We start from the raw sequence: 72,089 nt of genomic DNA on the forward strand, positions 1-72,089 counted from the left end.
AAAACAGCAGCAATATGCCGCAAGGAGAGAAGGGCCCCTCTCTTTGAAAAGCTCATGTTCCAAGTGTCAACACCCAAAAGAGGCCTTGATTTGTAAGCCATTTTCTTCCACTTATTATTCCTTGCATGATCACTGATGTCTTTTGACGATGGAGGTTGCATGAGTGGAGTTGTGCGGTGTAGATTAATTATGAAGTCTGATATTTAGGTAATCCCTTCCTAATATTTACACCATGTCACAGTACCTTGTGTCTGCGTGCTAAAAATGTGAATCTCGTTTTATATTTAATAACGCGCCCGAGCTTTGATATCCCGTCTCCCGTTTCTTTTACGCCTACACACGGCATCCCCGAAATGTCCCACGCGTACCTACTTAGGTAAAGGGACATAACTAAACATTACAGCCTTCTACGCAGGAAACTTCCTCTCCCGCACCCTTCACTTACTTCGTCGGCAGCGCATATGTGGCGGCTCTTACAAACCCAAATTTTCTCGTACTGCACTGACGTTGTGCGCACCCACGCACATCAATTCTCCTCCCCTCATTGCCCCTCATGTGGCGCGCAGGACACTCTCTTCCACTCGCTCTGTGATTGTCCGCGTGACTCCTTTCTCCCTTTTCCCTCCCCTTCTCATTAGGAGCAGGCTCTGGGGAGCTCTGACCTCGCAACGCAAGATGCCGTCACGGACAGAGTCCTGGACGTCGCGGTGCCCTTTGGGCCGCCACGCCCCTACCCTAACCCAGTGTAAAATAAAGAGGCACTACTACTACATGAAGAGTGAAAACTGTATTTCTTCTGGCTGCAGTTTTAATAGTTTGCTTTTACTGGGACGCAACTCCATGTGAGGTAGCCGCTGTCGCATGGTGTGCTCGTTTGCGGGACTTTTGTTACCGCGTGCCATACAGGCGTGTTCATCCACTGCTACGACTAATTTTAAATTCATCATAGCAGCGTGCGGAAGTGAAGGACCTTCGTACTGGTGGCGAAGAAAGAAACGTGCCTTTCTGGTACAATTTTTCTTTAACTTTTCCTTCCTTGTTTGAAGTTCTGTGGGCGCAGGAGTATCGTTCTTTCAAGGCTCAATCGGTAATGCATGACGAGAGTATTTCCTAATAAATGAGACGTCTAAACAGGCCCTCTAAAGAGCACCAGCACACCTTCGCCCTACCTTCCCCCACCCCCCAAACGGGTGCGTGCTGATGTGATTCATTCTGCCTGGATCCACAACTGCTACGTAACATGCGACATCCTAAAATGTTGCATAAAGCACATTTTCAGCAATTGTCGGCATTTCTTAAGTAACCGAAATGACACAGGAATTATCACGGTAAACAACTTAGCAATTTTTGGCCACTCTATCATGTCTTAGCCTGCAACAATGCTTGAGTTTGAACATCACAGTCGCTGTCAAGCAAGGGAATACTTTAACTGTGTCATTACTGTCCGCGTCATGCTGAAGCATGGTAGTCTATGGCCTTTATGTATTCCGGGCCATGCCAATACGCGTGTTTATTTGGTGCATTCCTGGAAAAAAAATGCTGACTGGTTTCGAGCATCGCACGACGCCCTCATGTTGGCTCTGTAAAACTGCCAAATACTCCGTTTTTTGGTAAACCAAGAAGATTCCCAACACAATTTTCATTTCCCGCGTCTCTACCAAAAACTGGAAAAATCCTTTGCGCCCTATACATTCCAGAGCCGCCCATGCTCATGCACTGCAAATACTTTTTTATCGTTTAGCTTTAAAACTGGCAGTGGGTACTGGCTGAAAAAGGGCAACGCACGCGTCAGCTAAAAAAGTATGTCTTTTTATTAAAGTTTGAAACCAAAATGGTAGGGCCTCATTATAACTCCTTCCTCAGATCTCACGAAAAAAATTCAAAACGCTGCATTATTTTGCGCAACTTGCACAGAACATGCCTAACCGCAAGAGTATGTTCAAACATCGCCGTATTTGCGTTATTTTTTTTTCTTGCTAAGTTTAAAGTTCGATACAGCATTGAATGGCGAACTCTGCAGTGACTTGCTCTACCTCATTTGGGAGTGGTAAGTACACCTAAAAGAGGGGACCTCTCCAGAAACGTTTCTTTATAGTACACGCCTCCAGGAAGAATATAGGGCATTTATGGCCGAGGCATTAAAATCTTGACAGAGAATAATTCAACCTTTTGGGAACGCCAAGGGGGAGCTTATTACAGGAGACTCGACATTTGTGCTGTGCCGAAAGGTCGACCAGCTTCACGAAAGCACAAGCTTCTTATGTCCGCCGAGAGTCCTGATAGAAGCTACGAGATGGACTGTGTTGATACCCAAAACAGAAGCGCGAATTTAAGCTGGCATGACTTAACAAATACCGATAAATTAACTATTCCGCTTTGCGTGTGGGCTAATTAGCCATGTTGCGTAAATTTCGCCATTAACAGCGCTGTTCTGGCGATTTATGTATGTGTGTAGGCTTGATATTTGTTGAAATTATTTCCAGTGACATAACGCTTCTTGTATGCATAATTCATAACCTCTCGTTTTCTTTAAGACCTGCGCCTCACATAACGCACTTGCATAGATTCGATGTATACTACACAGAATGAACTTCATTGGCCTTACACTGGCAGCCACTGTACGGACGTGGAATGCTTATAAAGCGTTTTCGTTAACATTTTGGACAAGAACAACTAAATGAAAAATATAATTCTTACGGCCTACATAATTTTTTTGCGGATGTCACACTCATCATACTCCATACGTTGAAATAAAGCAAGTAATCCCGCGAAACTATGGCCGCTAATGCAATGCCTGCACAAGGTTCCCTTGCGTGCAATGTAATTACGTCCGCACCACGGGCACAGATTTCTACCACGCGGTCTGCGGACAAGTTCACCTGGCACAAATACCACCATAATCAACACCAATATCATGAAAGAACCGTAAAGGGTTCATATGAAGACAAAATACAACCTCGGTCAAACTGATAGGACTAGCCTTCGGTAACTCACACAGCTCCATTCTAATCACAGACGTTTTTTACACCCAAGCAATGCAACAAATGTCAAAAATGTTAAAATTTAGCACTGCAGTGACGTAATATCCGGAGGAGTGATATATATACGTCTAAATATATATATATATATATATATATATATTTAGTTGCAGCGATGGCGTAGAGGCAGAACACCCGCCTCGCGTGCAGAAGGACCGTGGCTCGAATCCCGGTGCTGGACAATTCCCACCGGATTTTAAAAAAAAATCCGCATATTGATGGAATTGCACAAAGGGGCTTGGGGTGCGGCCTGACCCCGGCGACCATTGCCGGTAATGCATTCCCTTACCAGAGCAGGATTGGCCACCCTGGTGTAGTAACGGCCACAACCTCCCATGAATACGCCAATTAACCCTCGGTCCTCAGTCCCCAGCGGCTGCGAAGCAACTGACCACGGCGGCGGTCAGACTTGTGACGCAGCAGAGGGTGCTAAGAATCCCTGGATCCGGACAGGCCGCCAATAGAATCTGAAGCTGGCAACGTTTAACGCGCGAACCTTATCTAGCGAGCAAGTCTCGAGGTGTTGTTCGAGGAATTAGAGGGCATTAAATGGGAGGTAATAAGGGTTAGCGAGGTTAGGAGGGCAGGCGAAGCCTTTACGGTGCTGAAAAATGGACACGTCCTATGTTACCGTGGTCTATAGGACAGAAGAGAACTGGGAGTGGGATTTCTAGTCACTGAAAGCATAGCTGGCAACATAGACGAATACTATAGCATTACCGAAAGGGCAGCAGGTCTTATAATTAGGCTCAATAAGAGGTACAAGCTCAAGGTGGTGCAGGGCTACGCGCCCACATCCAGCCACGACGACCAAGTAGTGGAACACTTCTATGAAGATGTGGAATCGGCAATGGCTAAAGTAAAAACACAGTATACCGTAGTTATGGGGGACTTCAATGCTAAAGCAGGCAAGAATCAGGCTGGAGACATGGCAGTTGGGAAGTATGGTCTTGGCTGTAAAAATAGCAGGGGGGACCTACTAGTTGAGTTTGCAGAACGGAATAACCTACGCATAATGAATAACTTCTTCTGTAAACGGGATTGTCGGAAGTGGACCTGGAGGAGCCCGAATGGGGAGCACAAAAATGAAATAGACTTCATAATTTGCGATAACCCTGGCGTCGTGAGGATGTGGAAGTGCTCGGAAGGGTAAGGTGTAGTGACCACCGTATGGTAAGATCTCGAATTAGGCTGGATTTGAGGAGGGACCGCAAAAAGCTAGTACGAAAGAAGCCGATAAATGATCTAACAGTAAGAAGTAAAGTAGAAGAATTCAGGATCGCGCTGCAGAACCGATATTCCGCCCTTAACGAGGAAGCCGAGCTTACGACACAGGAAGCCAGCGACAACCTTATGCTCATTATCACGGAGTGTGTAGCAGAAGTCGGGAGCACTATGGCTAGACAGGATACTGGTAAACTTTCACAGGAGACGAAAGATCTAATCAGGAAAGGGCAAACGATGAGACTCTCTACCGCAGCTGACAGAATAGAACTAGCCGAGCACTCGAAGTTAATCAATAAGCGTAAGACAGCTGACATACGGAAGTATAATATGGAGAGGATCGAATACGCTGTAAAGAACGGAGGTAGCCTGAAAGCAGTGAAGAGACGTCTTGGCGTGGGGAAAAATCAGATGTATGCACCTAAGGATAAGCAACGCAATGTCATCACAAATAGGGATAAAATAGTCACAGTGGCCGATGAGTTCTATAGGGATCTGCACAGTAGCCGGGACATACAGGATAATGCCGAACAAGACAGTAGTTCAGAGGAGATAGACATCCCACCAGTAACGACCAAAGAAGTAAGGAAGGCTTTGAAAGAAATGAAAGGGGGCAAAGCACCTGGTGAGGATCAGATAGCAGCAGACGTCTTGAAGGATGGCGAAGAAAATGTACTTGAAAAACTGGCAGACCTGTATACGTAATGCTTAATGACTGCAATGGTAACAGAATCTTGGAAGAACGCGAACATCATCCCAATCCATAAATAAGGCGACATCAAGGACTTAAAAAATTACAGGCCTATCATCTTACTGTCAGTCGTCTACAAGGTATTTACCAAGGTAATCGCTAACCGAATCTCTGCAACCTTAGATTTCAGTCAATCTAAAGAACAAGCAGGGTTCCGTGAAGTTATTCAACAAAGGACCATATTCACATGATCAATCAGGTGATAGGGAAGTGCGCTGAGTATACTGAACCCCTATATATAGCCTTCACCGATTATGAGAAAGCATTTGACTTGGTTGAAACCCTAGCAGTCATTCAGGCATTACGGAACCAGGGGGCAGATGTGAATTATGTAAGAATACTAGAGGATATCTACAATGGGTCTACAGCTACCATCATCCTCCATAGGGAGAGCAGTAAAATACATAGAAGGAAGGGTGTCAGACAAGGAGACACAATCTCTCCAATGTTATTCACAGCATGCTTACAAGAAGTATTCAGAACGTTGGATTGGGAACAGGTGGGAGTAAGGGTTAATGGAGAATACCTGAGTAACCTCAGATTTGCTGATGACGTTGCCTTGCTAAGTAACTCGGGGGACGAATGGCAAATCATGCTTTCCGCACTGTGCGAACGGAGTAACACCGTGGTCCTGAAAATTAATATGCAGAAAACTAGAGTAATGATCAATAACCTCGGGACAGCACAGCAGTTTGAGATAGGTGTCGAGGCAGTGGAAATGGTAAGCGAATATATCTACTTAGGCCAAGTTGTGACCCCAGATCCCAACCATGAGGCAGGGATAATTAGAAGGATCAGAATGGGGTGGGGTGCATATGGCAGACATTCTCAGATAATGAATAGCAGCCTACCATTGTCGCTGAAGAAGAAAGTATATGACAGCTGCATCTTACCGGCACTCACCAACGGGGCAGAAACTTGGAGGCTCACTAAGAGGGTTCAACTTAAATTGAGAACGACTCAGCGGGCAATGGAGCGGAAAATGATAGGTGTAACATTAAGGGACAAGGAGAAAGTGGAGTGGGTCAGGGAGCAAACTGGTGTTAAAGACATATTAGTAGAAATTAAGAAGAAATGGACGTGCGCTGGGCATGTGATGCGAAGGCAAGATAACCGCTGGTCATTAAGGGTAACAGAGTGGATCCATAGAGAAGGCAAGCGTTGCCGGGAGCGGCAGAAAGTTAGATGGGCAGATGAGATCAAGACATTTGCGGGGATAAATTGGTCACTGTTGGCACAGGACCAAGGTAATTGGAGAAAAATGGGAGACGCCTTTGCCCTGCAGTGGGCCTAGATAGGCTGCTGCTGCTGCTGATGATGATGATTATGATTTATATATATATACATGAATGTATATATATATATGTATATATATACTTATATATGTTTCCCGCCTAGAAATTCCTGGAGACCACTGTACTAGCCAACTCTTCCTCTTCGACGACCAGATTGAAGCTTTTTCGCTAACTGGGCAGGAGAAAATAGATCTCAATATTTTCATAAATTTTTAGGAAAATGATCTTAGTAATAGGCAAGGGGTTAAGTATCAACGTGACCAGCTTTCTTCGCGAATTACAGCTTGCACTGTATAAAATCAGCCTCCCAATAGTCCGGACTATGGAGTATTAGGTCATGCAATGTTGCTCCTTGATACAGAGATTGCTTTAGTAGAACCTAATCCCCAAGCCAATAATCCTATAGAAACAACGAGCTCCCTCACTACCGGCCCCAGCAACGTCATTGACATTTCAAGAACACTAACGGCAGACGAAAAAGGTATCCTAAAACGAGGTCTAACTTTCTGTCCCACAAATAACCGTGTGAATGAATACGAGTTACATAAAGATCTTACTGAATTTTCTCGGAGAATGAGACCATGCGAGGTTTTTTCGGAAAAGCAGGACCAACCTAACATAACGAATGCACCCTCCACCATCCTAGCACTTGGACTCCAGATGTAGATCAATCTCCAGAATTATAACTGTACATAAAAACAGCATCAAGAGATATATTGGCGACAACAAAGCGATCAAACAAGCTCAAGAACCTAACTCCGTCGGAAGAAGTTACCCGTAATAGCCTATCAGCCAGAACCGACATAGTCATAAAGCCAGCCGACAAAGGTGGTAGCGTAGTTGTTTTACCTTAGGGAAAATACAAAGATGAAGCTTATGGGCAACTCAAGAACCCTTGCCACTACAAGCCCTTAGATAACCATCCGAGCCACCAATATAGCCTAAAAATCCTTCAGAGCCTTACAGATCTGCGATCTAGAGAATTAATAACCACCACTGACTTAAATTTGTTGAAACCGAATAATAAGCTTGCAGGCCGTTTTTACCTCCTCCCAAAAAGTCCACAAAGTCCCGTTAGAAATATTGTTCACTGCCGAAATTCCTGGAAGACTCATAGTTTGGAATAACAATACCCCAACAGAAGCATTATGTCTGTTTCTGAATCATTACCTATCTGACATTCCGACTCTTCTTCCTTCATTCGTTCAGCACACCCCCAACTTCCTCCGCATAATAGAAGAGATAAATAAGGGTGGGCGCCTACCCAGTGGAACCCTCCTTGTTACTCTTGATGTTGCCGCGTTGTATACAAACATCGCTTTCGTTGAAGGAATCGAAGCTATTTCATAAGCCCTAAAAGAGAACCCGAACCAACATGAGCGAGAATTGTACATCACTTTGTTAAAACTAGTTTTAACTCTCAATTATTTTGAATTGAACTCTTCTTACTTTTCGAAAGTTTTTAGAACCAGCATGAGTACTTCACTCGCGCCGACCTATGCCAACATTTTCATGGGGCAACTTAAAGCCACTCTATTATCTCTTTTCCGCATAAACCTGAGGTTTACGTCCACTACATAGACAACATCTTCATGATTTGGGAACACAATCGCACGACTCTAGAAACGTTTATATCTCATCTCAATTCTTCGCATCCGACTATTAAATTCTCCTGCCAGTATTCTGAAAAAGAAGCGAACTTCCTTGATACTACCGTCATTTTAGACAACGGTAACCTTAAAAGCACGCTTTTTAGAAAACCAACTGACAGGCAGCAGTACCTAGACTATAAAAGCCATCACACGAGACACTGCAAGCAAGGGAGCTTTATAGGACAAGCCCCCAGGCTTAGAAGAGTATGCAGTGATGAGAGTGACTACGTAGAGCACCTAGATGAACTCAAGTCCACCCTTATTACCAGGAACCACCTCGAAAGCTCGCTCGATCAGGCGTACCAACGTGCATCTAATCTCAAAAGGGATGACGTGCTCGACAAACAGTGACAAAACAAAAGCGCCAGGCCGCCTGCCATAATAACTAAATTTTCAAACGCCCTCCCAAACGTAAACAATATACTGCGCAAGTACTGCCACATTTTAGCCAGTAATGACCGACCTAGAAAGACTTTCCCGGAAGCCCCAAGGGCTACCTACCAGAGAAACAGCAATCTAAAAGATATTTTATGCATGCTAAAACAGGGCCTTCAAAGCAACCAGTCATAGCCAGCTGCTCCCGCCACAGATGCAAGAATTGCAGGCGCCTGCAGACCGACTGCATTATAAAAAGCACAGCCAGTAATTATGTCCACACGTTTAATTCAAGTTTTACGTGCACTTCATCCAACATTGTGTACATGTTGGAATGCTCAATGTGCCACAAACAGTATATACGCGAAACGAGTCAACCTCTGAGCCTACGTCTTAATGGTCACCGGGCAGATACTCTTAGCAAATCCACTATAGCTGTAGCGCAGCATTTCAAACAACTAGGCCGCAGTTTTGATGACCTTAAGTTGTATATACTTTAGTCAAACTTCAGGTCTCCCAGGGACGGGAAATACTGGGAATCTTATTTAATTCACAAATTCAACTCCATGGAACCTACTGGAAATAATGCGTCTAGGGGAAACTTGGAATCCTTGCGATATCCACCGGGAATACAGAAATAGGCACTTTCTTGCGTATACCTTATCTAAAGACTATTACCCCTGCCTCTGGTCTTTACCCGGTCACCTAATTTCTTTTTTTTTCATTCCTTAGCTTCCAGCCTAATACTCGCCCACATCACTCTAACCTTTGCTTTTTGAATTCCATTTTATTTAGTTTATTTCTCTCTTTTTTTTACTCCGCGTGGCCTTGTGCCACGTACGTCACTCTAACTTTATCTTTTCGTTTTGAGTTTCAGGACACGCCTGTTCCAAGAATGTTGCCGTGGGTGACACGTGCCATTTGAGTTGCCGGATCATTGCTTTTTCTTTTGTGTGTGGGCTCGTGTGGATTCCCTCCCTGTTTTTTTTTCTCTTTTTTCTATGACCTAGTTCTTTCCCCCCATCTCTACCTTTTCTTTTCACCTGAGGCTTGCAGATAGTTTCTGATAAGGACCCCACTCTCACCACCTGGTCTGCTTCCCGCGGTTTTGAGAACCTTTCTGTATGCCCCGAGGCAGGTCAACAAACACCCTGTCATCCTTGCTCTCCAAAAGTTCCTAGAATATCAACGCCCAGCTGACTTCCCTCTGACCTACTTCGTACTCAAACTATACAACCTTCTTTGACCCTCAATATCTCCCCCGAAATACTCCTAAACCAACAATCCGCTTGCTCAATTTCACTTCCTTCTTTCCTTCGCCCCTTTCACCTGGGGACCTACCCCTATATAAAGCGTGCCAGCCAGGCTAGATATTGCCCTGACGAAAGCAAGTCTCTTTGCTGAAACGTTGGAAACAATCGTGCTTTTACCTCGTTCAAAGTTTTCTTTAATATATAAATAAATATATATATATATATATATATGGATATATATAGAGGCCAGCACTAAAACGTTGTTATGACTGTGTGAACTCACGTTAGAATTCAAATGATAAGATCAATGGAGGCCCCTCTACAATCGCGCAATCATGTTCCTTGGCGGCGTGATATCATACTGAAATCGCCGCCGAAAGTGGGCGGGGATTCGCCTCTGCTTCAAATGTTTAATTTATTTTATCGATTATTCCTTTGAAGTTTGCGATAAACTGGTATCATTGTTTTCGGGACAAGGCAGTCTTTTCAATGAACCAAACATGTATAAGGGCGCTTGCAAACTACCGCGCTTTTTTGATGCGACGCTCAGAGCACCATCTGTTGCCGGCGGCCCTGTCCTGCGTGCGCCCGTCGTCCGCGTCTGCATAGCTGAGTTTCTCCTCCACTCGCCTTCTCTCCTTTCTCCAATAGCGAACACTCTCTACCAAGATCTGCGGTCGCGCTGCGCGCGGCTCCGCACTGTGCGCATGTGCAGTACTGTCTCTCTCGGCGGTCTCCTCTCCTTGGGGCAGCGCTGCGCATAGAAGTGGAGTGGCGCGCTCCGGCCGGTCTCTCAGTCGACGGTCGCCCGCGCTTCCGCTTGCGCTTGCTCTCTTGCCGTACCTGACGATTGCTTGATGCGAATACAATGGAACCCCCTTCAGCGTCGCATCACACCAGGGATCCCGCCAGGGGAGGTGGGCGTAATTTTTTTTTCTTTCGGGGGGGAGGGGGGGGTGAACAACCTTAGCCCCCCACCCCGAACAAAAGTCCTGGCTACGCGCCTGGATTTGGGAACAAACGAAAAAACGGGGAACAAGGAAATGATTGAATAATAGTTACAGCAAGACAGATATAGACGACTACGTAATTCACACCACGTGATACGCTCAAAGAACAATACCACAAAATAAAAACGCATGGAAGCACGGAAATGATTCAATGGTGGTTCAATAGTGCATGCCTCCATCATCAGTTATGGTAGAGATTCTTGAACACTTTGCATTCTTCGTTTGTTGCCAGAAACTGCCAAAGTAGTTGCAGACCGGATTGGTTGGAAAGTGAGTAATAAATTCTGGTCCAAAGGCTGAAAGAAATTTAATACCTCTTCTTAGCAATAAAAACTAAGAAGCCGCAGGTTGTAGACAAAGCTGGTATTTGGGCATGATATGACTGACAATAAAAACCTGGGCCGTATACATTGTCTCGTGAAAGAATTTGTTGTGTGAAACAACACGAACAGATGTAGTTACAGACAACGCTGGATGCCACTCGCAGGTGAAAAAAGCGTGCTTTTCTTTTTCCCAAACCAGGAGAACTCCTGTGCCAAGTTGACCGTAAACAGTAGCTTGAGCAGACACCTTGTGCAGGCTGTTGCAGTAGCACCTCCCTTGCAAGCCAGTTCTTCAATCTAGGCATGGGTACAGAAAAATCTCTGTTGTTAATACAGCTTTTTATGACTGGTATAAAAAGAATGGTCGCCTAACATTGTCCCTGAAAGACAGTGTATGACAGCTCCATCTTACCGGTACTCAGCTACGGGGAAGAAACTTCGAGGCTCAATAAACGGGTCTAACTTAAATTAAGGACGACTTAGGAGGGCATAGAACGCTAGATGATGGGTGTAACATTAACGGAAAGGAAGTGAGTGGAGTAGATATAATTTAATACGAGCATTGGCACTATTAAGGCAACCTTAAAACTAACTATGACTGCTAATGTAAGGTACCACTATTTATAAGAACTATATTTTGTGAATGGGGACAAGAAGGACACTTTAGTTCCGCTACAGGTCCCATCTGAACTTGCAAAAAAATTTTCTGTGTCTATCCTAACCGCTTGTTAGATTGAAGTGACCATACATATACGGATGAATCCTTGTCAACAAAATGTGGCAAAGGGAAACAGGCACAAACCCGTACAGCGTCACTGCCATGAATGTACATATTCTGCAGCAGAATGGCGAGTTGAGCTAGTTGGTATATATGCAAAACTAAACCTTCAAAGAGCACATCACTGAAAAACTCGTCCTGTTGTCCTGTTCGCTTGTCCTCTTAGGCCTACATTTTTAGTTGAATTATATGTTGTACAGCAGGAACCATCAAAGTTGATGATGATCATGGTTTTGTTTTATTGGCGCAAGGCCGACATGGGCAAAGAGCGCCAAACACAAAGTGATTTGATGAGGAGAGAACATGAAATAAAATCAGTTAGAAACTATGAGCACGGCTGGTGTAAAGGGCCAGGGTTAAGAAAAAGAGTGGTTAAAAGATAGATAAGGTGGCTGGGGTGTAGGACCAGGGGTAAAGCTATGGGTGGTATGAGATGAGTTGTAAAAAGTGAACTTCTGATAGGAACTTAAAGGTAAGCTGAACAGAAAACATGGCATCATCTCCTAAGAAGTATGATGGGTGTGGTGGAATATGTCGTGTGTGTAGTTGAGGGAAGTTTTTGCGTCGTGTAGTTTCGAGTGTCTTACATTGTATGAGGATGTGCATCACGGATAGGGCCTCTCCGCACCTGCTGCACAGAGGTCTTGGAGATCCAGTGAGAAGGTGCGTGTGTGTTGCATGAGTGTGCCCTATCCGTAATCTAGCCAAGGCGACTTCAGTGTATCTATTGCGTGTGTCGGTGGTGTATGGTCCCAAGTGTGGTTTTATTACGTGTAACTTGTTGTCTGTTTGTTCGGTCCAGTGTGTTTGCCAAGTTTTGCGAAGTTGTCTTATGTGTGGTTTCACGTCGATGTAGGGTAATGTGGTTATGTCTACTCTTTTCAAGAGTGTAGCAGCAGCAGCCATTGGATCCGCTGCTTCGTTCCCGGCTATACCACAGTGGCCAGGGACCCAGCAAAGGACTAGTTCAAATTTGTGGACATACAGAAGCATAATACCCTTGACTATTAGATTTACAACGTGATTTTTTGAAGACTTTGTTGACGACAACGCCCGCACGACACTGAGGGAGTCTGTATATATAATGGATTGTGGGATGTGACTTTGAAGGATATGATTAGCAACAAGAAGTACACCATAAGCCTCTGCCGTAAAGTTACTGGTATTACTATTAAGAGTTCTAGTGACATTAAGGCCGGGCCCATGCGCCACTCAGGACACAGAGGTGGCAGTTTTAGAGGCGTCCGTATAAAATTCAGAAAATTGATACTTCTGCTGCAAATACAAGAAGTACTGCAGAATTGCACATGTGGGAGCTCGGTTTTTATCTACATGTGTGAAAGATGTGTCGCATAAGACAGGGCGGAGATGCCATGGTGCTATAAAATCTGTTTGAGAACTTTGTATGGTGTCTAAAAAGGAGACAGAAAGCTCTGACGCTTCCTCTCTAACTCTGTAAGAGAAGGGCGCAGAGAACGATGGTCGGTTTAGGAGTAGTGCAGTCATAGACGTATCATAAAAAGCTGATTTAAAAGGATGGTGTGGCATAAATGAAATTTTAAAAGCAAAAAGGAGATCTGTGTATGCTCGCTGACGTTGTAGGTTCCACTTATTACACTCCACATAGAGGCTTTCGACCGGGCTAGTCCGGAAAGCGCCACATGCCAGCCGGAGCCCCAGATGAAGCACTGGGTCCAGCATTTTGAGGGATGTCTTACTTGCTGACCCATAAACAACACTTCCATAGTCTAATCGTGAACCTATCAGGCTAGTAAAAACAAGTAAAAGAAGTTGTTTGTCAGCACCAATGAAGAGTGGGAGAGAACCTTGAGTATATTCATGGCCTGTAATCATTTATGTTTAAGTTGTTTTGTATGTGGAATGAACGAGAGCTTTTCGTCAAGGACTACACCTAAAAACTTGTGTTCATTTCTGACTGGAATTGAGACACCATTGAGTTTTATGTCTGGATATGGCTGAATGCCACGCCTTTTCAAAAACAAAACACTAGTACACTTCACTGGATTAAATTTAAAACTGTTGCTATCTGCCCAGCCAGCTAGCTGGTTAACACCAAGCTGGACATGGCGCTCGCAGATAGACAGTTTACAAGTTTTAAAGGATAATTGGACGTCGTCTAGATAGATTGAGCAGGAAATGGTTGGTGGCAGAGCCTTCCGAAGAGAGTTCATTTTTACAATATACAAAGGGCAACTCGAAACTCCACCTTGCGGAACACCGTTTTCCTGCACATGAACTCTAGAGAGTGCAGTTCCAACTCGCACGCGAAACGTTCTTTCAGGGAGGTAACTGGCAAGCGTGTTCCACATGTTACCCGACATACCAAAGGACTTCAAATCACTGAGGATGCCGTACCGCCAAGCAGTGTCGTACGCCTTTTCAAGATCAAAGAATACTGTCATACAGTACTGCTTATGGAGGAAAGCATCTTTAGTATATGACTCTAACGCAACGAGTTGATCGTTCGTAGATCGCCCCGCCCTAAAGCCCGCCTTGCAGCTCTCGAGAAGACCGTTGTACTCTAAAAAGAACATGAGTCTCCTGTTTATCATCTTCTCGAAGAGCTTACACAGGCAGCTTGTCAGGGCAATGGGGCGATAACTGGCGGGAGAGGAAGGGTCCTTCCCTTCCTTTAGGAAAGCCACTACTATGGCCTCCCTCCAAGAGCCTGGGAAGTGCCCCGAAAGAAATATTTTATTGTAGAGGTGAAGAAGTGTATCAAGCGTGTCTGCATGTAAGTGTTGTATCATTGTGTATGAAATCCTGTCTGCTCCTGGAGCTGAAGGTTTACAAGTACCGAGTGCGACCTTCAGCTCATGAAGTGAAAAGGGGGTGTTATAGGATGAGTTCGACTTATTAGTGTCTCGCAAGGACTTCTTCTCACATGATGCTCTGTGTTTAATGAAAGTGTTGGTGTAGTGTGTTGAGCTGGACACGTGTTTGAAGTACTGTGAAAGCGTGTTGGCCTGGTCTTCGAGTGTGTGCCCTGTTGTGCTAACCAGGGGCAGGCTGTGTGTCTGTTGTCCTTTTAGCTTCCGTATTCGCGTCCAGACTTTGTGAGTGTCGGTGTATGAGTTGATGGAAGTGAGGAAGGCGCGCCAACTCTCCCTTTTCGACTCACGACGCACACGCTTCGCAAGAGCCTTTGCCCGTTTAAAGGAAATGAGGTTATCTGGCGTGGGGTACCGGCTAAGGACACCCCACACGTTGTTCTGAGCCTCCCGCGCCCGCCTACAGTCCTCGTTCCACCAGGGCCTCCTTGGGGTGCGGGACGCACTGGAGGCCTGGGGCATGGACTTTTTGGCGGTGTCGGGTATGTGTGCCGCGACGAGTTGGGCTGCTTCCTCCACGTGTAGGTGTTTTATGGTTGTGTGGTGTAGTTTAGATGTTTCTGTGAATGTACTCCAGTTTGCTTTTGATTCATGAAACCTGTAATGGGAAGATGGACTGCTCGGGCCTATACCTATATACGTTAATGAAGTGGGGAAATGGTTACTACCATATGAGTCTGTGCCCACACCCCACTCAAGACATGGAAAGAGAACTGCGGAACCAATGGCCAAGTCAAGATGAGAGTATGTATTGTGTCCTAAGTTATGGTAGGTAGGCTGTTTCTTGATGGAAAGGCATGCTCCAGAGGATGTTAAAAACTTCTCTGTCAGGCGACCTCGGGCATCCGTGCGAGAAGAGCACCAGTAAAAATGGCCACCATCAAAGTAGTGCAAGCCATTTTTACTTCACAATCACATTTAAACATATTCTTCCCCTATTTTAAACTCTATGTCAAATTTCCAGAGGCCACTGTATTCGAATTGCCGAAGTTAGAATTTCATTTTAGTCAGTTTTTTAGGCAGGCTTTCATTAAATGAAGTGCATTTGGCTTAGGTTCTTTCAGTGGCCTTTTCGTTTAAACAATGGCCACGTGATGGTGTTGGCTGCGGCATTGCTTAAAAACTGGGTGGGAATGAAACCAAAATATTTAATCCCCCACTCACGTTGGCTATTCCTGCACCTACTATACCCTGATCCCCAGCAAGCTGAATATTTTTGCAATTCAACTTTGCATCAATGCACAGTTAATAAGGCCACATAAGAACATCTACGGCACAATTCCTACAATGCAGTGCAGGGTGGGACATGAGACGGCATTGGCTTGCAGCAGGAGATGCATGGAGAAAACTCGTTAAGAAATCTTTGTGTCAGCAATGAGGCACATGCAAAATATAAGGACTTGGGTGGCATTTAGGCAACAAACATGACTGGCAGACGAAATAATCAGGATGCAAGCAACATGCAGGTCAGGTAAATCATGATACACGAAATCTGCAATTTATGCTGGCTCAATTTTACGGCATACAGCAGGCTTTGTTTTTTGCATATGTGGTATGACTTTACTGTATAGCCAGCTATTCGCGGTATGTGTTCTTCAAGTAAAAGTTGGCAGTCATTCTTGTTACGAGTTTGGTGCTGCATTTGCAGTTCAGCGCGAGACATAAAAGAGATACCAACTTCTATGAAAACAAGGTTGCTATATTCAGCATAACCTTGTGGCAAAAATACAAATGTCACAATTGCATTCTTTTAAGCTGCTTATGGCTAAAATGCTGAAGGACTGAAAGTCAGTCATCAGCATCACCAGCCAATGTACGCCCACTGCAGGGCAAAGTCCTCTCCCATATATCGTAAATTACCCGGTCCTGCGCAAACTGCGAACAATTTACCCCCGCAAATTTCTTGATCTCATCTGCCCATCTAACTTAATTTCTGCAGCCCCCTGCCACGCTTGCCTTTTGTGGGGATCCACTCTGTTACCCTTAATGACCAACGGTTATCTTGGCTTAGCATTACATGCCCGGCCCACGTCCATTTGTCCTTAATTTCTACTAATACATCCTTAACACTCGTTCGTTCCCTGATCCACTCCGCTCTCTTCTTGTCGCTTAATGTTATACCTGTCATCTTCCGTTCCATGGCTCGGTTAGTAGTTGGGTGCTTCCGTTCGATTGCGTGCTGAATAACATCGCACAAATTTTGTAATTCTATAGTTTCTCCGCCAAAATCGAAGAAATATATACACACAGGATGTAAAAAGAGAAATGCCTGCAACTCGTTTTCATTATATCACTCCCGCACATCAGGGTTTTCCCATTCTGGTGAACAATCTGTGGTTCTGTTTTTTGCTGGAGCAGCTGGAGAAAAGCGTTCTCCAGCTGCTCATTGCATCGAATGAATTGGTGGTCGCCACGGCTACATTTTACCTCGTTGTTAAAAAGCCTCGCAAACACTGTTTCGTTTATTAGCACTTTTTGGTGCTCTTCGCCGTCATGACGAGCTGCATCGTCCACAGTTCTTTCTGGTAACGGGAACATCGGCATCGAACAGCAAAAATTTGCAATTCAGGACCGTTTTCGTAGCGTAGTGCTAACTAAGCATTAAAATCGACAATTTACACACTGTCTGTAGCGGACGTCTTTGCCCTGTGTGATCTTGGTAAACATTTCAACATATCCGCATTCCCCCAAACATAAACGTTCCGAGATAAATAGGTTAATATATGGCGCCTATTGGAGGTAAATGCACGGCGAAACACCTTTCGGGCGAACCATTATTTCGAGACTTCCGAGTTGGAGTTTACCAGGGAGAACTGTATTTGTAAAGCAGGGTTAAATACTCGTAAATTGATATTCTTGCCTTGCCTTTTTATACCTGGCTCCTGTAGTTTGCCTTGCTTTCTGTCTTCTTTCTCGACCTCACCTCCCAATGCCATCGTGCATTGAGTTGTCTGTTGGAAAAACTGGCATTGGGAAAGTGGGATTGAGCGGTTTGGAATAGAATGAGTGATATAGGGTGCACAGAAAATAAAACGCTTCGAGTTAATTTTTTCTGCATAAATAATCACTCCGCCAGAAGCGGTGGAGCGCGGTATGCCCTCAGGCGAATTTTTCGACTTCAAAGGCAGGTTGCTCTTTAAGTTTTTAGTTTTTTTTCTCGCCATTTAAGCCCGTAGCACTGTTCAAATACTTGCTCTGTGGTATTATGGTGCTTTTAAACTTTTCCGTGGAGAATTTCTTCCTGCACAAATTTGCTACAAGCACTAGTGCAATCAATGGTGACAAATGCTGAAATCAAGATATTTTTATAGTCCCGCATGGTTAACGCTTTCGTGAACTACCCTGTTACAGGCATCAGCAAAGCGATATTGGTACAATTGATACGACTACTAAACTTTCCCCTCCTATATCTCACAGTATCTTGAAGGTTTGGTGTCTTATGAATCCCTTTGAACTCCGAATCCGCAGGGTTTGATTCTAGATTTTATATGATTCTGGTTGAGTGTATGCTCATGGCTAGCAAGATGATTACCTGACACAATAAGAGGTTGCAAGTAACTGTGTACATTCAGAAGACGAAGCCGTGTCACCTCGTCGTCGCCCTTCTCCTGGTCTACTTTGGGCGCATCTTGTAGCACCTTCAAGGTATTGCGTTACTTACGGTCAAACTGTGTTTACACCGCCAGGCGGGAGTCCCCTAATTTATTTGACCGGCTATTAAGGAAACGAATATGTAAAAGACATTTTCGTATAGCAGTGACAAACCGTTAAATAGGACAATTTTTTCTCCTTGGTTCTCCCTGGTTCATTTACTCAAAAGTCTAAACAGAAAAGCACAAACGTTTTTTTCGCCTTTACGTCAATATTAAGCATTTTTTCCTATGATAGATCATCCTCTGTTAAATTGACAGACAGGAGGTAGCTACGTAACCTTTGGAAACGCTGCGTGGTCTGCTTGAGCGAGAGAGCACACACGACGAGAGCGTTACTCGGTACAGCGATGGCGAGGGAAGCACCTATTGAAATGAGTTGAGAATTTGTAAGTTTGACCCCCTTCCCTAAACAACAAATTCCGAATTTCTCAAACTTTGTAGCTCTCTCGGGGTCTCCCAAGTAGCGAAGTTATTTTCCATGGTTAGGCTGTCTACCCGTCGTGTGGACTACTGATACCCTAATTGTAGGAGTGTTACTTTATCTTGGCCTGCACTTCGATGAATATTTCTAAACGAAAAACACAACCCGCCACTCCCGAAGAAGTTAAGAGGTTCATAAATATGGGTTGTTACGGGGCAAGGACACCCGCACGGAGAGTGCCAAATCGTGACAACGTAAGTGAGAGATAGCTTGAATAACCGAAGGTTGCCCTACTCCGAAACCCCGGCTATATAGCTTAGGGACAACTCGGCCCGTTCCTTCAGCTATTGCCGGCATTGAGCGGCTGAGGCGGCCAGCCACTCCCCCCGCTACGTGAAGAGGACGTGAGGTATCTGTAGAAGGGGTTGATTGATTCTTAAAGCAAGTTCAAAGTCTGTGATAGATGTCCCTGTATTCCCCGCAGTGTGGACATTCTCGGGTACCTTCTATTCTTTGCAATTTGTGTATCATGCAACAAATTGCGAGAAATCATGCAAGAAATTTCTCAAAGTATAACTGAGTGCTGTCGTGTTGGTGTGTTGTAAGGGGCCGGAAACAGCCTTCTGAAAAAGCGTGCCTCCCGTCGAGGTTTACTTGTGTCCATAAAGCGGCTGCTTGAGAACAGCATTGCGACGGATAACCATCCACTGGTGCCGAGAGGGGTTCGCGGGCGAAAGAGTCAGCGCGCGCATTTCGAGGCTGCCCATATGCCCAGTGACCCAGAGGAGCATGAAATCAGTTGAGTTACTCAGTGTTGGTTTTTGTAATATCTGTGCCGTGGTTCTGTTCGGAAGGTTCAGAATGAGCCACTGAGACGCTGTTTGTGAGTCGCTGTTTGTGAGTCGCTGAAGATTATTCTACACTCTTTCTGCATGCAGCATTCAATGGCTCTTGCAAGTGCTCATCATTCAAGGTCAGCTGCTTTTTCCAGTTTTTTATGTGGATGGTGTGGCTAGCTCCAATTCCACTGTTGAAAACTGGTTCAACATTTCTTTTGTTAGAAAAACTGGCGGCCGTGTGCAGTATTCCAGAATCTAGATACGAATCCATCAGGTTTGCAGGCGCGTACCAAGGCGTGTACCGAGCGCGTGCAGACGGTGTCACGCAGTCAAGGACGACACAGGTTTCTTAAAAAAACACATCTTTATTTGACTGAACCTCGCCCTGCTAAGAAATCAAAGAAAAAACAAGTGCGAAAGCGTAGTCAACACCATACTCGGCAAGAGCGAATGCTGCTGCAATAAATACCAACATGCTTCACTTTCGAGACTTTATTGTTCACGGCAGATATTTTGAGATCGATGAAATTAGAGTTAGATTACGCGTGATCAGAGGCTAACACTCTGTTCTAGTAAAGATTTGTGACATATTAGAAATGCAGGCTTCACTTTTAAATTACATAAGGCCTCTGGGAGCGAACAGACACTAGTGACAAGACCAAAAAACACTATGAAGGGGCGTTTTTTGCCAATGTTCAAGGGTACTCGCGCCTTGGCTTTGTCTTTAACACTTCTGTTACTAAGCTAGTCTAAGGTATTGGTTTCGATCACCAACGTTGTGAGCGCTTTACAGGTGGAGGCGAAAACAAAAATAGCCGTCTGTTCAAACGGCTGCACGTATAAAATATGCACAGGAAAGTGCTCGTAGCTGAAGTGGTAAGAAAATGGGCTCAGGCTTCGTTGCTCTACTCATTCCAGGTTGACTCCTGGCGGTGTCAGTAATTTGTATTTGTTCGGGGAAGTTATCTGTTCACGTGGGCGGTAGAGACATAACCCTAGCTGGTGTAGGTACAAAGGTTCGCTTTAAAAATCTCTGGGACGCGAAATCTGTGTATATTGCTGATGTTTTTTGCTCCTTTGAGATGGCTTTTCAAAGAAAGACGCTATTTTGGTATGCAATCTAATGTCTGATGGGTGCAGCTGCACCCACCGCGCCACGCACAAACGCTGCAAACAGGGACTGCTCCACTATTCTTCCAAAACCCTAATCATGGTGGTGGGTGTTAGAAAATATGGTTTATGTCTGTGTCTTAGTAATCGGCAAACCACGGAAATAAAATGTGCTGCGAAATTTGAAGTTGAGCATGATTTGCGGGTGGGCGTGATTGTTGTGGGTGTGCTTGGTGAGTGACGTCTTGCTGGCAGGTCTCTTCGGCAAAGGTGTACTGGCGTTATTTCCGTGACTGATATGACGTCAGTGAAATCTATGTATATCGGCGTAAAACACTTTCGTGTTAAACTATTAAACCTGAAGACAAACAACCCTAAGTATAACGTACTCTTTGGTACAAAAAGTTTGTTCCCCGTACAAAGGCCCAGTGTACGGTGTTGCACCCTTTAACGGCCGCTTTGTCCGTTCTCCTGGCGTCCTTTCTGTAACGGATATGACGACGGCGACACGTTTCTGTATCCGGGAATAAAACACTTTCGTGTTAAAATACTCTGAATCTCTACAGTCCGGCCCCTTACATAGCCAATATCTATCTTCTCTGCGTAAAGCTCGCACTGTGGCAATAAAATAAGGAGGCAGAAATAAGTAAAGAATCGTCATTTTAATATTCAAGGCGTGCCATTCAAATGACAACATGGGAAGCTGCAGCTATTGCCGCCTTTTTTTCTGCAGGACATGCTCGGACTTTGAAGATTTGGAGAAGAAATAGCAAGTCACTTCTTTTTCCTGTGCTGATTTACAGGGAAATGCGCGGCTGTCAAATGCAAATGCTTATCTCAGTGCCGTCTGATTGACTTGTTGCACTACAAGTTGTTAAAGTGGCCAGTGTAAAATAGTTTGGCAACGGAATAACTTGGATTCTCTACAATAACAAATCTTGAACTACCTGGGAGCTGTTCTCAACGTGAATATCCAACTCAGCCTTTCAATATTTTGAAGTGCACTAGTAGATTTCTGAATATTTCAAACGGTCTTTGAGAAAGTTTTCAGGTTCCGTTTTGTTTTCTCCCAGACAATAGTTCTGGCGCTTCCATTTGCGAGGATGCCTAAAAACGACTGGCAAAGGAGCAAATACAAGCAGTCGTTCCCGTAGCAAGGCCTACTTCAGTAAGTGACGCCCATGTGTTTCGTTGATTTCGCTTCAATAGTTTGGGAAAGTATATTTCCGTTCGTCAATTCTTTGGGAACAGAGCTAGATCAGTTTGCTGTATCCAAATTTTTTGGCCGATTCGTGAAACAGAAAATTAGTTACAAAATATTTGGGCAGCTGAGAGACGAGATGATAATTTCACCATTTCCCAGCAGCTAATACATTTCGAATCACACAAAAGTTCTTATACACATCAACGCCTCAAGTCAGCCTGCATATGCGTTAGGTTATGGGCGTAGCTGTGTTAAAATAAAAGATGGGCTTAGGTCAAGCTTCAAGTGGTGTTGTATTTTGCCTCAGAATCATGTTTGTGCGGTGATCGTTCCTGTACCACTTAAAGGACAATTTGCAGTGCCTACTACGGCTCTGTTGAGTACGCTGGAAACATAGAGGGGAAAGCAACGCTCTTGTGATTTCTTCCAGATAGATACCGTTGTCATTTGTAAACGCTTTTTCTATGTCTTTATTTGCTATAGCACAAGTTGTTGGCGCATCCGGAACGAAGAGATACCCTTACCGTTTATTAGACGTTCTACGAAAGCAATTATTTCTCAAATGTCTGGAAATGAAGAAATTTGGAAACGTCAGTACCCTGTGCTCGAGGCAAACACACAAACGCATCCTACATATACGTTTCAAAGCTCTTGCTTGTATCTGCATGATTATTACAAGTGTCACGATGCGCTGCGGTGGAGAGCTATGGAATTTCCTCTCACACCATAGTTTATTAGCTTACCGTTAGTGTTGCTTGCATATGTATGTTTCGGGGTGAAATTTTTGGAACAGTTGTTGTTGCCCTCAAGAAAAGGCCTTTTATACGAACGTTTATTTATAGTACGGCTTCCAATTCCGGCCGTGGCAGGTTTCCCCTAGCTCCGTAGATTACTTTTCGTAGCACGTAGTTTTCTTAATTGGGCTCAATAAAAGGGTGGAATAAATATATTTTTTGCATGGTACAAGTATGAACTTTTTTTGTAGATGGTCTAGCAACGTCTCTAAAAAGCGGTTGTTGGCAATGTTTGCAACTTTCCAACCACTTGGATTGAAGGAAGGAATATATAATCGCATGCAAAGCAGAAAGGTCAACGAGCTTACAGTCAGATTGGCCTGCCTACGCAAGGGAAGTGGTAAAGGAGATATTTAAAGAGAAAGAAAGGGTATTGGAAAGATTGGGAATAGAGCTTGATAAGCAAAGAAAGAAAAATACAGGCAACTACAATAACAAAACCATGGGTGATCATAAGGCTAAAACTAATCAGGTAAACTTACCAAATGATGAAAGAACAATGGTACACGGTGTCTCTATATTCGTTCAGAGAAGCGTGTGTCCTCTAAGAAAATGAAGTAATGCTTTTGTGATATTTTGGGACTGTAATGTGCAATGCCTGTGACACAAAATATTCTGCGCTCGTCATAGCTGGTTGTCGAGTTTCCGGAGTGGGGTGGACAGATGCAGTTTCTGCGATGCAAACCGGGCACAGTGAGACCTACTGGGTTCTGTTGATTCCTTCATGACACACACGCCACATGCAGTACGGTCAGCCATGCCGATTGTGAAGGAGTAGGCCTTGATGAAAGCAACTTCTATCCACAGGCGGCACAGTTAGGTGGTTTCCCAGCGTGGCATGTCAATGTGAAAGTAACGCTGCAGGTCTGAGCGAGGAAGTTCAGGGAGGAGTTCGAAAACTGAAGCGTGTTCCAAAACCCATAATTAAATAAAAACCCTTATCTACACAGGCATCAAAGCGACCTAATGAGATCAATCGCAAAGTTTGAAAACACCGAAGGGTTGGGTTTCGTTGTGTCGACTTATACGGCACATAAGCTACTTAGGCCATTATACGCCAGAAGAAGTGTGTGCATTGCTTTGTGAAAAACACCGTTCGATGGGACATAACTCTAGCCACCCAGAAGAAGGCAAATACATTTAACAGAAAACCGGGCTGAACAGCTGGAGCTACAGCCAATGGAAGCGACCGTCGATTGCACTGGTTGGGTCAAGTTGGAGGTGCCGTTTATGCGTAGTTGGGCAGCAGTTTTGCTCTGCCGTCGCCGAGGGGGCTCAAGTATCGTACCGCTCGTTATTGCTTTGAATAGGCAAGTCACGTCCTCTAATAGGAGACTGCACCGTGTGGCAGCCCATGCGTAATTGCGGTTTTTCGGTGTCCCATGGTTCGCGCCGACATCTCTATTTCAATAATGCCCCTGCGGGCGATTTCAGAAAAAGAATACACTAAGCATTTATTTGGTGTGGTGTTATTGTAAATATCAGAAAAGGTTGCAAAACAGTTCCCATCACAAGGAAGCCGTAAATTATCTTCCAAACATTTTCACCCTTTCTTTAGCAAGCGTGCCTATAGAGTGTGCGTAAAAACAAGGATAACAGGCCTGAGTAATAAACTCCACAAGATATACCCCACCGGGAACAAGTTGTAGTAATAAAAATTCTACGCAGCCTTCATGAATGCCGTGAGACACAACCCACTTTTAGTGCATCTCGCTGAGGCCATGCGAGGGCTGCAAAGCAATCGCAGCCTAGAATCAGGCATAGTAGGCTTTGCGACTAGCAAGGTGCAAGCCATCTGGCACCGTCGGTGATTGTTATGAGCTGTCGTCACTCTAAAAACAACCTAGTAGGCGTCGTTGAAATATTTCATGCTCTTGAGTACATCACAGGGGCTTTTGTCAAAGTCAGGGCCGTCCCATTAATTCCCAACCCATAGTTGCCAGCCGGATGATAGTTCGTAGTTCACGGTTCACGAGGCATATTTACTGAATGGTGATTACAATAGGTTTTGTCTACGCGTCTTGGGTTGTAGCGACTGCGATCTACCAGCTTCTGGGATGTATTACTCATACAAGCGAGCTAGCGGAATTCTTTTCAAATTGCTGGTATTGCTGCATGTAGATATTAGGTTGTGTAATCAGAAGTTTGCCAACAACAAGCTTTCGACCACTCTCAGGTGCTTTTGTCAGCAAGTATTCTGGAAGAAAGCCATCGGCCTTTTTTATGGTAGCTGTACTGTCCGCAAACTTGAAGACGCAGTCCTCCGTACAGTGTTGCATGTTTAACGCCAATGGACACAGAGAACGCATCAGTGGGAGTCGGATTCAGAGGTTTGGCTATAATTCGTCTGGTGGTGCTATGTCGTTGATGGTTGTTCGTGATACATCGAGCTGTTGCGTTGCGAGACATCTTGCATAACGTCTGCCCGAAATAGCATTCTGTTGTTCGCATTTAGTAGTTTATAAGCTTCATGTCGCAGTTAAACCCTGCCGTGGAAAACTGGCTGTTTCGAGGTTGCTAGGAGGAGCTGCTGTTCTTTAGTAGCGCGTCAGGTTGTCTGGGCATACAACAATCAACGTGTTCACCGTTCATGACGTGAAGTACAGGCCGAGTACGTACATTTTGTAATGTTGGAAGGACGCAAATGGTGCGCGGATGGGCTGCCGTTGTCTATATGTCTGGTTCGTGAATTCAGACGTAGTAAATACCCTTTGCTGACAGGCGGCGCTAGATAATGTTTGTTTTCATTGAACAGCACGTACGTGCCGCGCAAAGTTACTTGAATAAATGCTCTTCGTGGCAATCTTCGAAGCAATCATCGCGTATGCATGTGGGGACTACGAGGCGGTACATTGTTTTATTTTTATGGCGTATATCGCGCTCTTTGTGGAAGTATAATCTTGCGAAACTGGAAAAAGCTTTCCCTTGCTTCTATGTTGTTTTGACGTATGGGTTTTTCCGGGAACTGCAAAAGTTAAAGAAAATTATAGGTTTACGAAGGAAAGTTCAAGAAACCTTACGAGGATAGTGGTTGGACCTGAGGCTTGGTGGGATGGAACAATTTTTTGTGAGCTGTTATAAAAGCCTACTCCTTTGTATTCCCCATTTTGTGTTTCTTTCGGATGTTTGTTTTTATAAGTGTAGCTTCACCACTAAGGTGCGAATTTTCAATTGCTATAGATGTACAAGTTTTGTCGGCTGCGCCAGTGTGTTTATGATTGGTCCGACGCTTGGGTGAAGGCATCACTTCAGTTTGCTGTCTACACTTGGAACGGTTAACTTTTTTATAATGCACACATTCTCCTCATTACGGAAAATTGGTATAACCAGTGACCAGAGTAATGAAGCCTTGAACACAATTGGCACTTTTTTGTTTAACCCGACTGACTTTCGCCACGACATTCCCGGAACGCATGAATGGGGAACAAGATGCCCGAGAAAGCAGGCAAAGCTCTCGTCGAAGCGTTGTTTCCTACATGTTCGTAGAGTTCTAATGGCCAGAGGCTCCCTAAGCATTGGAACCCTATTTGGTCAACTTTATATGCCATAAGAGAAGCGTTGAGGCTATATCGTAGTCAAAAGTATTTTGGAAGGTAATGAGAAATTTCCATGAAATTACTCACATGAAGTAATTTATTACATTACTAAATTAATAACACTAAACGTAATTCATTACATTACTCACTACAGCAAAAAGCAGTTTAATTACTGTATTTTAACTTCTGTAATTTCATTACTGCAAAGTGTGGGGGCTATGAGGGTGGTTCCAGGAGCGTAGCCTGGTCTTCCTCGTCTTCCTCCTTCTCCAAACGCTTGCCTCTTTTTCTTCTTCTTCTCGTCTCCCACTTCGTCTTAATGTTCACACGCCGCATAGTTCTTGTTTCGAACATACTCTTTCGGCGCGTTTTGGGACGTACCCCTTCCGGCGGGTTGCTCATGACACTGACGGTGTTATACCGACGGAACATAAATATCGATGTGCAAGTCTATATCTACGCAGAATAAACGTTCAAGTGGTCCAGTGAAGCACAATATACTTTCGCGTATACCAGGTTCCTACGAAAGCTCGATCAACCACATTTTATTTATACGTTATTCGCTTTTATTTCCCTGATAGAGAGGGATATGGTTCTATTATCCCATTATTTCTGCCCGCTAATTGCCGAAGAATGTTGAAAGCTGCACGCCATTCGTAGTGGGCAAACTATTCAAGGCTCGAAGAAATACCACAGGTTTAATGTCCACCACTTAAGCGGAGCGTATCCGTTGTGAAGGTGGCTTTGCAAACAGCAACAAAAAATAAAGTTGTAAAATATCATTAAAAAGTGTGCGCATCCCACTCGCAACGGCCACCTTAGCCTTTGGGTTGTACAGCACTACTGTAAAATAGTAAATACACATTATTAGTGTGACAAAAGCGACCTGTCTAACCAGTTGCAAAGAGACACTTATAAGTTCACAGACGTACCCTTTACGACTTCAACAAGCTGAATCCGCCTATTTATATTTTTTTTCTGCGTGGTTTATTGTTTGCATAACTGGTTATTTTTACAGTCACATTATGCACGGGATCTTATGCAAGAAAACGTCAAAAGACTTTTCCATAGAAGATTTAGAGTTATTATAGGTTGCGAAAACTGCGCTGGTAACAGAAAAATGTAAATATACAATTGAAACGAAAAACATTTCACCAGAAAATTTGCCTGAGAAAGCACCGTTTTGAAAAAACTTGATCATTAAAAACAAACCCTCTTTATACAGCAATAAACAACCTCTCATAACAAAAATGCTGCTACAATCAAGCTTATCAGTGCGGAATATAGGAAGCAAAAATTATAATTTTGTTGAGCAGCTTCCTTAGCCTAATGGGAAATTCTTTTTAGGCTGCCTGCCAACCTTGTTTTACGAAGCGAAATTTTGCACTTACACGTAGGAAAAGTTAGAAAAACGTTTTTTGAACTATAGATACACTCACCCCTCCTCCAATCTGAAAAAGGTTTGATTCGTTATCTTTAGCACCGTTTTTATGCCTACAATGCTTCATGTATAATGTAACTAGTGTCAACATAACCACACCACGTCGAAACTAAATTATAATGCATAAAGAAAGTAGAATATGGGACGAGCCTTGGAAAAATAAATAAAAACATTTCATCTCCTCATGAGTGTTCATAAAGCAAGAACTTCTGAATAATTCCCAGTCATTAAAAACGGTCGATAGGCTTGTTAATAACTCTGTTGCGTATTGCGTGCATTTAGGTGTTCGTTGCCTAGTAGTTGTTTGGTGCAGTCCGTAAACGTCCTCAAGAATTTCCTGCTCTAAAGTTGGGGCCTTTATTTCTGATTCATTTTTGCTGGTCACCTGCAAATGCATAACTTGAATTTCCCGGAAGAAAATTTTCAAGGGCTGATAATTTCATTCTTTCAGCAACCCTAGTTTACAATAAACCTTCTACAAATAGATTTTAAAGAGGTGATTGTGGATGCTTGCTGTAACGAAAGAGCTAATGGTTCCATCAATTCGAAAAAGTCCATTTTTTGTAGGCACAACTAGCGTCATTGAAGTGCCATTTATGTAGTGTTTTGTGTCCAGCCATAACTTGGTTATTCGCAAGAGTAGTTCAAAAAAGGTGGGTGTAGACTACGCATTTTTCTAATCAGAAAATAAATATATTATCCGGCATTACCTTCTGCCATCAGTGGCTACATGACTACGATCGCTGGTGATTCGGACACACAACCGTTTCTGGAGTATTACCTTAAATTATTGCTGGCTGAGTTAGTAACTATACTCACAAATCAGTCTGTCACATTGCTGATCATGGCGATGAAAAAAATAGCAATGATGGTCACCTTTGCTTAGATGTAGTCAACCGTAAAAGGCGCACTAAATATATCGGCAGCCACATAAAGCATTCTTATTTATAAAGAGACGCAGTTTTTAAACCCACATATTTGATACAACAGTGCACAAATTGACCGTTTCCTCGGATATGAACCCTTTTGTAGAACGCTTTCTACGCGAATATGGTAAAGCTGCAACGACTCAAACTATAGATTTATAAAAGCTTTTTCTCCCCAGCAAAATTTCTCCCCCATGACAATTATTCGCACTAAGAGTGCCTTTTGGTTTCTGAACAGCTTTGGCGACAAATAAAAAAAATACACGTATCTACTTTAAAGCAAATATCACTACCGATCGCTATTTCAAAGACAGTTACGACCACCATTTCTAAAATATTTAAAGAACTATAATGCGTTATCAACACTTCTATAGTGGCGTACCGACACTAAGTTGCACCTGAGTATAGCATTTTCGAATGATTTAAACACATAGCTATTGGTTGAATGTGGTTTTGTTTCCATGTTTTACAGTTCGTGTGCTGGACAGCTTCGATACAAATATAAAAAACAGGAAGGTGGTTACTTAGGGATCTGCCAATAGTCCTTGCTGTGGAAAGTAGAGTTGATTTACTCACAAATTAACACGACAAGTGTTGTTGCTTACGCGGGATTCAGACGCGTAGGAATAATTATATATTCTCCATAAAATCAGATTTTACTGGTGCCAGAACGTGCGTGCGTAGAGAAGAGTTTTCATTCATGTAAATTTTAAGACGCCTTAAATAAAAACACTATAAGGACAAGAAACAGGAAATTCGAAAACGGTCTCAAGATTGCCGAATCATTCACCAAGGGGTTTTCAGGAGTGATATAAACCACAACAAACAAGGTAGTTGCAGTGCACAGCGAAAGAATTTTATATACGGCTGTTACAACGTATGCAAGCTTTTTTTCACAGTGCATATATTCCAGTATTAATAAACCAACTCCTCCCATCGTCGATCGGTACAACTCAGTTAAAAGAATTTAAATTTGTTGAAAATAAAACATTACTTATCTTGAGGCCAGATCTCGCTAAGCACAATTGCTGTAATATTCAAACAAAATATTTTATTAACTCATCAAAAACTGCTTCTTTGCCTCTGGTGAAGTGGACATTATGATGCATAAATGGCAGTGCTGATTTTTCCAGGAAATTTATTTGAGTCACTTGGTTTAGAGTACCCATTATAATTGTTTTCGGTTTGATTTTACATAATAAAGAATATACGAGACAAGCTTTCTTAGGTCGCTCTTCACACGGAAGACATATATGGTTTACATACTAGCCCTTCGCCAAGAACTTTTTCCTTGCTATGCTGTGTGCGTATTTAAAACAATGTTCTTTTGCCCATTCGTTAGCAGCGAAGAGCAAAAGCCTATATTATAGGGTAAAGATCTCAGTGACGGACACTTTGGATTGCATGTTGCTCGATTGTTTTTGAATTCCTGGATCCAGTTTTCTTTCTGCTTCAGATGAGCGCAACAGATGAGTATTCGAGAGACTTTTTTGTGCTTTTGACGAAAGGCTATGTAAGGCCTTTAATTATTTCCTGCTTAGGATAAGAGGTTCTTGCGAATGGCCAACGATGTTGACTTTGGAAAGCAGGTTTTAATTTTTTAGAAAACTAAACACCATGTATGACAGTTGTGGCTTCTAATATGCCGTTTCAGGTAACTCACCTAGATATGAGCTGCTTAACCTCAGCACTTCCCTCACGATATTCAATAGCTTGAATTCGTGTGTGAATTTCCTTCAGTTCTTCTTCGTGCCTGGCGCTTGTCTGCAGCACTTCAAGTTATTTGTCTCATAATATTGGGATATCCCTCACAATGCCATTCGCCTTTTATGCAAGGTTATCTAGTTTATCTATTTTGGCTTTTACAGCGGACAAGAATGGATGAATATTTGAAGATTGCTTGTCCTTGCCGTTATGCTCACTCGTAAGTCGATTTGAATAGAATTTTGGGCGCTGCCATGGCTGAAAGGATATTTCCGATGTGTTCGGTTTTTCACCGCTTCAGTCATCCCCGAACATTTTCTACGGCGAAGTGAACGGTTACTTGTTGCGCAGTGCATAAAGGCACTTTGAGATGAGAATATTTTAGAGTATGCAACACACACTTTGTCGCTCATACTGACATGTCATAGGCGTGGTATGCAGAAGAACACACAGTGCTGCACGCTCGGCATCGCCGGGAGCAGAGCATAAACAAAGGGTCAAATGAAAGGAATCACCAACTTCGAATAGGCGACCGAAACAGTCTTTAGCCCTACCGCTCCCTGACACCCCGCTGCCGATGTAAGCAGAGGTGGGGAGACAGCAACATAACTTGCACAAAACAGCAGCGTAGTGTGCCAGCAGAAGGCACCTTGTTATGGAATTACCTTTATAATGGTTTGTGCACCTCTGAGATAGGCTGTACGCAGGCTGAATGGTTACAGCCACAAGCAGCGAAAATCGATTCCGGCTTTTGGCAAACCAGGCGAGAAGTCAGGAACCGCAATCGGCGACAGAAACCGTCTTTAGCCCAACGGCACTATGCCACTGCCGGGGCCGATATTAACTTGCTGAGGCATTACTGCGCCCCATAAAGCTTTGAGAAGAACGAAAGAATTTCCGTTTATATTTGTCACGTAACGGTGAGCAAACATCTTGCTAATTAAGGCAGGAGGCTCTCTACGTGTTTTAAAGAAAAGAGCTGAGCGTTCTTCTTAACCATAAAATGACATCCCCAGGGAGTGTTGTGATAATACAACATAGAATCAGACAAAAAATTGCGCTGCGTCGTTGCCACAGCAAAAATGTTTGTGAACTGGTTTGATATTTTCTTGTTTTTTACTTGATTAAGAGACCTAAATACTTTGCTTATTAATACCCGAGGGGTTCTACGTGACCTAAGAATGGAAATTGTTGACTGTTATTTCAAAATGACTCATGTCTCAGGGGAGTGTAAGGGAAGAGAAACAATTGTATTGCGTTAAAATATACAAATAGGGTGTGCAGATATTCTTTTACATTTGCCACATAACATTGAAGCACGACCAGTTTATGAAATTTATTTTTGTACTCGTTCTTCAATTTAAATGCAAGTTCAATTAACAAGAGAGTAAAGGAACGAAACATGTAGTAGGAGAGAAATAAAAACAAGCAGATGTAAAAATGTCTTAAGGAAGCTTGTGCGGTATTTAAATATCCGTAACTGGTTCGAATTTAATATCATATTTGTCGCATAACCGTGATTTGAACGTTTTTCCGATTAGGAGGCTAGGCTGAGTACGTGTTCCATAAATTCACACTGTTTGATGTTAATAACGAATGGGTGAAAGCCCAAGCGACTCTACCAAAAAAGCAATGAAGAGACAGAAAAGGAAACACGAGGGGGCATTGGTACGGCACGTCGGGCCCTTGGGTATTTACTGCCTCCGTCTTTACAAAAACTTCGTTTGGTGTGGATGCCTCATCCAGGCATCTGGCTCAACGAAGCAGCCGGCACTCTGGCAGTCATTGCATTGGTTGACCCGGTGATGGAGGTTCTACCGCCCATAAATTTTGTCACCTCGGCACGCTTTCGAAGCTTAGGCCTGCTACAAAGCATGGCGAAATCTGCTTACGCAAGTTCTGAAGTCAAGCACCTACGGCACTCATGGAAGTGCCGTATTAGTCAGTAACCAGCTTGTGAAGTTACCCTCACCAGCTTTCAGTGTGGTGTCCCAAATTTGAAATATTACTTGTATCGTTGGAATCTGGCCCCTTCAGCACTCGGTGCATTTTAACGAATTAGAAACAGCTGAACATTTTTCCTATCCTGCCGACGGTACTCCTCCATACGAAAAAGATACTTAGAAAGCAGGTTTAACCAATTGGCCTTCCAACTGTCTGGTCCTCTAATCTTATCGTTCGGGCCGGAGGCACTGGGTTTTAGCCGCGCAGATCTTTGCTCCTCCGTGCCCTCATTCATTTCGGAATCTGGCCGTCTCCGTGCTAGCCCCAGGCCATGCCGGGCTTCCCTCAAAAAGATCCCTGCGCGTATGATCGCTGCTATTAGTGTCTTCCCGCCCAGTGCCTCTCCTTCGCCAGCTTCCCTTCTTGTTTTATTTCTCTACATACTTTTCATGTTTTCTTTCCTTTAATTTTTATTTTTTATTTTATGTCGGTTTCCACACTTCCTGATGCTAAGTCTCATTTTTCAGCAGTTTTTTTTTCTGTATATATTTAACTAATAAATTTTTAATGTCCCTAAATGTGTTTCTTTAACTACTTGGTAATTTCTCTGAGTGGGAGCCCCTTTCCTGGCCAATCTCCCTGAGTGGGTATGAGCCATCTCTCTTGGCGCCTCAACCACCACCACTGAAATGTTCCTGAAGAATGTTCTGAGTCTTTTTGTGATTGTCACGAGGAAGTGAACTCCAAATTTTTTTGCTTGTATAGATATCAGGTAATGCGCATATTCTTTGTATGAGAGCTAGGGGCTGTGGATAAAAAAGTCGCACCCCGGAGCTGTGTATTCGGGTAAAATTATAAAAAGGGAGACTGCAAAGCGGATTGCGGAAGTTCGGGTCAGCTTGAAAAGATGGGAGGGTGGTGGATGCGCGAAGTTTCGTTCATTGTGTATTACGACAGCTAGGATCTGTACTGCAATATAGGTGACACGTCAGGGAAGTCAAATCGAAACGAGAAATAAATGTGGACATGAAGAAGACGTAACGGGGCATTAGATGCGCACAAAAATGTTCGTAAGCAAATGCGTTCTACATAGACGTGAAGCGTAACCATGTTGCTTATCAGCCTGTTGAAATTATTGTGTGTTTTATGAAATGAAGCGGGGTTCTGTTTGTAAAAATAACTGCGCCGCAGAAGAAGAGTCATAAGAGAAAATAAATGTGCAGATAAAAAAATGTCCACGGGCAGTTGATTTGAGATAAAAAGTTGCAGGAAGGTAGTTTAAATTTTTCTTTATATTTGCTACTAAAAATAGAAGAGTACTCATAACGCTTGGTAAGACGTCGCAAAGTAGCTTTTTTGTCGTGAACAATTTATCGGTAATAACAACATAAAACTCAGGGCAGAATATAATAGGAGGGAGAAAAAAAGAGGCAGACGAGAAATTGCCGCGGGGCACTTTCTGCTACATGTTCGTATTTTTGTTTTGCGTTTGTCACAGAAAAGTACAGCGGAAATATTTTGCTTATCAGTAGCCAGGGTTCGTTAGTCGTATATGAAGGCTACATGTGTGCTGTTAGGATCATATAGTTAACAAACTGCTGGAGTAGAAATGAATAGAAAAAGCGCAGATAAACAAATGGTGAGGGAGCGTTTATGCGGCACGGAAATGTTCATGAAGCGTTTTCAAGATTTCATATTTGACAGTTAGCGTATGTCACCACTTTTGAAGGGGATAGAGGAATAAACATTATTAGGCCGGACTTAGGAGCTGATGCCTGGGCACCCGTCTGGTGGGGGGTTCAACATTGTGTTTTTTACTACTTTTTAGATTTGGAGAACACCCCAAGAATCAGAAAGGTTCATGTGAGAGAATCACATGTATCTATGTCCAAAGTACAACTAATTTTTGTTAGAGATGGTGAATGTTGATGGAACAAACCTTTTTGGCAATTCTTTTTCGACAAGTAAAGGATTATTGGAACAAAAGTGGCAAGAGACCTTTTTTACTAAACATTGCTCTAACTTTTTATGAGGCATGCATGACTCCACAAGCATCACGATTTTTTTATTTTGCGCGCGCTTTGTGCTCCAGTTTTGAATGCAACGGGCGCGTACTTTTATCGCTACATCTTGCCAGAAACGGTAATAGATAGGTTGAAGTTTTACTAAAACGCGTAGTCAATTTCTTAAAAAAAGGTTACAGATGCGAAAGTGTTAGGACGATCGATTGTGAGTGAATGCTCCAGCCAAAGACTACGTGGACGATAACGTACTGGAGGCTCCTGCAGAGCTTATGAAGTAAAAAAACTGTGATGAGGAGCTCAGAGAACGTGTACCTTAAAGTAATGAAATCATAAGTATCCGGACCCTGTACGCCCTTTCTGCACAAATGGCTGGCTTGCCCAAGACATGGGTATGCCTGCCAATTCTATTTTTGGTATATATAGTTTAGGGCTCAAATTTAACAGAGGCAACTTAAGTACCGAAGAGAATTTGAGGAAAGGGGGCACTGATCCTGGCAGCTATGCTGATGTAGGCTGTCGTTGCAAAAAATTGGGCCTTGTGAAGTGGCCGGTACTCATTTCTCAATGGGTGAGACAAATACTGCGACGAAGTCCATGGGTCATAAAACAGCCTCGGCCGGCTTTCAGAGAGCGAACGACATCGTGTTCCTCTGGCCGTAAGCCGACGATAATGCCGAAGGTGGACGGATGATAGTGACGAGAGCTGAGCTCAAGGACAGATTTTACTTGGGGTTGACCGTTCGCGATGTAAAAGAATACAATTGTTGGGGCATTACCCTCCTTTTCTAGAACTAACCGTCCCGATGTGTCTGGATAGGTAAAGTGCAATGCGTTACTCCGGAATTTACGGCTGGAATTGTAGTGATCAAAGTAGGCATTGAGGCGCACAACATGTACAACGCCCGGACGAAACGTTCCGTAGGATGACGAACACACACTGCCCGGTAGTACCTCGTAGTTAACGCCAACAATAACGCCACCGCCTAAGACCGCAAGAGGGGTCCTTCGAATAGGCAAGACAATACAGCGCATGGTGGTCTGTCACAACCGTGTACGGTCCACCATGCACGTATGGCTGAAATGTTCAAATGGCCCACATAACAGCCAGGCACTCTTTCTCAAAAACTGAGTAGATTTCTTTTTCTTTGACAGACCACTCCTAGCATGCGCGATTGCTTTTCACAAACGCTCTTTTTTTGGACTCAGAGGGCACACAAGCCTAGACCACTGGCGCCCGTGTGCATTTCCGTTTCGGTGTTTTTGTCAAAATAAGTTGGGTTTGCGGGCTTTGTTCCCGCTTGCAGAACGCTTCCTCTTGGGCGTTTCCTCTGAACGCTTCCTCTGGCTGAAAGCGGAGCGATCTTTCATCAAGACCGTGATTGACTGTGGAATGCGCGCTAAGTTTGCAACGAAGTTCCGATATTACGCGCCCAGTCTCAGAAATCGACGCACGGCCTTCTTGTCCTTCGGTCTTTGGAGTTTCGCTATGGCTGATGTTTTCCCTGGGTCCGGCAGGACTCCCACAGCGTTGACCACGTGTCTCAGAAACGTGAGTTCCTCGTCCGTGAAGCTGCACATTTCAGGCTTCAGTGTTAAGCCTGACGTCACAATGGCCTCGACAAACGACTCCATCCTTGCAAGGTGCTCTTCGAAAGTCTGCGTAAATAACACAACGTCGTCGGGGTATACGAGGAAGGTGTACTATTTCAAACCAGCTAGCTGTGCGTTGATGATTCTGAAATATTTCTGGCGCTGTGCACAGCCAAAATGGTATCACCTTGAACTCGTATAGGCCGTATGGGGTTATCAATGCAGTCTCCCCTCGGTATTTCTCGCCCACCTCAATTTGCGAGTAGCCTTCTTTAGATCCATTGATGAGAAGTACTTCGCGTGGCAGAGGCCGTGGATGGTGGTGGTGGTGGTGAAAACATTTATTGAACATTTGTTAGCCGAAGAGCAGCCTCTATGAGTGGGGTCCTCAGTCCAGGACTCCAATGGCAGACGCTATCCGGCAGGCCCGCTCGATCAGCCGTTGTTGGTCTTGCAGGACAGTACTGGACCGAGCAGCCTCCCAAGAGGAGAGGGTGGGGATGCCTAAAGGGGTGAGCCCGTCTGGTGGACGCGGCCACTCCTATACAGAGTGGTAGAGGGTGGGAGTGGTGCTCTGGCAAGCCGGGCAATTGCCAGCGTATTGGGTGGGGTAGGAGAGGTGTTTGTGGTGTAAGTTTGGGAACATGGGTGTCTGGAGCTGCTGCCATGACGTGGCGTCGGCGCGGGATAGGGAGTGGTGGGGTGGAGGTAGTGTTTTTCTTTGTTTGCGGTAGTAGGCGAGTGTAAGTGTATAGTTGAGAGGTTCGTGGGATGGGATGATGGAAGCTGATGTCTTGGAGCCATCCTGTATCTGTCTGTCCACTTCCTGTGACGCCCGGTGGGTCATTTTTCGGGTGAGCGCGTGTGCGTGCTCATTTCCAGGAAGGGAGGCATGGTCAGGGGTCCAGACAATACGAATGAAGGGTAGCTTGGACGGATCGGAGTGTCGAAGAATGTTGTTTGCTTGGATGGAGAGCATTCCAGAAGAACATGCCTGGCAGGCGGCTTGCGAGTCTGTTATAGTTGCCCAGGTATTGTCGTCGTCAGCTTCCACGGGTCGGGCGGTGGTGATGTGGGACACAGCGAATAATATGAATGTTTCCTCGGCCACCCTGATGCAATCGGTGTGTACAAAGCGAGTTGTTTGCGCATTGCCAGCAACTGCACAGGCCACTGCCACTTTAGCGTTGGGGTTGGCTGGATAACTGGCTGCGTCGGTGTAAATCACACGTGGGTCCTGGCGGTCCCGGTGGGCTAGCGCTGCGGCTCGGGCGCGGCGTCGGCCCTGGTTGGTTTCCGCGTGCATGTTCTTGGGGGAGCGGGGCAACTTTTAATCGTGCATGAAGGACAGGGGCGAGAGCCACAGGGTTTGGTGGGAGAGGTGAAGACGGCTCGGGGTATCCCATGCTGGCGAGCACGTGACGACCGGTGCGGGTGGTGGTAAGGCGGAGAAACTGACCAGCTCGTTGTGCCTCAATAATTTCCTCTGTCGTGTTGTGGACACCCAGTTCAAGGAGACGTTGTGTAGAAGTGTAGGGGGGAAGTCCCAGGGCTGCATTGATTCCCGCCCGTAAGGCAGTGTTGAGGCGCTGGTGTTCGGAGCGCTGCAAATTGTGGAAGGGGACGTGGTAGGCAAGGCGGCTGATGAGTAAGGAATTAACTATGCGGAGGGTGTCTGCGTCCTGGAGGCCGGCGCGTCCGTTGGAGATGCGACGGATCATGTGCGTGATTTGCGTGATTTGGGTTTTGAGGAGGTGAACTGTGTGTGTGTAGATGGAGTCCCAGGACTCGGACTCGGGTGACGCACGGTATAAAATTGCTGGTAAGGTAAACGGGTAATTCTGGCTTGGTTACTGGTCGCATGCGGGGAGGCAACACAAGAAGACGCGACTTCTCTGCTGCGCAAGACAGCCCCCCCTACCCCCCCCCCCGAGAGGCATAGTTCAGAACTACATCTGCTGCCTCTTCCAGGGCGTCCTGTATTTGGCTGTCCGATCCGCTTGTTGCCCACATAGTCACATCGTCCGCGTACAGCGCGTGGCGAAGCTCCGGAATTGCGTTGAGTAGAGGAGGCAGCTTAGCCATAGCCACATTAAAGAGTATCGGGGATAGAACTGAGCCCTGGGGCGTTCCTCTTCCAGTCAGTTGAAAGGGTCGTGAGCGGTGCTCACCTAATCCTATGGTGGCTGTCCCATCAGCCAGAAAGGCTCTGACGTAATTGTATCTGCGTTCTCCACAATTTGATGATGCCAGATTGTCAATTATGAGGTCGTGTGCGACGTTATCAAGAGCACCTTTTAGGTCGAGTGTCAGGACGGCGCGTGTTTGGGCTCTGATGGGATGATCCAGGATGTCGTGCTTGAGTTGGAGGAGCACATCCTGTGTGGCGAGGTGGGAACGAAAACCGAACATTGTGTCGGGGAAAAAGCGGGTGGCTTCAAGATGTGGTTGCAGCCTAGCAAGAATTATATGTTCGAGAAGCTTGCCCAGACACGAAGTAAGTGAGATGGGGCGGAGGTTGCCAAATGAAACAGGTTTTCCCGGTTTGGTTATCAGGATGATGTCCGCGTGCTTCCATTCCTGTGGTAGAGTGCCCTTGCGCCTTGCATCGAGGGCGTCGTCGGCGATGCCGTCGAGGGCGTCGTCGATTTGTGGCAAGGAGTAAACGTCCTTTTTGGTGACTTTGTTCAGTCACCGGTAGTAAACGCAGAACATTAGCGTGCTGTCTTTTTTTCTTCACGAGTACGACCGGATCAGCCCAAGGGCTTTTAGGTGGGTGTGTAAGGTCGTCGCTGAGCATGTCTTCTACTTTTGTACGGATGGCTTCCCACTCGTGTAAATACACCTGGTACGGTGACTGTCGGGTAGGTCGGGCTCTATCTTCGGTTATAACTTGGTGCTTCGCTAAAACACTCGCTGTAGAGACGCAGCAAATTCAATAATTTGTGCCTATCTTCTTGAGGCAGCTGCGGGTTCACGTCGAAACGACGCGGCAGCTTGAGAGCAAGTGCGCGTGCGCGTTCAAAGTTGCCGACCACGACCACTTCACTAGTTTCTTGTGTTTATTTGAGGAACGCAATGGCGGCGCGCTTGTTTAGGTGCTGGCAGTCCTCGGTAAAATTAGTGACAAAGAATCGGATTTTCATTCGAAGACACCACGGTTTAAAAGCAAACTTTGGTCGCCGTCTATGGTAATGTCGGCGTCCGGAGCAGCGTCTTCACAGACACGGATCATCAGACTTCTGCAGGGTAGCAGCGTTGTGTGATCATAGGCGATCCTTACAGCACCACAATGTTTGGGTTTCGGTTCCGGCATCATTAGGTGATAAGAGGAAAATTTACCGACCTTTTCTCCCTATCAAATTTTCCGCGGTTGACCGTCAAAAACTTCATTCCGAGTCGGCTCCGCTTTTTATGAGGGTGACTGCATCAAAGACGTCGATGTAAAACTAGACTTGAGACGCTCTTTCCACGGGTTTCGGGTGCGTCGAGCGTTGTATCTGCGCATTGCCCATGTTGACCATGAGCCACTATGCGTCGTCGCCGTCGTCGTCTTCTCACCAGTATGCTCAGTCATGTTGTGAATGCGTCGTACCTTGTGGCTGTCTTGGATTTCGGGATCCACGTCAGAGTTTCACCGGTTTATCTGGCTTTAGGCACGGTGTTCGGCTCATCTCTGCGTCGTTGCAGGGCTTGACGGAGGACCGAAACTTTGCTTCGCACAATATTTATTTCATGGGAATACCGGGTTTTGGGACTATAAACAAGATTCTTGAAATCATATCTCTTACGAAGTTGTATTTTCTTCCGTAGAATGGAGCACAAAATTGTTGTCATCGATAATACATTGACTGTGCCTCACTTCGGAAAAAAAGCCCTCAATTTGATTAAAAGCATGGCGGCGTAAATCTATATTTATTGTAAAACATCTTCCGTTACCCGTATCACGAAAACACCTATTGCTTGGTCATGGATAATTGTGGAAGATTTAGGCGTGTTGCTGTCAGCAGTAATTTTGTTTCGAAGGGTATCACAAATAATCATATTCAAATTAGTATGGTTCTTGCTCGAAAAAAAGTAACGTTTATTCCGAGTCAAAGTGTTATATTGTTTCAGGAAATTGTGGGTATTCGGAAACTCTGACCGAAATTGAAATAATGTGTCCGACGATTTATGGAATTTTACAATGTTCCCTCAAAAAATAGGTAACTTGCCCCATGAAAGTGAAATAAACTTAGAAAAAACTTACCTCGCAGTTAGGTGTTTGCTGTGAGTAGATTGTTGCGGTATGCTACCTAAAGTTTTATAAGCCCTTCTCACGTAAGCCTACCGAGAATTTCGTCTAGTTCTTCTGCATCACACGTTTGATATTGCGAGCACTTTTCTTGATAGAGAGAGTGTTTCAGCAATTCTACGTCCTAGTGTACTCGCCTTCACCAAAAAACCAAGAGTAATGCACCTATGTTCCACACTGCTCTTCGGATAGGTGCGTCTTAGTTACAGCATCGGTCAGCTTCGCTGTTACATTGAATTTCCGTGAGTTCCTAGTTGGTGCATCGGCGAAACCTTGGGCTTTTCGTGTGGTAATACAAATGTATAGTAATACCAGCCAATGTAGGGCTTCGTAACTTCAGGAAGGTAAATTGAGGTTGTGGCGTCGCTGTTAAAAGTTTTTGAGGCTCCTCCCTTCCCACTGCACCGATGGAATCACGAGTGTGTTGGAACAAATAGCCCCGGCACCAATCGTCTTTAAAATTAGCACATTGCTTGGGCGGTCATACTGCCTGGTTCGCATTTAAAGCGTCTTCTTCAAAGAAGCCGTCTCAGACGCGAATTCAGCCACAGTCTTCGGGGGTGGTCGCAAAGGCACGCGAACAGCTCTTGCTGAACCCTCGCATTAGAAACTTTTGCTTTTTTTTTCACCCATTGCCGGGTCCGCACGGCGAAAACGTTGCTTCAACAACTCAACAAACACGAGCACGCTTTTATTGGGATGCTTCAGGCGTGTATGCAGTAGCAGCTTGCCCAGTTCCGTGCATAATAAAGTCGGATACTTTTTCAAAAGCTGGTTTGAATAAATTTCACGTCGTCAGTGTTCCTTCGTGGTTCTCGAACCATACCCCAGCAAAGTCTTCAAGTTAGAAAGACACTTGTCTGAGTGTTTCGTCGTCATCCTAACGGTGAAACGCTCGGACCCTCTCGGGATGCTGCAACCATTACTCGGGATATTCCGTACGTGACCCTTGTAACGCTGGTGGCTCGCTGTGTTGGCCATCCTAGATGCGTCGTTCATAGCACCACACGTGACATCGCGCGCTCTAAATTTATCTGGCTGTAGCCGAAACACCCGCTTTATGCGTAGCTGTCGGCGGCTGGCACAACTTCGGCTTGGTTGACGACTCCAAGAGGGTTTACAGTTCATGTACCCGCACCTGCCCCAGACGACGCCAAAGTTCACGTAGTTGGCTTGAAATAGAAACAACTTTATTTGAGCGAACTTCTGCTCTCCTAACAACTCAAAGAATGCGGAGGCGTTAAAAGAGCAGTCAACAAACTAACGTACGCAAGCGAGTGTCGAACGCAAGCGAGTACCGCGCGTCGAATCTGTGGGCATTTATCTTTAAGCACGGGTGTTTCTCGAGCAGTTTTATTAGATCCAGAACCCTGTAGATCTAACAAGAATATTCTAGGTGGTTGAAGTCAGTTCGAAACACTCCCCCTATAAAAAAAATAACACGTGCGACATAAAACTAAAGAAAGAAACAAACTGTTTCACTTGGCACATAGAAAACAGAAACTGGCGCCGCCGGGCGGTAAAAACAAAAAAAAAACAACCCAATGCATAGTTCGCGGTAATATATTGTGCTTTAGCTTCGTAAGGATTAGCTATGCTTTGTAGTGAATATACAACACGAATTCTGTTGTTTTCTGTGTATGGGCTTTTTTGAGAGCCTGCCAATTATTGCGGCCATTATATCACAGGTAGAGTTGATATATAGGCAAGGAATATAAAAATGCCCTTTTGTGCCAATAACATCTTTCTGTACGATACATTTCGTTTGCCTAGTAGTACTGCAGTTGAAGTACTCCATTGAGATCCATTGGAGGCTATTTGCATCGGTTTTTTTAATGTCTGTACTTTCACGCCGTCAGCTGTCATTTTCCAAAACCTTTGCAGTTTTCGTTATTTTTATTTCATTTTTCCTTTTTTGTCTCATTCTGAGCCGGTTTTAAACTAACGCTCGTCAATGACGTTATACTACTGTGAAACCTCCCGATTTTGAACTTCAGCTTCGAAGTTAGGGAATATTAACCGTATATCAGTGCAGTTTGTAGTGTAATTTGCTTGGAAGGTAAGAGTGTTCTTAGAAGTGTGCAAGAGGCATTTGCCAAACTTGTTTGTAAAATCGAGTAACTTTGTTGAAAGAACACTTGCGCCCCCCTTGGCAGTGTAATTTCACAACTGGAATCCCTCTTTGTGTAGGCGTCGTGTTAGATGAGACAAAGAAAGCTCAGCCAAGATTGGTGTTCGCGGTCAAAGAAAATTACAGGAAAAATTGCTGTGGGCAATTAGCCGGTACTAAATACTTCGCAGACATTGCTAGTTCAGTCCATCAGTTCGGATTATCTTTCTGCTGAAACAAAAGACGAAGGCATTGGCGATGCTACAAACGTTTATCAGATGGTACAGCATCAGGGTCAATCAAAACATAGCGCAGCCAAGTCACACTGGGTTTCTGGCTATTTTCCGTCGTTACGCAAACTCATACAGTAAACACCATAGGGAGCATCGTTACGACACGCGATAAATTCGCGACGGTGGTGGGACAGTGGTGTACGAGCATAATACATAAACTGCATTTAACTGTATGAACTATATGACACCGGTTTTCAAGGCACGCTTCCAAGCGCTAATAGGTGGTCACTTCATACAACCCTAAGCGGTAGCCTTCGAATTCCTGAAATGTGCGACTAGAACAAGGCGTTTTTGAACGCCACTACATTAAGTAAAATTGTTCACAAAACACAAAAAAGCCTATACAAGTGGCACACTTGAAGATAGGAACCAGTCGGTATCCGAAGATTTTTTGTGGTGACAAGACAGTTGATATTTTTGGAATTTGACCATGGTTTCAGAATTATTGGTATCTGCATAACTATTTAACTTGAGACCTGGTGGTTGCCCGCCCCCTATGGGGTGCACCACGAATGAAAAAAAAGAAATATAGCGCTTACAGTAAACTCTGTCGAAATGCGATGCGCTAGATTGGAAGTACCTCTGTAGCCGAATGATTCCGGTCCGCATAAAGACGACTCTAAAAGGCATAAACTGAACGTTCATTCGCTCTAGGGCGGTAACTTGATGTGAAAAAGCGGCGAAAGGCTGCGAATGTATGGACTTCAATTTCTTTGGACACTGTAACAAGGAATGTAATAACACATGAACCTAAATTGAAAGCCGCCAGAGCACTAGAATATTCTACTGGTTATTGGCAGTCTTAGATTATATAAAAAACAGTCGAGTTTAAGATATTTCAAGTGGTTTATGTGAACTTGAACTACAAAATCACTTCTATAAAAATGAACTAGAAACCCTTGCTATCAATTTTCTGGAAGTTTCGTCACATAACGATCAGGCTCGAGGCGGTTCTGAGAATTTCAGCCTGGTTGGAGACCTATGATGCAAGCGTCTCCCATGAAGTTTTATATCGATGAAGATGACCCTTTTGAAAATATTGAGCAAGTACCTGATCATTTGTTTATGGTGGGGTATTATGGTTTTGTTTCCTAGGATTGGGCACGTGCCTTGACATCATCAATAAAATTAAACCGATATGCCGCTTAATTGAACGTTTAGGTGCCAAGGGTCCGTAGCAATGTCCGTTTTTCCAGCTACTGCCACTACTGCTCTGCCCACAACCGTGGCTTCTATCCTGTTCAGATGCACTGTTTTATTTTAAGCGTATCCTATAGAGTGGTGAGGTAGCCCTTACTCTCCCGCTCTAACTATTCTCCCCCAAGAAAAAAAATCAAGTTCGCGATCAACAGAAACGGCCAACTTAGCACTCGTACCGCAAGTTGTTCTTGCCGCAATTATAGTTCGATATCACCGCTGTTTCCTAAGATCCGAATAGCCGAACATAGGATGACTTCACGTAGTGAAAAAAAACGACAGAGGACGAAAGGAGCCGATGGGCACAAGCTTTAACTTCCAACTGAGATTTACTGTAACAATGCCTGAATTCAAACACTAGGGCCGGACATTATCGGAGATAAAAGAACAGAACAGAAGCAAGGCATGATAAAATTTTCACACAAGATTTTTTACACAACGCTGTGACGTCGACAAAAGGCAGCACGAGGTATTCACGAAGGTGGCACCCACTCCCTCTCTGATAGCGAATATCTTTATCAGACAAGGCCACGGACGGTGTGGATAGGCAACGATCCCTCAATTATTTCCCTTGTGTTTTGGTTAGCCTGAATAGCAATGACGGCACAACTGTCAAAGTTCGCGTACAACCGCAATCGCAGCAATGATAGCCACATAGGCTGTTGACAACCTTATGAACACTTACGATGTGATATTTACAATTTTGTCTCGCCCCAGCGTATAAATTCACAAATTTTGCCAATAAAACTCAGTTTGAAGTGAGCGCGTGTGCCCGCCCCTCCCTGTGTTCTTTGACGTTTTTTTTGCGCTACACTAAGTCATAGATTACCGCTACCAACTAGCCCAAACCCAAACTCCAATGGAAGAAGCTGTGACAAGATTGTTGTCGCCGCTAAGGTTTTTCAACTGCTTGCAGCTCAGAAGAGAATTGCCCGCGATATTGCTGAAAATTAATCTAATTTTTATTAGACTTGATTCCGTCATGGAAAATGCTTGCTATTATTTGAACTATAACTCTGCATGTTTCACGGGTCACTCCCAGATAATGTCGACTAAATCATGCATTTCTAAACTCACTTCCAACGTACATGATCAAGGAAATTGATCGCGGGGTGGCAATGTCATAATGTCAACGCGCTGACAACAATGTCAGCTATGTCAACATGCTTAGAAGAAAAGCTAACGACGACGCTGGTTGTTTGAGGGTCATGGCGTCTTTTCTTATGGAAAGGCTACATATGTGAGTGGCACCACGTTTAACAGTGTCCCAGACTCAAATGGCAGCACACAGATTGTTACTGCCCTATCAATTTTAGCACCCTTGATTTTAGGGATAAAAATATGAAATCTAGGAACATAGCACAGCCTAAGGAAATGAATTATATATTACAGATTTCTCTCCTAAGTTGGTGCTCTTCGTAGAAAATATAGGGCGCCGTAGTTTCTTTTCCTTCTCTACCAGTTCACACGATTGACTCCATTCTATAAACAAGGTGCAGTACTGCTGAGATGAAAATTATATTCCTTTGTCAAAGCACCAGGTGAATAAAATAATCATCACGTTACAAAATCAGATGCATTTCCTAAAGCGACTGGTGTAACGAACAATTACAATGCGATGCCCTTCTCTGCTTCATCGGGTTGAGTACTGTTTACCTCCAAAAGTAAACATTCTCTGGCAACACTGCCGTCAGCCTCCGGTTGACCTGATTTCTGTAATATTAACATTCGGCCCTGCTAAATTTCATTGCTAGGAGCTTAAACAAATTGCCGTGTCTGCCATCTGTCGTCTCAGCGCACTCCCCTTACGTCATCTGCATAACGAAAGCGTCACCACACGCTCGTATTCTGGTTTCTAGGAGCACACCCAAAGTCGATACGGTAGTTCCCCACAGATCAGCTATTGGGGAAAGGGGAGGTGTAATTCTGCTGATACTTTCGCATTTCAAATGAACGCTGTTTCCAGGCCCCCTAAAAGTGAGTGTGTTTGGTGGTCTAGCTTGAAAAAACATGTTGTTATCATTAGCTGTTTTATCACCATCCGTCTCTCATGTTGAAACATAACAAAATTGTAATAATTTCATACATAAATGACGAATGCATATATCCAACTAACTTCATTTATTTAGTGAATCTAACTTTATTTGCATGGGTCATTTTATTGCCTCAGGTATCCACTGCCTTCCCTTTCTTGTGATTCTCGCGAAACTCGTATATGCAAAAACCTATACACTTTGCTTTATTTTTCGGCTTTCCTAAAATTGTTCGTTGTGTAACGAGCTTTAAAGCAGTTCTCGACATGATATTTCTGTGCTCAGAATTTCTAATAGAGGGCTTTCATTTCGAAATGATTGATGGCCTATTTGAATATCAGGTTTTTCTGCTTTTCCTTGCACCCGAAATATATACACCGCGAGTTGTTTTACCTACAATTCAAGACTTTGAGCTTCCAGATGACCTTTGGGATTTAGAAGGTTTAGACGATAGGTACGAGGGATGTGTGCTACTTGGTCCATCAGGTGTCATTAATGTAGAAACTGCTATTTTCGAAAAGCTGGTTGTCACATGCACTAACGAGTTGATCTTCGTGAATGCTAAAACCAAAAAAAAAAACAATAAGGTACCTTGGATGAACCGGAGCTTTTTCGCTTATCTATGAGGCGGATGACGTAGTCACTGTGTATCCGCCTACAATTTGGAGAGTAATATTCGGGTTATTGACGCCAAGGTGAACGTCGAAATCAGCAAATGCAGCCACAGACTTTTTTCTGTCCCATTGAAATGCGACGTGTGCTGACAGATAATCCCCACACATCTTGACGTTGATTCCTGCCGCGGTGATACTTGCTGGAATTGTTTCAAAAATAAACGACGGAATTAGAGGTGATGCGCAAAAATTTGGAACGTTTCAATTTATTTTTTTATCAGTTTTACAGTCGACAATCTCGTCGTCTCTTTTTTTGTATCTAAAATCCAACCAACCTGGCCAAATCACGATGTTACAATCACTTAGAAGCCCGTTTATTTGTTGTACTTAATTTTTAAATAAAAATGTAATGGCCTCGATGGTATTCCTAACATACTTCTTGCTCGCTATTCTCTGTGGCAATCTATCTAACTTGCGATTTTTAAAGGAAACGCTTATAATCTGGCACCATTTGCATATTTCGAAGAACTTAAAAAAATGGCACACACAAATTTCTGTCCCCCTTCATTACGTAGCTATCAGAGCAAATTGTTTAAAACAACGAATGCATTCCTAGAGTGTAAATATTTATGATCCAATTTCAAAGAAGGCTTCAGGCGAGTTTAGAGTACCTTTACTCAGTTAAACAAGATCGTACACTGCATTTCTTCTAACGTGGAAATTGATAATCATGTTGACGCCTTATTTTTGGCTGTCGGAAAGTTTTGTACACTGTACCTCACTCTAAATTACTAGTTAAATGAATACCCTATTGTAAACCGGCAGCTAAATAATAAGAGTTTTAATTGTCTTTGAAACCGTTGGCAACATGTTTCTTATAACTCGGCCGATTCTCATGTTGTTAGTGTGTGTTAAAGCGTACCACAAGGTGCTGTATTTGTACCACAAGTATTTGTACTGTATAACAACATATTTCCGAGTAACAGCAGTTTGCGTTCCGTCTCTTCCGCGATGACTGTCTTGTATGATTCTAATAACTCTACTGATCATGAGGAAGATGATGATGGTTTTGATTGCTATTGGTTTCTCCTTTGTAGCGGGGTGATGAAGTGTCATGTTTCCAAGAAGGACTAATATACCTATGGTTTGCACTCTTGGTTTTCACTCTTGCACACGAGTGCTGCTTAGAGCATGCAAAAAAACTGATTAGGCACAAAATACTTTTTTTTCCTGTTACATGTGGTAACGGTCCTAGGCAATATACTCGTCTGTGCTTTTCGTCCACCAGTATTCTGATCTTTTTTAAGCGCCTCGACCGTCTTGAAGTTAGATTCCTCTGTGCTACCCTTAAGTCGTAGGGCATCTAGAAGCCGAACATTTCGCTCATGTAGATTTGGATGGATACCCTCACATTTTAACACTGTGCCGCATAGTGTCTGTTTCGTTTCTGCAGACCCCGCATACAACATTATTTTCTGAATACTTCCGCAGAAAGCTGTTATTTCGCAAGCAACCTGCTCTAGGCTCAAAAAGAAAGAAAAGCACTGCCCTGGGAATTATTGTATGAATATCCTTTCGAATGTTCTGAAGCTCATCCTTCTCCTAATGATAAAATTGCTACGTGAGGCTATGGGTGCGGAACCGGTCAAATCAGGGTTAAGACAATTCGGTCTTAAGTCTTTCACCAACAGGAAGCCCCCTTCCACCTTTACGTATTCTTTAACAGATGCACCAGGAAAAAGACCCGAATACAAACACATCGGTGTTATGCTTTCCAGCAATCTATATTGATCTTAGCACGTTCACTGTATCTGCTCAAATGCTTTCCTAAAATTTCGTTATTTAGGACGAGCATTGTCCCAATGTCAGAAACCACTAAATTACTAGAGTTTAAAACGCTGATTCGTCCTGTTCTTGGGAACGCGTGCTCCATATGGAACTGTCACACGCAAGGTGAAATCGACAGGATAGAAGCCATGAAAAAAGCTGTTATTTATTTGCTATCGTAATGACCGTAACTGTTCGCCTTCCGTTGCCCTATGTTCCCTGGTACTCAGGATTCTATGCACCCAGCTGCATAAATATTCAATGAAATCGTTATACTTTCTTATTCATTAAGCTTATCGCGTGTATGACGATACATACATGACATTTGCCTGCCCGCCCATTACAACAAGCAATGACTATGTAGCATGAAGCCTAACCGTTGATGGAGAACACATTCAAATTTATTCGTGTTCCCCTCAAATATTGAACATGTGGATGACTTACTCCGCCATATACGTTCTCTTCAAATGAGAAAATTGTTCTTGCTTTTTTTCTATTTGTTCGCATTGTGCTTTTTGTATTGCTAAGTTACTCTGTTTTATTTCTATAACTTTTGTTCTGTCCAATGCACTCACTGGCCATAGCCCCCAAGAGATGTGGTATATATAGTAAATAAATAAATCAATAGATGATTAAATTATAATAAATAAATAAATAGATAGATAAATAAATAAATAAATAAAAGACCTGCTAATGTTGAAGTATGAACCAGAAGGCGGAAACCTATTTTTCCATCGGCATGATGTCGCGTTTCCACAGTTTATTTTGCGCAAGACGCCCGTCAAACGAAATACTGCAAATGGCATGGCTCGGTTTTTGTGCCGCGACATGAAATTTCCAGGACCACGGTTGATAAGGAATACGTTTTAGGCAAACAAGTCCCAACATGCGATTTATTGCCGCAACCACAAAAATTGTCGGTTATGAATTGGCCCCACTTTTAGTTATGCCTGCTTTATTAGTGCATTACCCCCTTCGTGTTTCGTTGCGGATTTTTTTTACAAGGCATACACTAAGAATACTAACACTTTTACAATGGCGGGCCATTCAGAGCGGTGTCATTCGGCTGTGTTTGTGGCCATCGACCGGCTTCGCCCTGCTATTGAGAGCTGTGATGTTTAAGAAAACGAAATCGATGTTCTTTTTCTAGGTTCATTGTCATTGTCTGGTTCGGTATGAGCGCACGCATTGTTTTTGTTTTTTAACTTCAACTTTTTTTTCACACAGTTGTCTATCTCAATGGTCTCTAATTGCTTCCTATGACAATAGAGTACCATCGCTTCAATGTTTGCTTCTTTACATCTGTTCAGTTGGTGAAAACATTTTGCAGCTCACCCAGCAAGACACCAACGGAGTAAATCTCTACCAATCTTACTCCTATGAATATAGGAAGTAGGAAATACATATATAGATATAAAGGGCAAAATGTTCCAGGGTGGTGAAAGCAACAACATTGGAAACTGTATAACTGCCTGTACTCAATGGTTCTTCACTGCGATCATCAGCGAGCAACACTAGGGGAGTCCTGAACAAACATGGTTTGCACCACAAGGGCTACCCCAGGTACAACACGTGCCTTTGTCACATTTATAATTATAAGTTTCGGGTCTCTTTGAACAACAGTTTATAATTTTTGCGGTAACTTTTATTCTCGGATGGTCAAAAACAGTAGGTGTAAATAAAAGATTTTATTTAAAATATATCAAAATATTGAAAAAATTACATCAAATTTTGTTTTGGGACGGTTCATTTTTTAATGGTCATGATTACTCGCAAATAAAAGTGTTTGGTTTGAGAAGATGTACATAGGCGAGAATGCTCTTTTGCGCTACGCACTTTCAGCTCATCCATGGTGTCGCATCGACATTCAGCGAACGCCTCGCAATTGTGCCTTTCTGTATCAGCAGTCGTGGTTACTGGGAGCTGAACCATGGCGCGACAACATCAATAGTTGACCGTCATATATCTGTTTAGCCTGCACATTATTGACAGGAAGCTGGTGCGATATTTCTGTGTCCGGTGGGGTACAAGCACTCCACTGGAATAGACGGTGGTTTAACGACTGATATATAAAACACTGCAGTGAATATCTCACAGGAACATAAACTACTAAAACACGCGATTCACGCACAGCTACGCTCTTTTTGGTGCTCCAACTGTGATGCTTGTCTGGGGGATGAATCCAGCTTTCCAGTACATATAGGTGTGCTGCATGTTTTAAAATCTAGAGCAGAGGCAATGGTTTATGAGGCATTCCCTCCTTTTATTGTCCCTCCCTTTGTTATTGGTAACTGAGCTTGGCAGTGTGTTTTGCGATCCATTTTCCAAATCTGTTAAGAGAAAGTATGGCGTTGATTTAAACTTCATTGGTTGTGAGTACAAGCTCATGTTATCGAGTACTCGGTGCAAAAATATTAAACGAATGTTACCATATTTTGCTCTGAATTTATTCTGCGCCTCCAAAACCAGTGCCCCGAAACTATTGTTGTGGGATGAGAAATGTGTTTAGTTTTTGTAAGTTTTTGCATCCGTCACTTGAAACTTCTCTTATGTATCTGTACACAGAGAACAAAAACGTCTTTAACATTTGTAGATTGGTAGACAAATTGGACCCAACCCCCGTAAATACAACCTAAGGTATAAAACGAAGATAGAAGTGGTAATATCTTGGCAGAGAAGAATACTCAGAACAGATATGACTTATGCAGAGGAAAAAAATAGGCTGCAAAACTGCCTTGCCGTAGAAAAATGTTGCACCCATCTTTGCCACAAGTCTTTTCATACCAAAGACAGCCACGCCCAAAATTACAGTATCAGCAGGAAGCGATTCCGCAGGCTGGAGCAACCCCACGGCTCCTCTGAAGCTCCTGTTTTCGGAAGAAGTGCAGTGGTGGGTAAAAGACACATCTCTAGCCGTTGTTTTGGCAGGCTCTGCGACACGAAATTACGAATCCCCAGCCAAATAGTTCAAAAACACTTCCTGCTGGCTCCGGCATAGCAGCACATTCCGAAAAGATGCAACGTTAACCTTCTAATGTAGTCCGACAAGGTTCCAAATATGTAGCGCGCTGAAATTTATTTGCAAAAAAAAATATTCGATTGAAGTGGGAGCTTTTGGCTATAATATTATGTAATACAAGTTTTTGTGCGCAATTCCCAACATTTTTGTCGCGGATTCGTTGCCTTACGAACACAAGTTACTTTGCTTAAATTACCACAAAAAATACTACGAACTGTTGGCGAAATGAATAGCTTAAAAATCGTCACTGCTTTTACACCGCTGTAGCGAAAAAGTACCGTATTTTGAACGGACAAATTAGGTTCAAAATACCATGCCGGAAAATTTATCTATAGATGAACACTCACTTTACAATTCTGGAATAAAAAGCCACGCTCTGCAGTTAATCACGTTGTTCAATTCATTTCGATCACGCTTCGAGATGAAGCGCTTCCTGGAAGCGTCAAATTTTGGTTTCAGAATTTGTGTAAAGTAAACTTTCAACAATGTCTAGAACACTGCTGGGTCTGTTCAGATAAAGGCTGCCAGCGTGCTTCCAGGACCCTTATTTGTTACGGACAAATCTTTTACGGTGCATAGAATATTGCCTCCTCATCAAGGACCTGACAGTATCTGAGCGAGAAACACCATAGTGTGCTAATAAAAAAAATGTTGGAACGCGACTGCCCAAGGCTACTTCCTAATATTTCTGCAGAGGAAAATTTGGTGGCCTGTAAATAAAGAAAAATTATCCAAATCTTCGTATTCGCTTGATCAAATATTCGCTAACTATTCTGACTTTTCTGTAGAGTTCAACAAAATCGACTTCTTCAACCTTACAATTCCTCACAAAATATTTCCAAAATTAGTCGGAAAAGCAATGCCGTTAAGAAATGTCACTTTAGAAAAAAAATTACACATCCGCGCACAATCTAACCTATACTTTTTTGACTAGTTTACCAAGAGAAGGTGAACGTTTTGCACCCTTTTTTTTTTCGCAGAAAGCAAACATTTCAAATTCTGCTGTGTCAATTTCACAGGAAATTTAAAATCATTGAGAAAGAGCACTTTTTCGACGTTGTTCAAAAAACGTCTCTGAAATGTCTTTTCTTTTTCTTAATTGGGTCTCAGTAAAACATTATTCTCGAGTAGTAAAAAGGTATTGGTATATTTTTTGTTTGAATCTAGAAAAATGAAGTCCTACTTTACCACATAATCATAAAAAGAGCATTTGCACGCGTTCTGTGCGGCGAAGAAAAAAAATGTATCATACTCAATGCAGACGTCTCACAGGAAGGAGTATGATTGGGGCTTCGCTTCTAGCTTCTTGATATTATTTAAAAAAAATGTTCGACCATTCTTGTTTTTTTATTTTGTACTTTTCTGGCGCGCACTTCCATACTGTTGCAAATTGAAGGAGGCGTGCACCTTCCAAATCCTTCTGAGAATTGATTAGTAGGCAATGTGACCGCTCACTTTAAACAAAAAACTTTGCAAAAGATTCTAAGCACAGTACTAAAAATGTGGACGAGGATGATTTTTACACCAAAGGGCAGTGCGAACTGCGACATGACTGCATCTCTCCTGCGAAAGGCAACTTCAACTTGATACTCATCGTAGTTATCCTTGTCTCTGTATGTTTCTGTTGTTGCACCAAACTATAAACTGTCATGAATCGCCAAACGCCAAACTAGGTTTTCACACTGTTCAAAATAAGAGGCGCTGGACATCAATCTCGTGGTTCTTGTTTACAACGATTGTCTTGTAGTCCGTCAACTGCTCTACTCATAAAGGCTTGTTTCTTACACCGAAGCGAGACACAACAGGTTGTTTTTCAGCACCTGGAGAAACAAATTGTGATGCCTTGCGAAAGCACCTACAATGAAGAACTTAATGGCCTAGGAACAATACTCGACTGATATGGGGTCGTCACACGCGCGCCTCGTAAAACGCCGAAACGACCAATCTTAGATGTTTTGTAACCTCTGGATCTCGCTTGCCCGACTGATGGCGGTTTTATCGCAATCCATGAGCTCCCAGTCATTACGGCATGATCACGGTCATGTCGAGCCGCATCAGTACCGCTGCTTCTGCTTCAAGTTGTCACGATCAAGAGATGGCCAAGAAACCTGCTAGGGGCAATGGATGGCATCTACGGAAGCAGTAGAGTGTCGCTGCCTCTCCCTGTCGTCTCTGTGAGTGTTCCTGGTTCATTCTTTGTGGACCAGAATGGGCCAGCTCTGAGCAAGTAGCATTTATAACCTCTGGATGAACATCGCTCATTTTCATAGGTAGACGTTTAAAGATGACTACTAAAAAGGCTAAAATGGAATACTCAAGTTGAAGGGAACTTTTGTGGTGTGAGAGAAATTGGTTTAGCCACCTTCAATAACCTGCTACCCACAGACACAGGAGCTACGGTCCATGAAGAAGACATGCTTTACGAGAACTTTTTCCGCTGATGTAAAGAGGGTATTCGAAGCGCGTCAGAGGAATTTTACCTTGCACTTGACAACTTTCAGCCTACAAAAGTTATTGGCACCAACCTAAGTGATTTTGGCGGTAGCCGATTGGCGTTCTCGCTTCTAAAGCAATCAAATACTGTGCGTAAATGTCTTAGTGCTTCTTAGGTGAAGAGGAAGGAGAAGGAAAATCATGCAATGGTCATTCTAATTCATGCAAATATTCGGACGGCACACCATGTCCCTGGCACATCCACAGTGCCACAGGGAAGCTACAGTCACCACTGCAACGCAACATGCGTCAGACGTATGCCACATGCACCTAGATTTTGAAGCTGTGCCGCTTGCTAACGCTGCTGCAACCCGCCATGACTACACAGCAAGTGCAAAGGTATATCCTAATGGGACTAGGCACATAAATTTATTTATTTTTATTTATTTATTCACAATACCTCTGAAGGCCCCAGTGTGGGGGTATTACATCGCAGGGGTCATATTTCCACATATACTGCACGAGTAGGAAAGAAATCAGAGAAAAAACCACCAACAAAAATAGAGTTTGCAAACTGAGTACGCAAATATATACACACACTGTGACCTTCACGATAACGATAATGTAAAATTCCATACAATATAACAATAAAAATTATGAATACAATACACATGTTTCAAATTCTCACTCAAACGTGATGTACAACGGATCAGCACAACAAAAAGGAAACGGGGATATTTAAAATACAGGGCGAAATTAAATTAGCACAAGTTTTAAAAAGGGGAAACAAAAACACGGAATGGGAGCAAAGCGTTAGGTTACATCTAGGATTATTTCCTGAAATTTGGCGTTGTCTTTTTTGGAGGAGATATGTAACGGTAGATTATTTCATTCGACTATGGTAGGTGGAATGAAACACCGGGTAGAGGAGGATGAGCAGCAATTTACTGATTTAACTTTGTAGGAATGGTAGAGGCGTGGAACAATTTCGGGAGGGGGTTCAAAGAAATCATCGTGAAGAGATTCATGGTGATAAAGATTATACAACAGTGATAGACGAGAAAGTTGGTGGCGATGTGCTAGATCCGGTATTTTGGAGCGACGTTTTATTACTTTAACGCAAGAATGACGTGACTAGTGGGATTATATTAGGCGAGCTGCACGGTTTTGAAGAAATTCAATATCAGTTATTATGCATGTTCAGTGGGCATCCCAAATCGCTGACGCGTATTTTATTTTAAGGTGTATTAGGGAAGTAAAGGCAAGTTTTTGAAAGTTAGGAGCATTTTTAAGGTTACGCTTAAGAAAACTGAACGAGCGATTAGCGGAAGCAAGGGTGTGTTTTTTGTGCTACTGGCATAACAGGTCAGGCTTTAGGCCAATTGTCAGATATTTATAAGTGGATACTAGGTAAATGGCAATGGCTATAACAGAGCCACGCACGGCTCTGTTATCTGTGTGTAGTGCGAAGCACGAATTTCATTTTTTTATTTTTATGCCGCACGGGCTATCTCATTCACATACAGAGACTGTTTCGCCCTAGTGTCACGAGCGCGGAATAGTCGTCCTTGATCTTCAATGTTCTAGATGTGAATCGACGATTCGAGAAACACATGCGCCGAAAGATAAAAAGCCTGCAGAGGAGACGACGTGGCATTACTATCGCCGACGCTCGTTAGCGCACGTCACTTTGTTAACAGCTGCTTCACCACCTGTCTATTCTTTCAGTTGTTAGGGGAGCACAAGTTCACTCCAATAAACTTCTTTCCCTTGAAGGCAACTCCATCTTCTTAGGTTTCGTCACATCTGGTAGAAGTGATGAGTAGGGCGACGGCGAATGGCTGAAACGCGATGGACCATTGCTGGTGTTGGGTAGGTATTCCTCGATCTCAGATGGGCCCTAGCCGGTTCGGGAACGGCGTGCGTCGACGAAGAACCCTCGCAAACCGAGCCTCTTGTAAGGGCACCGGCGGTAGATGTGGTCGGCCTCTCCGCAGTGGTAGCACAGCGGACGATTATCGGTGGTTCGCCGTACGTCAGTCTTCCTCGCCGTCTGGTTTTGGGCATCAGGGGGTCACGCGGGAGACAGTGGATGGCGGTACGGTCGGACTTCTTGACGATGGGTTTGAGCAGGGCGGGGCCCACGAACAGCTGCGGAATAGGTCATGGCTTGCGACTTGCGTGGTACTTTGAATGGCGTCGAAGTCTCCAAAGCGAGTTGAATTTCTTCCCGGAACACGTCACTCATGAAGGTGACTTGGGGTTGCAGCGCTGTTGGCAAAAGTTGTCGCAGTTTTCCCTGACGACAGCGCCGATTGTCTTCCGTAGTGTGTCAGAGTTAATGGCCCCGGCATCAATCGTGCCCGCAACTAGCGCATTGATGGGGCGGTCGTACTGCCTCGTACAAATTTTCAACATCTTTTCTATTGCAGCCGCCCCAGACGTGAATTCGGTAACCGTTTTAGGGGAGTTTCGCACAAGGCAAGCAAAAAGTTCTTGCTTTACTCCTCGCATCAGAAACCTCAGTTTTCTTTTCTTCCATCATTTCCGGATCAGCGCGATGAAGTAGTCGCTTTCATTTCGTCAACAAAGATTACGACTCCTTCATTGCGGTGTTGCGTTCGAGTTTTCTGCGAAAGCGCAGCTCGTTCTTTTTCACCACGGTCGTGAAGGTCTTGAGGAACTCGCCCTTCTATTGCGTCCTGTTGGTCAAGGCGCTGTCGTGGATTTCGAACCAAGTTCGAACTGCATCTTCCCAGTAAAAGAAAACTTGGCGGTAGGTTTCTTCATCTTCAAACCTGTTGAAGATGCGGACACCCTCCAGCTTCTCCAACCACTCCTCCGGGTCTTAAACGGGGACTTGTCAGAATGATGGCGGTTCCTGTGGCTCCTGAAGCACGATTGGCGACGTCTTTTTTTGCACCATAGTGGTGGTTGGAGCGATCGCTGTCTTCCGTCTTTCTAACAGGACACCTAATTCGGGCGGAAAACTTTCCAGTGGGCGGCTGGCTCTGGTTGGACTGTTCTGGCGGCTTCCAAAGGTCGTAGGAAGCATAAAGGGGGCGTACCCAGCACCTCGCCAGCACCTCAACCTTCACCTCGACGACGTTGTGGTGTTCGCCTGGACATTCGCCGAACATCTTGCAAGGTTGGTGTCTGTACTCGAGGTCATTTGTACTTCGGGTTAACGCTGGAGCGTGAAAAGTGCCGCTTCGGGTACGAGGAACTCAAGTTTTTAGGCCACGTCGTCAAGGCCGCAGGAGTTCTGCCTGACCCGGCAAAACCTTCAGAAATAGCAAATTTTCCAAGACCCAAAAACAAAAAAAATTCCCCCGCATTTCCCCGAGGGAGAGAATGTGAAAGTGCGAATGCACCGTTGTCGGCCCGCTTGCGGCGCTTGCGCTCGGCCCCCGGAGCCCACCGCCTCGCCGCCTTCTCTTCCATCTCTTCCATCGGGTTTGTAGTATCACGTGTACACCACGCAGTTATCAAGCCGCTATAACGCCGCTGAGTCGCCAACGCACGCCGCTGACGACGTAGTTTGAATGCGTTAAAGATATAAGGCGCGTCACTAACACTGATATCACCGTCGCGTCCGTGGCTTGGTCGGTAGAGCGTCGCGCTGCGGCCGCAAAGTCCTCGGATCGAAACCTGGCGCCGGATGCTGTTTCTTTTTTAAATATAGAGGAGCACTGCAGACGCCGCCGACGCTGCCGACGCCGCCGCCGCCGGCGGTGGATGGTTTGGGGTCGCTTATAAAGTGCGTTCGCACTTAAAAGCACCTGCGAAGATTTCTCGGACTGTGCGCATACTACCGCCGCTTCCTCGCAATCTTCGCACACATTGCACAGCCACTGACGCGCTTCACGAAAGATAGCACCCCTTTCAGCTGGGAAAACGCCCAGGAAAAAGCGTTCTGCCAGCCGCAAGAACGCCTGCAAAACCCGCCCGTGCTCGCTCATTTCACGAAAACGCCGAAACGGAAAGGCAGACGGACGCCAGCGATATAGGTATGGGTGCTGGGCTTGTGCAAAAGCAAAGCGGTTGCGCGAATGTAATCACCTACGCCAGCCGTGGTGTGTCGAAGGAGCCGAAAAACTACTCAGACTCTGAAAAACAGAACCTCGGTATTATATGGGCGATTTCAAAATTTCGCCCATACGTTTATTGTAGGCCATTCAAGGTTGTGACTGAACACCATGCGCTGTGTTGGCGCGCAAATTTGAAGGACCCCTCTGGCCGTCTTTGGCGGTGGAGCTTGCGCCTGCAAGAGTTCGACATGACAGTCGGCTATAAATCCGGCAGGAAACTCTCCGACGGCGACTGCCTGTCCAGCGCCCTCGTGGACCCACCACCACAAGACTCCGATGAAGACAGAGCATTCTTCGGAATCGTGACGAAGAGCGACCAAGCCGACCAGCAGAGTGCCGACCCCGACTTACACGTCATGATCGACTACCTCTAAGGACGCAACGTCGCCGTTCCCAGGGCCTTCAAACGTAAATTACCTGCATTCAGCCTGAAAAACTCCATACTCGTGAAGAAGAATTTCAGCCCCGGAACGAAAACGAAATAATTCTTGTCATCCCGGCTTATGTTCGGGACGAAATTTTGCAAGCGTGAACGACTACCCATCTTCCGGATATCTAGACACAGCTCTCACAATTGGAAAAATCAAGGCGAAGTTCTACTGGCAACGCCTTACATCCGACGTCACCCACTACGTCCGGAGCTGCCATGACTGCCATTGACGAAAAACGCCACCGACGGCACCTGCAGGACTTCTGTATCCGATCGCCATCCCATTGGTATCCTCCCACTAGATTGGAATGGACCTCCTCGGGCCGTTGTCTACGTCACGTTCGGAGAACAATTGGATTGTCTTAGTGACAGACTACATGACGGGCTATGCAGAGACCGCCGATCTAACGAGGGGACTCCACAAGAAGTCGCGAAGTGCTTCATAAATCAACTTGTGCTGCGACACGGCGACTCTGAAGTCATAATCATGGAATACGGAACGGCTTTAACTGCGGAGCTGATGCAAAGCATGTTACACTACAGCAACACAGATCAACGAAGAACGACGGCGTACCACCCCTAAACGAACGGGCTAACGGAACATCTGAACAAGACGATTGCGGGTATGCCGTCTATGTACGTCGACGTTGAACTTATGACTTGGGACGAGGTCATCCCGGATGTAACGTTTGCGTACAACACAGCAATTACCTTCAACGGGCGGAGGAGGACCGCCAGCTCGCACGAGTTCGTATAACGGACCAGCAGCTGGTGGATGCCGGCCGCTACAAAATCCGACGCCGAAATGCTGAGTACCAACCAGGGGATCGTGTGTGGATTTGGACTCCCATCCGACGACGCGGACTCAGTGAGAAACTCCTACTGCGGTATTTCATACCCTACCAGATTTTACGACTTTCTGGCCAATTAACCTCTCAAGTGATCCTCGATGGCGGTTCCGGCACATCACGACGATGCACGCGGCCCGAAGTCATCCACGTGGTTCGCCTCAAACCGTACTTCGCAAGATGACGAACTCTTTTTGTTGTGGTTTTGGTGTGGCTGTTTGTTCGGACTGTCGTGTTATTTTAGCATCGGGTCGATGCACTCTTAGAGGTGGGGGGGGGGGGTAATGCCGCAAACCATGTACGGGTTTGTTTATTTAATGTTTTTTTTTCAACCTCATCAGAAGTATTTGGAAAAAAGGGCCCACATTATGGGACAAATGCTAGCTGATAAATATTTATGTATTATATATTGAAGCCCACATGACCACAATCAGTAGAAATTTTGAGTCGATTTAATAATGAAAATATACCCGCTTCATTGAATAATATTTCGGGCATACTGATATCATGAATGAGGCTAACATTCGGCCACGACGAGAAGTCATCACACATTAATACTGATATAAATGCGTCGTTGAAACGTCTGCATACTCAGACATGGGAATGACATCATTCGTACTGTCCGCCAGCACGACCTCGGGAGGATTAGCAGTATTGATGACACGCCAAAACTTCCTAGGGTTATTTTTAAAACAGATGAGAAATTTTTTCATAAAAAATGAGGGCGACTTGATGCGTGCTCTCACTAATATTCTTTATCAGATTTTTTGTAATGCAGCCGGCCACCGTAGACGGGATCTTTTTATTGGCGTGGGGGTAAAGGCGTTTCTTTGTGTTATTGAGGCGTTCAAGCTGCTGACTCTACCAAGCATCGGTCTTTTTTGTTTTTATTGCGATGGTTGCTTGAACCTGTTGATTAAGTTAGGAAGTGCATTTTTTATCACGATCCAGTTATCTTAAGCTGAATGCTGTGCGTGTTCTTCTAAAAATGATAAGTAAATGTCAACAGTTTATGGTTATTGCATGCGTAGTCAGCCCTGTTGTAACATCTTTGTTTCGTAGTTGTTGTGTGCTTCATAGGGGATATACGAAGGTTGACAGTGGTCAGATAGCATATCGAAAAGCCTGAAGAATGCAAAAATATCAGCATCGTTTGTCAAAATTAAGTCGAGAGTGTTAGCCGATGTGGAAAAACAACGTGTGCGACGAGTTATTAGCTGAACAAGAGCAAATTGAGACAAGAAAGAGCAAAGTTATGTGCTTCAGTGCGGCCAACCATAACTGATTCAGTAGACGAGCAAATGTTGGGAAAGTTCAAGTCGCCAAGAATAAAAAATACCGAATTAAGAAAACGGGAGCAGATTAGTGTCAGCACACGGGTAAATTATTTTGAAAAATCGGTGTTCGCCTCGGGGGATCGGTAAAAAATGCCAACAAATATTAATTGGACACCACACTTTAAAGAAACTGATACGCATTCCAAAAAAGAACTAACATTCACAGGTACGGCAAGCACGCCATTTTTATTGCTTGAGGAAGGCCACACCCCCTTCTGTGTTTCCTATCACAGCAAAAAACCTGTGATCAGCCATGGAAAGAAAAATGCTGCTATAGGGAATGCAATCCTTTACACACGTTTCAGTTAGTGCTATATTAGATGGTATGCTAGAATCAAAAACGGAAGGGAGAGCGATGTTTTTGGAGTGAACGCTCCAGATAATTGTGTATAAAGACAGATATCTCTAGGACTGGGTTTTTGGGTTGGCAGGCAGTTATTTTTGGCTGAAAGAGGGGATACGGAGATTGCATTCATACCAAGGTCGGATTGGAAACGGGTGCCTCCTGATTTCCAACAGTGTGTCATACGCCCACGTCGTCGTTGATGCACTCTTGTCAAAAACAAGCTTCATGCGGTCCCCGTCCTTGTATATTGTTTTTGGGAACTGTAGCAGGTTTCGCCGTTTGTCTCGGACTGGCTTTGAAAAGTCACGTGCCAAGCCACAGTACGTATTTTTCAGCCTTCTGGACCGACTTATTATCGCCTCTACGTCTTTATCATCGAAACATTTGACAATAATTGGCGGTGCTTTATGTGGCCAAAAACGCGTAATGCGATGGGCTCGTGCAAGAGACGTTACGGAAAGTTGAAGCTGCTTTTGACAAAAGTCGGTCGCAATCTTTTGCACAGCATTCACTGACTTTGATGGGCCACCGCCAGTAACGCCGTAGAAGAAGTCATTGGATATTCGCGAGCGATTTTCTGGTTCATCGATCTTATTCTCGATATGGGACATATTGCTTTGCAGGGGCGGCCCCTCAACCCCAAAAGGAATTTCAGATTGGAGATCGACAATCTTACTTGGAAGATAACATGTTTCCTCTTTGTTCACGGGGAGTAGCTAACAAACAGACGACTCCAATCTGTATACGATTTCAGTGACTCGTTTTGAAAGCAGTTCAAAGTATTTTTTTTGCCCGATATGAATGTGCCTAACCTCGATAACAAATTCCACCACAGACAAATTGGTTGCTTCATAAAGTTTCACTGCATTGAAACAAAAATCAAGTGTTTTTTCTTGAGCCTTATTCATCTGTTCTGTGTTTGACTCGACGTCACTATGCAGCAATAAAAGATGCCCAAGGCACAATTCTGCCGTGGGAACACGCTTCTAAAAGCAAGAACAAGAAAAAGGGGTCACGATAGCGCAATAATAGAAACATCATTGCCACGGTAGCTACGCGTATTGAAGTAATAGACCTAGAGATGTAACAATGGTGAGCGTCTCAGCGTCATGGCTGTGTCGTGGCCCGAAGTGATGTCAAAATGCACGCACTTATGACCACCTTTTGAGGCGGTCGATTCAGCGGTAGCAGTCCCTTGTTGCCAGACAGTAATCCGGAGGACCGCCGATAGCCCTGGTGCTGCCGCAAAAACTGCAGAAAGGCCGTTACTGAACGATGGCCCGTTGAAAACAGGGCAGGCCTCAGTGCGCCAGTCTTGTTCAATCGGGACGAACAGCTGGGCAGAGGTGATAAGCGGCGACTGCCCAGGGCCGCCGTGAGCAGTAACTGCAGTTGTAAGAACGGTTAGCGCCTCAACGTCATCGTGCTGTCATGGCCTCAAGAAGGCAATAGGGCAAAAAAAAACTTGCTGATTCTCAATGCGTCTGGTCAACCGTGGAGGCCTACTGTAGCCACAAAGTTAGTGAAGAAGATATCCATATGGGGCTCTTATACTGCACTACTGAAGACTTCTCAAGGGTAAGCGCTTACAAAAAAAATGTGGTGCGCGCCAAGATCCACGGTGAGTCACAGCGAACTGTACTTGCGAGAATCTGGCCGTATCTACAAGCTCGCTCACCCAACCTTGAGAGTTTGGAAAACGAAGTTCTTTTCACTGCCTTCTCTGTGGGTGAAGTGCGCTATTCATACCGTCACGTATGTGTGTGCCTATATTGCACCAAATTTCACCTGGCCCGACCAGCCCTCTAAAAAGCAAGTGGACGTTCCCTTCCAAGCGAAACCGTTCCAAATCTTTACACGTATCTCCAGACTAGAGCCACTGGTTTTCTTGGAGATTGTGAATGCTGCCTGAAAGCGGAAAACCTGACCTTGGATTAGCTCCATGTGTACTTCTAAGAGGAGGTGGCCATCGCTTTCTGGGAATCTGTCGAGCTTATTAAAAACGATGACTACCCAACTATTTATCGAAAGGCTCTAAAGGTTTTAGAAAATTTGTGCGGCACAGCTTTACGAGGTGTGTGCAAGCCAGAGCAATAAAAGATGCGAAGTTTAACTGGAGAAGGAGTGCGGTAGTGCTACACTTTGATTTGCCAATAGCTGGACGACTGTGCTACCCTATTAAGTACAAGGTTAACGCTGGCACAAGAGGTATACAAGTGTATTCACATGTGCTGTGGTGTCCAGAAAGAGGACTGCAATTATGCCATTATATGCGCCGACCCTATGCAAGACTATGTCCATGCATGCTTGGCCTCGTCAAAATCAAGCAGCCTTGCGAAGACAACCAACCAATATAAGTTATGCTTTTGTATGTAAGTGACGGTGCTTCAGCACATTATAAAAAGTAATCCAGTTCTACGACATCCAGAGCAGTGTATGCAAAGAGACGAAGTGCATTTTCTCTGCAAGTGGATCTTTCAAAAATACGTGTGTCGGCATGGGTGTCGTTGTGAACCACCATGCTAAGGGACAGAATTTTAGTTCAGTGGCTGGTGAAGTCATGGAAAGCGCAAAGCAGTTCGTGGACATTCTTGCAGGCAAAAAAAAATGTTATTCGAATGTATATGGACGACAGCGGACTTGCCACATTTACTGGCCTGAAGAAAGAGGATTGAAAAAAAACGCCGAGCGGGTACCTGGCATGCAGTCTTCTAACATATAGAAGAGTGGGAAATCACCCGAAAAACATTTTACGTGTACAGTACGCAACAAAGACGCATAATGGGAGCGACGGTTTGGACCAATGCTTGTGGGCACTTTCAAGAACAATTATAAGGGAAATCTGCACATTCATTTTACTATTTAGGCATTCTGCATAAAAGTGACGAGTTTAATAGTGGTATAAATGTTTACCTTTTTTTTCTTTTGCTGAAGATACGAATCAAATATTTCAAAAGCGAATAATTTTATAATTATCCGCAGCCTGAACGGTGGGTAATTGAAAATGTTTGTCTTTCAAATTAGAGCTTAACACGCAGCCCACAGAACAAAAATACCCCCTGACTGTCACGACTGCCTCTATGACCACAGTACCTACAGCGTGGTTACTCGTTGTAATTGGCCTATCTTTAACTTTTGTGTGATTAAGCAAGATCAGAAATAGAAATATGGGTTTATGACATCGCGCAAGCAACCTGATAGGACTATATGTGAAAATAAGGAAAATTTTATTGCTGTAGAAAATAAGGATTATAAGAACTATTGAGTAAACGTGAATACTCATAGTTCGTTTTACGAATACCCCAATTAACAAGTTGAAATATGGCTAGATATGACTACATTAACCAGTCTCTTTTGTCAGGAATGTTAATTTTTATGTTGTAAAAACAGTACCAATTCTTTGCCTGTGTTCGTTGCTCACTCCTATTCTTTATCAAAATGACAAAAACTTGTCTTGAATATTACTTGATTTTCCTGAGTTAAGACAGAAACAATGCAATACATTTTTGTGCTTCAAAATAGCAACTAATTGAGGCAGATTGTGGGAAAAGTCTAAAAAAATGGAGACATAATATTTTTAAATGATGTCGAAAAATGGCTCGTTTTCAAAGATTTAGGTTTTTCTCTGTAATTAAGAACGCAGCATTTTGAAACGTTTTCTGTCTACAGAAATGAGAACGCTACCAAAAGTTCACATGCCTTTTGTAAACTAGGTGCGAACAATTAAGAGCTTCGATTTTACGCCGATGTGTAACCAGTTTTTTTTAGAAGTTCCATTTTTGAACGACATCATTTTTTCGAATATTTTGGGAAATATTTTGTGAAGAAACAGAAGTACGAAAATAAATTTGCTGAATTCCACAAAAAATGTTTCAAATATTTTTTCTTGTTTTACGGTTTTCCAAAGTTTCCACACTGGGCTCACTGAGAAGTAGCTTTGCCAGACCCATCCTAATATTTTGTTTTAGTTAAACAACTACTGTGTATTTTTGCTAATATACTGTGAGGTCCTTGGTGAGAACAGAATATTCTATGCACTGAGAAAGTTTCATTTGAAAAAAAAATGTTCATGGCACCAATTTGGCTGTCCCTTTATGAGCACATCCTTTTTTGTATTTGGTCAGCGTATATGTGTAAAGGTGTAAATTTGTATGACAATTCTCGGGGACTTCCTTATGTATAAAATTATAATCATATACCTGAGCACAATGTGGAAAATTTGGCGCATTCTATTTATTTCTGCTTGTGTTTTGCGATATAAAAACATCAAAGAAAATTAAATAAATTTGGCCGATGAAAATTTTAAGGAAAATGTATGAAGGAGATCAACATCTTCAAAAGCATAAAAATAACATGAACTTACAAGATCATACTGTAAAAAATGGTGTAGCTGCTTTCGTTACGTTTTCTAAAGTTTCATAATACCTCCTGATGCCGTTTTTTTTTTTCAAAACGTAATTGACTACACATCTTGGAAACAGACGAAGTGGTTATAATGGGTGTTTTTTTTTTATCAACTATGGCCTCTCTGTTGGATCAAAGTTCATATATTCACTTCTGATGTAAACTCATTCGTAAACACTTCCTGTTACTATCGTATTTATCAAATATATAAAATGTACTTTACAAAATGCACCTTGTTTATTCCTATCGTATGCTAGCATTCCCGAATTTTATCTTCGCATTTACAATTTTTACATAAAAATACTAGAGAATATCTACAATGGGTCCACAGCTACCACCGTCCTCCATAAGAAGAGCAGTAAAATACCTATAAGGACGGGCGTCACACAAGAAGACACAATCTCTCTAATGTTATTCACAGAATGTTTACAAGAAGTATTCAGAACGTTGGATTGGGAACAGGTGGGAGTAAGGGTTAATTGAGAATACCTCAGTAACCTCAGATTTGCTTATGACATTGCCTTGCTAAGTAACCCGGGGGACAAATGGCAATGCATGCTTTCCGCACTAGACGAACGGAGTAGAACCGTGGGCCGGAAAATTATTATGCAGAAAAAAAAGTAATGATCCATAACCTCGGTACAGCACAAATGTTTGGGATAGGGGGGAAGTAGTGGAAGTGGTAAAAGAATATATCTGCTTAGGCCAAGTTTTGACCACGGATCCCAGCCATGAGGCAGAGATAATTAGAATCATCAGAATGGGGTGGAGTGCATACGCCAGACATTCTCAGACAATGAATAGCAGCCTAGCATTGTCCCTGAAGAAGAAAGTGTATAACAGCTGCATCTTACCGGTACTCAACTACGGGGCAGAAATTTGGAGGCTCACTAAGAGGGTGCAACTTAAATTGAGAATTACTGAGAGGGCAATGGAGCGGAACATGACAGGTGTAACATTTAGGGACAGGAAGAGAAGGAGTGGGTCAGGGAACAAACGCGTGTTAAGGACATACTGGTGGAATTTAAGAAGAAGAAATGGACGTGGGAGGGCATGTAATGCGCAGGCAAGACAACCGTTGGTCATTAAGGGTAACAGAGCGGATCCCTAGAGAAGGCAAGCGTTGCAGGGGGTGGCAGAAAGTTAGATGGGCAGAGTATATCAAGAAGTTTGCAGGGTGTCACGCGTCACCTCGGTAGAAGGATGGGCTCCGGACACAAAGGGATCAAGCTGAGACGATAATTTAAGGTTTGCAAAGGTATTGCGAACGTAAAACAAAAGGACAATAAAAGTGATGGAAATACCCCTCATACAGAAAAACCCCTAAATAGCTTTCAGTTCATAACTACAACAGAGTCCTTGCGCTCTATTTACATGTTCTTCAAGGCCATTTCCCTACCGCACTTTTTGTTGTTGCGTCGTCCTGGAACCTTGAAGCAGTCGGGTGTCCGTTGTCGCTGTGGTGGTTCCCTGAGCGCAGCGCCGTGAAGATGGTGACAGGGCCAGTGGGACGAAGCCGCTGGTGCGTGTGTGCCCGTGCACGCCGGTGCTGAAGCCAGCGGAGCGGAGCCGCCGTTGCCCAGGAGCACCCGCGTCAAATGCTTGAGGAGGCCAACGGGGCAGTGCCGCTGGTGCCTTGCGGGTTCCCAGACCTCGGGTCCCGCCTCCTTCGGTCGCCTCGAACCACGATCTCCTTGTCCACCCGCTCGTCGTCTTCCTTCTCGTTTTTTCTCTCCTTTTTCTCCACCAGCTTCCAGCAATTTCTCGCTTCTTATCCCTTCTTAGTCGTCGTCTCCACCGTCTTCGCACCTTGACTCCTGACATTTGCCCCCGTCTTCAAGAGTTTTTCATGAAAAACTGCTTCCACGTTTGAGGTCGATGACCCGCCCTCATATCACAAATCCCTGTCAGTCAGTTTCTCACAGCACAGTTCAGCTCAGTCCTAAGCACAACATCTAAAACAATAAAGTGTAATCACTAAAAAGTTCACGAAAGTTTCACTTTCCATGCGCGTTAGTGTAAATTCACAAAAACATTTTCTCTCAGGCATTATGCCAGCAATGCCTAACATACAGACTACTGATTGGTTAATCACGGCACTCCACTCATAAAATCTGCTGTAGCATTACATTGTCGTCTATCTAGTGGACTGCTCACTTGCTAATTTACCATATCTTTCTCATTTTGGACATTCAGCAAAATACACTACTACATCACTAATCTACCAATTCACAGTATTCTGCTCAGCTAGGGATTCCTTCTATTCTTACATCCTTGGCAAACTCTATCTCTACGATCTAGACCGCCCTGTCTCGAAAAGCCATTGTATTTGCGTCCATAAGCTTGTCCGGCATAATGTCTTTCGACAAGGTACTGTTTTGGGTTGAAACACCCTGTTCCTCGAAACTCTTTCTGTCCTCGCAGTTCTTCAGCCCGTTGACCTGCATCTCCACTTCCCCAGCAAGCTTGGTAACGTCCTTGAGTTGCGCCACGAACTTTGAGCCGGCCGTTTGCTGCGCCCTGTAGAACTATTACTCGCGATCCCCTTCGTTGTTCTACTTGGTTATAAGATTTTCGTGGTCCACTGCAGGTTTCATCCTTGCTCCGGTATCGATGACCTCCTTGTGCGACTTCATATTGACAAAAGTTTCTGCCTCGTTGAGAGGGGTTGCCGTATGCCCTGCAGCTCTTACTGTTGTCTGCTCTCCAACCTCGTCGTCTGGTACTTTGGAAATGTCGCCGGCGATCTTCGCAATAGGCTTGTTGACACCAATTTCTCCAAGATGGATCCTTCTTTTGTTGTCGGGTGATTGTCTCGGGTGACCTGTCCAACGCTGGTGCACTTGAATCAGCGAGTTCATGTAGCGATTCTTTTTTCTCAATTGCGGCCATTGCGCGCGCTGTTGTAGACATTACCGGGGTTGAAATGATTGCTTTTGTTGTTTCTTTATCCTTTTTCCGTTCTTCATCTGGGCGTCTTCGTTCTCCATTCATATCCGCTAACTTGCTCGTCCATTTCGTGTCAGGGTCATTCACTTCCCTAATGCCTCTCACGTTACCTAGAATCACGTCAACCGGTGGTTCATCTACACATTTCGCTATTAACTCTCCCGTGTAGTAAGGGGTCGAAATTTGAATGATTGCTTCCGGCCAGCACCTTACCGTTCCATCTACAAGAACCACTTGTGCCTCCTTCCCAGTAAACTCGTTTTCCGTGACAAGGCTCCTCCTCACCAATACCATGTTCGTTCCGGTGTCCCGGAGAACTGAGATTCGCTCTCCCCGCAGCTCGCCATCTACAACAGGCATTTGCCATCCTTGTGTCGCCCGATCCTCTCCTTCTCTAAGTGCTGTCTCTTTTGCTTTGGTGCTTGTGATTGTCTTTGGCGGGGCTGGGCCGAACTCGTTCACTTTTATTGCACAAGCTGACGTCTCCTGCTTTTGAAAACGACATTCTTCTGTTGCATGCCCTGTTCTCTTACACACCTGGCAAGTTGAAGGTGCTTGCCTCGAGTTAGCAACAGTTCGGCAATCAACGGCACGATGCCCTACGCGATCGCAAAGAAAACAACGCGATGGAGCCCTCGGAGCGAACCTTTGTGTCATACTTTCCGGTGATTCTATGCTCGCCGCCATGCCCTCTTCCTTCACTTTGCCCAAGTTCTTAAGCCTCTGAGCTTCACAGTACTGATCTGCGGCAGTAGTCATCTCTTCAAGGGTCTCTAGGCTGCGCTCCTTCAAAAATACTGCCAACTTGGAATTGCAACACGCAAGAAACTGTTCTGTCACCATTCGCTCACGAAGTTTTTCATACGTCTTTTCTGTGTTGGACATCTCTAACCACCGGTCAAAATAACTCAGGAGACGCGAAGCAAACTGCTTTCCTGTCTCCGCATCCTCTGGCTTTGCGCTGCGAAATTTCTCGCGGAAACCATTGGCTGTCAGTCTAAATCTTTGCAGCAGTGCTGTCTTTACAGTGTCGTAGTCCATAGACTCTGATGCCGGCATTCTTCCGAAGACACTAAGTGCTTCGCCGACCCTACAGAGACTCAATGCTGTCGCCCACTGACTCTTCTCCCAACCTTGCCCTAGTGCTACTCGTTCGAAGCGATGGAGATAAGCATCGAGGTCATCTCTTTTGTCATGGAAAGGAGCCATGAGTTTTCTTGGGCAAATTTCCGGACTCTTGGACATCTGTGGTACTGGAGATACTGTGGATTGTTCACCACTTTGGTTTGATGCACTGGCATTTGCTAAACGTAGCTTTAACTCGACCAACTCTTTCTCTTGGGCTAGCTTTTCTTTTTCTACATCCGCCATGCGCTTCGCTCTCTCTTCCTCTTCTCGATTCGCGTCCCTCACTGCTGCTCTTTCCTCTCGGCGTCTCTGATTTTCCCTCTCGTACAGGTCCAACATCTCTTCCTTAGTCAACCCCAAGCTACTCGCCAATGTCATTAACTTTTCGAGATCCATCTCTTCCACCGCGGTAAACAGGTGACAATGGGGAAAGGGATCCTGGCAGGCTCGCCAATGTTTTTGTCACGCGTCACCTCGGTAGAAGGATGGGCTCCAGATCCAAAGGGATCAAGCTGAGACGATACTTTAAGGTTTGCAAAGGTATTGCGAACGTAAAACAAAAGGACAATAAAAGTGATGAAAATACCCCTCATACAGAAAAACCTCTAAATAGCTTTCAGTTCATAAGTACAACAGAGTCCTTGCGCTCTATCTACATGTTCTTCAAGGCCATTTCCCTACCGCCTTTTTGTTGTTGCGTCGTCCTGGAACCTTGAAGCAGTCGGGTGTCCGTTGTCGCTGGGGTGATTCCCTGAGCGCAGCGCCGTGAAGATGGTGACGGGGCCAGTGGGACGAAGCCGCTGGTGCGTGTGTGCCCGTGCACGCCGGTGCTGAAGCCAGCGGAGCGGAGCCGCCGTTGCCCAGGAGCACCCGCGTCAAATGCTTGAGGAGGCCAACGGGGCAGTGCCGCTGGTGCCTTGCGGGTTCCCAGACCTCGGGTCCCGCCTCCTTCGGTCGCCTCGAACCACGATCTCCTCGTCCACCCACTCGTCGTCTTCCTTCTCGTTTTTTCTCTCCTTTTTCTCCACCAGCTTCCAGCCATTTCTCGCTTCTTATCCCTTCTTCGTCGTCGTCTCCGCCGTCTTCGCACCTTGATTCCTGACACAGGGACAAATTGGTAAGAGTTGGCACAGGACCGGGGTAATTGGAGAATAATGGGAGAGGCCTCTTCCCTGCACTGGGCATAGATAGGCTGGTGATGGTGATGATGATAATATACAATTGATGAATAAGGTTAATTTTTTTCCTATGGTAACTCTTCTTGTACTTCGAAGTGTCTAACCTTTATATTCTTGGTTTTAATAAACACGCGTCTGTTGCAACGCCTCTGTAGATGTGGTCCTTGGTTATTTTGCAATTTTATTTTGTAATTCTAATAGGCTTTTTTTGAATTGACTTTCTCTTGCGTGTGCAGTAACGCACTTACCGGTCCTTTTTCCCTACTTGCTAACAAGTTTTATCAGTAGCGACTGTTTCCAGAAAATTATTATTTTCTTCACTTCTTCATTAGGGTGCTTAGGGTGGTGGGAAAAAAACTTTCGGGCGGTTTTCCTCATAACCAATAAAACCAATAATGCCTTTTTTGCACAAGAAGTTCACGTTACTAGACGTAAGGCTGTAATTTTTATACGCATAGTTATTCTGAATAAACTCAGCAAGCCAATGTGATTGTAGAATAACAAAAGGCTTTCAGCTCTGCAATCGCTTCAGTTAAGATTGTTTTTTACACCCAATTTGCACTGGTGCTGTATATTCAAAATACAGCATGAAAATACACTGCTGCCCAGATAAGCGATGTAAAAGGCGACTACCTGACATCTGCCAAGGCCTCTCCCTAGGTACGCTTTGCGTTGCTAGGGAGCACTTCTCCAATATAACACATTGTTTCACCCCTTCAACAAAAGTATACAGCCGCTTCAAAATAACAAGGGAGCATTTCTACAATCTAACACATTGTTTCAGCCCGTCAATAAACGCACACAGCCACTTCAAATCAGAGTTATGTGAACGTGTTTGTCTCCCTCATAAACTCGATGAAATTTTGCAAAAGAAAGAAATAACAAAGAAGACTACAAAATTTGAGATTGAGCGGGAGATACTAATATATAATATCTTTTATTTGCTGTAGGCTTAGCTAGACAACTTCTGATGTTTTTCAAACATATCAGTGGTCTTCGATTTACTTTCTATTTCAGGAAATTGCAGACTTTTATTTTGATCATAATTATTACAGCATTTGGAACATCTTGGAGGTAGCACACTTACGGCCACAAAGAAAAGAGACGACAAACCAAACTGCTGTATTACAATTCGTTTTATTAGAACCGACACACTTTTAAATACTACAGCTTGAACGCAATGGCACACATATTACACACGTCGCAATCCATCGTATTATTCCCAAAACGCGAGAGGTATCAACAGGCTGTGTGGATGAAGGAGCTTGTTTTATGATTATACTACACAGCGATTTAAAAATTCACACTCACTTTCACGCGAATGAGTCGAAGGCAAATAAAAAACCACTCTCCGTTTTTTGTATTTTATGTCTGACATCATCTCCCGGGTCATCTTGTCCCTGTGCGCAGATAGTAGCATTGTTTTCTGGAACGCAGGCTCGCATTTACGTCCTGAAACGTGCCGAGCCACTTGCGAGTACGTGCCTCGCATATAGACGCGTTATGTTCTGACACCCTAACAATAATACAAATACTTGTCTGTTTAATGTAGACATGATTACATGGAAATGGAATAATGTTGAAGAACGATGTTTTGCAGAGCACAAAAGGAGCGACATGCCTCACCCCGGAAACCTTGCCAGACACACGTGACATGCCTTTAAGTTTTTATACACAGATCCCTAAATTTTGCAATGATTATTGGTTGCCGGAAAGACAACCTTCACACCAAAGCCGACCCGTAACATTGTTGAAACCCGGGCACATTATGGTGGTGCCCACAGACTGTTGCCTGTCTGCCGGACCATCCCCCTTTTCGTT

Source organism: Haemaphysalis longicornis, unplaced genomic scaffold (genome assembly GCF_048455015.1).
Source record: "Haemaphysalis longicornis isolate Haplotype H1 unplaced genomic scaffold, Haemaphysalis longicornis Haplotype H1 scaffold_5, whole genome shotgun sequence".
Lineage (NCBI taxonomy): Eukaryota > Metazoa > Arthropoda > Arachnida > Ixodida > Ixodidae > Haemaphysalis > Haemaphysalis longicornis.